Source organism: Rattus norvegicus, chromosome 18 (genome assembly GCF_036323735.1).
Source record: "Rattus norvegicus strain BN/NHsdMcwi chromosome 18, GRCr8, whole genome shotgun sequence".
Lineage (NCBI taxonomy): Eukaryota > Metazoa > Chordata > Mammalia > Rodentia > Muridae > Rattus > Rattus norvegicus.
Genome location: NC_086036.1, coordinates 77,210,332 through 77,282,420, shown reverse-complemented (window position 1 = coordinate 77,282,420; position 72,089 = coordinate 77,210,332). Strand labels below are relative to the sequence as shown.

General features: G+C 44.8%; 2 long non-coding RNA genes across 3 annotated transcripts; both read right to left on the bottom strand.

The window, feature by feature from the left end:
• Window positions 1-13,750: 13,750 nt before the first annotated feature.
• On the bottom strand, window positions 13,751-16,208 carry LOC108348828 (uncharacterized). 2 transcript variants are annotated; one of them, XR_001842163.3, is made up of 3 exons: window positions 15,354-16,208; window positions 14,157-14,513; window positions 13,751-13,898 (listed from the first exon to the last, which is right to left on the bottom strand). It is a non-coding gene; the product is annotated as an uncharacterized LOC108348828 (long non-coding RNA). The 2 variants fall into 2 exon arrangements; XR_005496159.2 differs by having other exon boundaries at window positions 14,157-16,208.
• Window positions 16,209-21,749: 5,541 nt separating this feature from the next.
• LOC120098146 (uncharacterized) lies at window positions 21,750-53,604 on the bottom strand. The gene is made up of 4 exons (XR_005496158.2): window positions 53,381-53,604; window positions 51,789-51,933; window positions 22,804-22,916; window positions 21,750-22,067 (listed from the first exon to the last, which is right to left on the bottom strand). It is a non-coding gene; the product is annotated as an uncharacterized LOC120098146 (long non-coding RNA).
• Window positions 53,605-72,089: the final 18,485 nt, after the last annotated feature.

The window sequence follows — 72,089 nt, the reverse complement described above, 5'->3', positions numbered from 1 at the left end:
ATTGAAATACTCAAGTGTTAAAAGTTTGATTGTATTTTTAGATTCAAACTTCCTCTACGATATTTTAAGAGAACCTCAAAAATCTTTTGTCCAAATAGTGAGGGGAAAGTAACTCGCAGATGGGTTATGAACTAAGAAAAGGAGAAATGTTGGGGCACCTAGTGATGCTCTAGGCTCTGGCAATTTAAATTAAGAAACTCACACGGAGATTACAAACTCTGGGACGATGTTTTGACTACTTTTAAATAAATAAGGATTGACGAATTGCATTACAACATAGCATGCATGTGAGAAAGGAGAGAAAGAGATTACAGAAAGGTAACAGTGTGCTGTCCTCCTCAACACCTTAGGAACTCATACAGAAACTCTCCTTCCTTTAAAATTTAATTTTAAATTGTCACGCTGCTGTAACATTGAACTGCAACACAGGGCCTGCTCATGACACAGTTGCAGAGGACAGGAGTGCAAGGGCAGGGTGTGAGAAGGGTGGCCCCTGCTCTGAGGACACCGGCAAGGTCTTCCACATCGTGCCCCATCTCTGGACCTGCCTGCTATGTATGAATCCATTGCTTGTGGACAATTCACTGCAGCCTCTGCCCCCAGCATCACAGGTCGTCTTCTTCTGGCTGGTCTGTATCTGGAACCAAACTTCCCCCTTGTGACAAGTACACGGGTCATGACCTTGAGGTCTATCCCGACTCACTATGGCCTCTTCTTCATCTCAGAGAGAAGAGCACATTCTCTTTCTGAGTAAGATAATCTATAGATTCTAGGGGAATCCATCACAATACACAGAGGCATATTTGAAGGGATACAGGCCAATCCACACCCACGATGCTAAGATATTTTACTCCTATGCTTATAAAGAGTAGACTTCTACACCTCTGGCTCATTGCATGGAATAACATCATCTTAGTTCCTTCTCTTATGCACATAGATGAATGTCAGGTTTGGGGTTTCGTTGTGTGTGTGTGTGTGTGTGTGTGTGTGTGTGTGTGTGTGTGCATGTGTGTGTTTTTGTGTGTGTTCGTGTATGTGTGTATGTGCATGTGTGTGTTTTTGTGTGTGTTCGTGTATGTGTGTATGTGCATGTGTGTGTGTGTGTGTGTGTTTGCACACATTATAGTGTACACATGGAGTTTAGAGGACAACCAGAAGAGGTTGGTTCTGTCTTCCCACCCTCTGGTTCTCTGGACTCTAACTCAGCTGTCACGCTAGGTATCAAGTGTCTTTAGCCACTGATCCATCTCCAGGGCTCACTTCATCAGTGTGTTTTAAGGATCATAGCAACCTCTAGAGAGATGCTGTCTTTTGGAAGAAATTTTGACAGAATCCTTTGTCAAAGTCTTAAGAGCAACCATCTTAATGCCTCTTAGTATCTCCCGTAGCAGTGCTCATCCACTAGGAACTAAAATGTCACTTCTGCTACTCCCCCACTTCCAGAGGAAGGCAAGGCCCCCAGGTGGGGGATGGGGCCACCCATTTTTAATCCAGAATTGCTCCTGTCTAAAGAAAATACAGGACAAAGCATGTAGCAGAGACTAAAGAAAAGGTTATCCAGAGACTGCCCCACCTGGGGATTCAGCCTATATGCTGCTACCAAACCCAGTCACTATCCCTGATGCCAAGAAGTGCATGCTAACAGGAACTTGATATAGTTGTCTCCTGAGAGGCTCTGCCAGAGCCTGACAAATACAGAGGTGGATGCTCACAGCCAACCATTGGACTGAGCATAGGAACCCCAATGGAGGAGTTAGGGGAAGGACTGAAGGAGCTGAAAGGGTTTGCAATCCCATGGGAAGAACAACAATATCAACCAACCACAGCTCCCATGGACTAAACAAACAACCAAAGAGTACACATGGATGGACCCATCGCTCCAGCTGCATATGTAGCAGAGGATGGCCTTGTCCGGCATCAATGGGAAGAGAGACCTTTAGTCCTGTGAAGGCTCAATACCCCAGTGTAGGGGAATGCCAAGATGGTGAAATAAGAGTGGGTGGGTCAGTGGGGGAACACCCTCATAGAAGCAGGGGGAGGGAAGATGGGATGGGGGGTTTGCATAGTGGCAACTGGGAAAGGGGATAACATTTGAAATGTAAATAAATGAAATATCCAACATATATCTTATCTAGGTGGGCAATTATATCTTATCAATTGGATCAGAGGTTATTGTGTTGTATGTTCTTTCATGTGTCGATTTAATTGAGTTCAAGAAAGTGTATGATGACTGAACACGCTGGGCTGCCACAGAATTGGGATATGTATGTCTGGCATGGTGGCAACCTGCCTTGGGAGCTAGATGGGTAAAGAGACGGATGCCGGACTCAGAGAGTAGCCATTGACAGTGTGAGATGGGATGGAGCCTAGTGGGTGAGACGCTTTGTTGACTGAGATGAAAATATCCCACAGATGCCATGCGGCCCTACGGTGCTGGCACTAGTGTGGGATAAAAGAAAGCTGTTTTAATTTTACCACAACGACCTTTCTCCAGGACCTCGGCCTGTTCCCTTCTTTCTCTGAGGCCTTCACATATTCTTATTTCCCTCTCCAACCTGCAGGATGCTTGACTTGACTCTAAGTCTATCCTGTGAGCACCTACTCAGTCCAGGCTGGAACACATGTGTCCTAGAAAAATCTCTTTGCTGCAGCTGACCATGGAAAGTCTGGGCATGCAGCTTTTGTCTGTCTGAATGCATCATCCGTGGCCAGCTGTTCTCCTTGTTGCTGTCCAGTGTGGCCTGCAAATCTTGCCTCCTAAGTGATGGCTGAGGATCCTGTGATTAACACCCTTTAAAGCAATGTGACATCTCTTGATTTAAGCTGATTTTCTTCTGAAGGGCTCTCCTGGCTCTTTAATATGCTAATAGGTATTGTGAAACAGGCTGCAGTGTGTGACCACGGCTCTCTGTTTTGCTACTGAACATCTATCAACAGTCCGTGGTCATCCGTGTTTGCAATGTTGTTTGAATGTACTGACAGCCCTTGATGAGAGTCTTGACATCATAAGGACTACTAACTCTGCCTTGCTCAGGACTCATGGAGATGCCGGCATATTGGGTATAAATATTCAATTAGCTGTGTTTCATAATGACAATATGATCATCAGATGTTGGTGATTTGTGAATATATTGCCCCAATCGATTGCTGAGATACGTGTGTCGATTTGTAAATGAGAGAAATATGCTTAATAGCACAGGTGAAAATTAAGTCTGCAAAATGTACCCAGGATGAAGGAATGTTGCCTGCAGAGACACTTGAGACTTGTAGATGAGCGTCAGGAGCAGTTTTGATGAAACAGCCTAAACCTGACAGTAACACACACACACACACACACACACACACATACATACATGCACACACAAAACTTGAGAGCATTTCCTGTGTCACAAAAATTAAGAGTCCAAAATATATTCATGCCATACATGAAAGTTATGCATGTGGGACATATGAATGTGTGTGTGTGTGTGTGTGTGTGTGTGTGTGCATGTACGATATGTGTGTGGTGTATGTGGGAGGGGCATGTGTGTGTATGATCTGTGTATTTTATGTGTTATTTTGTGTATGTGTGTATGGTATATATGTGTGTGTATACATATACATATATATATATATATATAGTGTGTGTGTGTGTGTGTGTGTGTGTTTGCATACAGTTTGGGAAAGGAATACTGGCTTATCACTTCCCATTCCCCTTCAACTTTCTGAGACAGGATTTTGCTCTGTAGTTCAGGCTAGCTCAAATCTATAATGTAGCTCTAACTGAACTTGATTCATGGCAATCCTCCTGCCTCAGTCTGTTGAGAGTGAGTTTATAAACAGGAGCCACTGTGCTTTGTTTACTACTGTATTGAAAGAGATCTTAAAACACCAGTGTCTCATTTAAAGATATGGACCTTGACAAAATATGCCATTCCTTGGGCGTCCCAGACAAGCCAATGAATATCCAGGAGGAAAGAGAAGTGTGGTCTACCAACCACCTCATCTGGCCTCTCACCTCAGTTGTGGCTTGAGGTGAGGGGGTATCCCTATGAACATCCAATGTGTCCATTACATCCTGTAAAGACTTAAACAAAGATATGATATTTCATCATGGACATGTCCATCACCCTGATGTGTGTACCCTCCCCGACTAAGTGTTCACTCTAAAATTAATGTGTAAGAAAGAGACACAAAGAATTGCATAGTTGGGGATTTAGCTCAGTGTTGGGGATTTAGCTCAGTGTTGGGGATTTAGCTCAGTGGTAGAGCGCTTGCCTAGGAAGCGCAAGGCCCTGGGTTCGGTCCCCAGCTCCGGAAAAAAAAAAAAAAAGAACCAAAAAAAAAAAAAAAAAGAATTGCATGGATTTCACTGACTGGAATGCCTTACAAGTGTGAGGAACAGAGTTGAGATCTCAAGAGCATATCTAAATGCCAGCGGACACAGAGGCCTTCCGGTGACACTCAATCTCAAGAGACAAAGAAGGGAATCACTGGGAGCTGAGTGGCTACCCTAGCCTTCCTGGCCAGGGTAGCTCACCTGTCAAAAGTGTGCTGCAATGAATATAAGGTGGAGAGAAATGTTAGGACGGCCTTGCTGTTAGCCTGGGCCTCCATACAGAGCCCTGCACACATGTGAGACCACACAAGTAAATTCATACAAGGCACACACTCACACACACACTCTCTCTCACACACACACACTCACACACAAACACACTCACACACACTCACACACACACATGCATGCATGCAAAAAATTACATTTAAAGAAAAAACTTAAGCTTGAAAAAAGCTTGGCTAATTCATTTTCTTCTGTCATCATTGTTTTGAACAGCCATGCAAACAAAAATGAGCCGAAATTTGAATGAAAGATAATTTGGAAAGAAGTCAAACGTTACAATAAATAAGAAACATACAAAAAAGAAGATTTTTTTTTCAGAAAGCACAGGCCAGGTGGCATTTACACATTTTTTTTAAATGTCTTAATACCTCGGTTTGTGTATCTGACTCTGCACCAGTATCTCATTCTTTGCGAATGATTGATATAGAGTAATTTTTTGGGTAAATGAAGCAAGAGTTTCATAAACATCTCCTCCTTTCTTTGCTGCGCCCTCCCTCATGAGTTGCACAGTACATCTGGTTCTCTTCTCTTTCTACCATGAAGTTATTCATAATGATAACACAGAGGATGCATAACAAACCCCACATCCTCCAGCTTACCAGGCTGGGGGCAGGTGGGGCACAGGCATCCTTCCTGCAGGCTCCTGAAGGCTAGCACGCCAAAGTGCAGACCCATTTGTGCTCGCTCTGTGCCCTGCGTGGCGTTTTCCCCGGAGGCAGATTTGCTTGGCCCTACTGCCTTCTGTCAGATACTAGAAATTGATTTCCCTACTGCAGGGCAGTATGTGTGTGTGTCCTGACCCAGCCAAATACGTGATTACCCTATAAGTGCCCCATTCTTCCCCAGTTGCCACACAGATGATCACATGAATCATAAAAGCCACTGACGTCAGATCTGTTATCTTAAGCCAAAATAATCACCACATTACATATATGGCCCGGAATCTACAATCGTCATCTAAAGTTTGCTGTGTGGTCCAGGTACTCAGAGCAGACCAGTAGGATCCCCCAACAGGAAGAGCCCGGAATCAACCCATGTGGAGTCACTGAATGTCTTAGGAACATCTGAACCAAAACTCACATAAGCTCTGTCTTAGTTAGGGTGAACAGACACCATGACCAATATAAGTTTTTTGAAGGACAACATTTAATTGGGGCTGGCTTACAGGTTCAGAGGTTCAGTCCATTATCATCAAGGCGAGAACATGACAGCATCGCAGCATCCAGGCAGGCGTGGTGCAGGAGGAGCTGAGTTCTACCTCTTCACCTGAAGGAAGCCAGGAACAGACAGAGCATTCCCAGGCAGCCAGGAGGAGGGTCTCCAAGCCCACCCCCACAGTGACACACTTCCTCCAACAAGGCCACACCTAATTGTGCCACTCCCTGGGCCAAGCATATTCAAACCATCACAAGCTCTTATGATAATGTCATTTTTAAATGTGGGGACTCTGTGTGTGAACATAGGCCTTATGCATGGCATCTGTGCATGGTCCTGTCCCAGCTTGTCTCCATGGAAACAGCTATTGCTGGCCTCCTCTTCCTAAACTACCATCTTGAACCCCAAAGGCACTCTCTTGGACCTCTTTGTGACAGGAAGAGTTTTAGGTCTGTGGAGGGCCTCCCTGTCTAGACTATGTGTGTTAATTCATAGAGAAGCATCAAGTCTGGGTGACCAAAGACCACACCTTGCCCCAGAGATATCTTCCTGTGTTTTCTCACTAAACTCTCACTGCTAAGACCCCACCACACACACACACACACACACACACACACACACACACACACACACACACACACACACACCAGGCTCTGCCACAGGGAGGAAAGGGAATGTGGCCCACAGGGCTCAGTGGCTAACACTAGAGGTAAGTTGCTTCGTTTTCGATTCTCTCTGTAAAGCTATTTCAGTGTCCAAGTCTGCTGTGTATTTTCTAATCCCTTTGTCATGTCAGAAAGGAGGTGACAGTCTCCTTCCTCCCTTCCATCCATCTCTTTTCCAAAATTACCCAGGCCGACAGAACTCTAAGCAAAGGACAGGAGCTGGAAGAGTCAGTTAATTGTCTTTAAAAACCATCATTTATTCATTCTGAAAAAAGAAGGGTTCTGACACAGATTGCAAGAGGCTGGACCAGGAGGACCACATAGTTCTTGTGATGAATCAGTCATTAAGACATGAAGTGCTCTAAGGCGTGCCTAGAGGGGCCAGGCCCATAGGCAGTAATTAAAAATGGCAGTTGACAGGGAACAAATGGAGAGTTTGGTCTGGGGGGGTGGGGGGGGAATGGCTTACTTTGTGAGCACACAGACCTGAGTTTGAATCCCAGAGCCCAAGTAAAAGAAAAATAATAATCCAAGCATAGTGACTCATACTTCTAATTGCACTGCTGGGGAAAAGTGATGGGCAGATCTCTGGTAGTAGCTGACTGTTTAATGAGCTGCAGATGTGAGAGACTATGTCTCAAAGCAGATGGGTTGAATTCCTGAGGATGGAATCTAAATTTGTCCTCTGATCTCTAGATGCATGCACAGGTACACTCATATGCACATGAAGACTTACATATGTATGTGTGTGGACAGAGAGAGAGAGAGAGAGAGAGAGAGAGAGAGAGAGAGAGACAGAGACAGAGAGAGAGAGGGAGAGAGAGAGAGACAGAGAGAGACAGAGAGAGACAGAGAGAGAGAGAGGGAGAGAGGGAGAGAGAGAGACAGAGACAGAGACAGAGAGAGAGAGAGACAGAGAGAGAGAGAGAGAGAGAGGGAGAGAGAGAGGGGGGGAGAGAGACAGAGACAGAGAGAGAGAGACAGAGAGAGACAGAGAGACAGAGAGAGACAGAGAGACAGAGAGAGACAGAGAGAGAGAGAGACAGAGACAGAGAGAGACAGAGAGAGACAGAGAGAGACAGAGAGAGACAGAGAGAGACAGAGAGAGACAGAGAGAGAGAGAAGGGAATGGGGACTTAAGGAAACTTAAACCACAGTGTTGAAAACTGATCCCACACAGGCATAAACCTATTTCTGATAAGCCAGGAACATAATAGGTCAAGGAGCTGGTTTAGTTGGTTGGATGGAGACTGAAGTTGGCCTGTTTCCATGCCAGACTTCATTCAGAATGATCCACTCTCCGTGTCACACATTATTCAGTTGCTAAGCAAACAGCACAGATTCTAAAACTCTGTTGTGATGGACAGATGTCTCAAGCATTCAATTATGCTGTAGAAGTGTCGTCTTACTGTGAGCCAATTGAAACGCCAGGCTCCAGGGCTGGAGAGATGGCTCAGTGGTTAAGAGCACCCGACTGCTCTTCCAGAGGTCATGAGTTCAATTCCCAGCAACCACATTGTGGCTCACAACCATCTGTAAAGAGATCTGATGCCCTCTTCTGGTGTATCTGAAGACAGCTACAGTGTACTTATATATAATAAATGAGTAAATAAAAAATTAAAAAAAAAAAAAAAAAAAGAAAAGAAACGCCAGGCTCCAGAGCCACTGAGTTCATGGGTCATGACCTCCAGGATAGGGAGTGTATGCAGGATATGGTGAGTCCCTTGGATAGATGTGTTGCTTTAAAAATATAAAAAATAAAAAAGTATAGTTGTCTTTTACCCCACTAGGTCCGCACTGTGGTGCCCCAAGATATTTTGGCGGAATCACATCCCAAATCCGCGGCGGCCCATTGTCTCTTGCCGCTGCACACTTTCCTACACTCAAACCGTCACATAAAAGAACACACAACACAATAATCTTTGACCCAATTGATAAGATATAATTGCCCATTTAAACATACAAAGCCCAGTACCAACCATCCCTTAGGAACATTAATAACAACCTGTAAATACACAGAGCAGAATCTTTATGTCAGCCTCCGTCGTCCTGCCATGGCTTCTCTCTCTCCCTCTCTCCTGTCTCTACCTCTCTGTCCTAGTCTCCTCCTCTTCCTTCAAACTTCTCTCCCGCCCATCCTTCCTTCTCATCCAATGACAGACCTCCTTCTATCTTGTGCCTGCCTCACCTGTGACATCATCCTATATAGATGTCACCTGCTTTCTATTGTATTTCAGGAAATGACCATGGAGTTAGGCTGTGTATCTGGACACTCGTTCTGTTATGTCAAGACCCCTGTTTTCCGGGCTGAATTTCACCCGCTCCCCCACCCCCTTTCCCAGAGCCCTCTGCCTAAAGGAGAACTTGAGCTGTTTGTATTCAAGAAAACTTGGGTGAGGACCAGCCCAGCTTGGGTCATGATAAACTCTGGGATCCTCCAACTCAGGACAGTAAACTGGAATGTAAATAAAGAGGGAGATGCACAACCAAGACCAGGGCTCTCATCACGTTCTTTGGTTTTGAATTGCTTTTGGGGACATAGAAAAGACCCCAAGTTAGGACCTATAAACTTCTCAGCGACTCCTCACAGAGGTCCTTCTTGGAGATGAAATGGTGAAGAAGCATGGTCTCTCAAGCTTCCCAAGACTTGCTTATAGAAGATATCCTGAAAAGGAAGCTGGTTGGAGCTTCTGAAACAGTGACCGCCAAGTTTTAAGCTTTTACCATTTTTAGATATAGGCCTTATTATTGAAAGTCAAATACCCCTCCCGTGTGTGTGTGTGTGTGTGTGTGTGTGTATCTGTGCACATGTGGTTTCTCGAGTGTAACTAATTCCATGAGAAATGAGTTAGGACATCGACATATTCCCCGCTTCCAAGAGAAGGAGGAGCAGCACCCTTTGTTCTTTGGGCTGCCCCTCCCTGGAAGAGGTTAGCTCCTGATCCCAACGCTTTCTCCAGATGAGGAAAAACTGTGATGAAAGTAGGAGTTGGATATGAACGCAGAGGCCACTGGCAAGCATCCGTCTTTGTTGTGTAAATAAACAACCTCCTCCATTTGGACTGTTTGCTATTAAAAGGGAGGTCCTTAATTTGAAACCAGTCTTTCTTTCCTTTTTAGATCCCAGACTCTTGTTTTCTGTGTTTGTATCCGAATCTCTTTACTACATTTTTCAGCACCAAGTGCTAAGTCAAAGAAATTAAAACACAGTGTAAACACCGATAAATGTTTAAAGATTTAGACAAGGATACAAACACAGTGCTCCTCTCATCTCCGTCAGGACCCTTGTCTTCCATGGTGGTGTCGGCTAGAGACACATGTGTATCAAGGAGTGAATGGTGAAGTGAGTTCACATTACACCACAGTTATGTAGCTGCACCGATCCGACCCAGCTGTGGAGCAAGGTGGTCATGTTCGAGCTGCCCACAGTAACCGAACCCTTTGAAGTCATTAGAAACAGATCTTCCACCAGTGAGCAACCGACTATCAGGCTCCTGACCCATTGTGCGGCAACCTCTGAGGTAGGCCTGCTGCAGCTGGGAAACCTAAGGCAGCTTAGAATCAAAGATGTGTCTTTCCGACGACTGCAGATTGGAAACAGCCTTCCATCTGTTTCCAGAGTGTTCCCTGGCTTGGTCTTCTACTGAGATCTATTCACCGCCTTGTAGCCATGGTAACCATAAGGAGGAAGACCTGACTGGTGAAGACCTGCCATGAGTTCTTCCCACAGTAGGAGCCGGAGGGCTGGTGGAGTGTTTTTTCTCTGCTCCATTCCACTTATTTGATTGAGATGGTGACAGTCTGATTGACATCTGATTGAGATGGTGACAGATAGGGAAAGAGTGATGTCCAGAGGGGATGGAGCCTCTGTCATCTTCCTTGGAGAGGTGCTGTGAATCCTCACAGGGTGGTACCAAGTAGACAACATATGTGCCATTCAGGATGAACCACCAACCATCGGGGTACTAAAAACCATCAGCCTTGGTTTGACCCTCAAGTGAGTGTACGTCAGTAGAGGAAGGTACCAGACAAGTGTGAGAACTTGACAGAGAGGACAGCCCTTCTGGGATGGGAATGGCATGCCTCTGTGGTCGGGGAGCTGAATGGAGGAAGAGGAAAGCACAGGAGTCCTGAAGATGCCTGCTTACTTCAGAATTCTCAGGTGAAGTGCAGTGATGTCAGACAGAGTGGACACTGTCCAGCTCTGGGCTTAATGACTGGGGATCCATGAAAGTGCAGGTGTCCGTGAACAACTCTGAGGGGAACAGAGTCCAGAGAACCCTGTAAACCCCAGGCTCTCCTTCTCATCCTCTTCATTCCTCTGATTCTTATTAGAGAATCATTTAACTGCCAATCATTAATTTGTAGGATAGACTAAATAAAATATTTAAGTATGATGGAAATACATCAAATACTTCCCACAGTATCCTAACTCTAACTTGACTGAGATGATAAATGAAATTGCTCATGTTGAATTTCTGTTAAGACTTTGAGATTTTTCTAAAAGTCCCGCATCACTATATATTTTGTAGCATGAAAAGATATGACCCTCAGGATCAATGGTAATTTGCAGTAAAACAGGGCTCCTGTGATAGAATGTCTCACCTCCTCTTTTCTTTAGCTTTGTTCAAATGGTGGTTTTGTTCTGAAGGTTGTCCATGGAGTGTGAAGTTCATAGTCATTTCTGGGCTCCAAAAACTACCCATAGGTCTCTTGGCCAAGGCTTCCTAGCAGCCCCACCACCCCAGGCCTCAAGGGTCAAGATTACTCTAAGTTCCCAAGTTTGGAAGGAACATAGTTTGACCTTCTAGGACCCATCTGGTGAAAGATAGAGCCAACCACCTATTATGGTTGGTTTTAATGTCAAGCTGACACTTGTCACAAATTAGAATCACCTAGCTGAATCTCATGTGAAGAACTGTCATGATTGCTTTGATCTGTATGGGGAGACCCACCCAAGTTGTAGGTGGCACCTTCTGGTAGCATCCCAGGTAAGAAGCTATGTCAGAAGAAATATCAGCGGACCTTTTGCTCCTTGGCCTTCACTCTAGCTATCCCACTGTGGTTCATTTCTTCCCTGAGATCAGAACCAGTGCTTCTAGGTAATCATCATGGACTAGCAACCAGTGGTTCTTCAAGAAGTGTTTAGGCTTCCAACTCTGGGTGGGATGGCTGAAGTATCCAGCCTTGTGGATTGAATAACTACCAGTTGCCACACACCCCACCTGCCATGACAGATGGCCAGTGTGGAACGACTCTGACTACTGAGGCATCTGGCCTCAAACGCTGAGTAATTCAGGTTCTCAGCTCAGTGTGAATCTAATATTGTTACCATTTGAAAGCTGACACACACATAAACCTATACACATACACACACACACATATATACACATACTTGAACACATGTGGGAGAGCATGTATGCACACACACATACACATATACACACACACACACATATATATGCACATACTTGCACACATGTGGGATAGCATGTATGCGCACACACACACAGACATACACACACACACACACACACACACATATGGTATTGGTTCTGTTTCTCTAGAGACTCCAGTGTCTGAAATTCCTGGATGTAACACAATGATGCAGCCATACAAAAGCAGAGCCCTTCTAAGGAAGACGAGGGATGCTGAGGTTTAAATGGAAGAAGTCCCTCATAGGCTCATGTGTTCACACACTTAGACTTCAACTGGGGCACCATTTTGGTTGTTCGACCTTTAGGCAATGGATTCTTGCTGTAGGAAGTCAGGTTTTATAGCCTGTTGACTTCCTGTTCAAGCTCTGCTTCCTGACTCCCAACAGGGTGTGACTAACTGCTTCCCACTCCTGTCGCCATGATTGACCAGACCAGATCTTTTCTTAAACCTTAAGCCAAAGCAAGCCCTTCCTCATTTAAGTTGCATCTTGTGGGGGCATTTGCTCACTATGACCAGGAAAGCAACAAGTACAGGAACAACAGGTTTGACTAGACAAATACCAGCATGTGTTAGCATTACTTTTTCTGCATAAAGATGAGACTCAAGACAAGTACTCAGGTGCCTGTCAAAGACTCTGGGTCATCTGGGGTCATCTATCCTGTCCCAAGTACAAAAGCAAATGGTAACTCTTTCCCACTACCCTCTGGAGAGAAGAGAGCAAAGCTACGGGCTGGAAGGCGGTGGTTATCAACCCAGCGGCAGCTGGCCCGGGCTTCCATTCAGGCTTTCCGGCACAAGTTTTGAAGGAGCTGACACACATCACCCTGTGCTACAGAGGAGAAGTGGGAAGTCCAGTGAGGTTCGTTCCTCTACCAAAAGATCGTGCACTCTGTAAGAGTGAAAAGAAAGCCCAACTCAGCGACCCCACGTGGTCTGATGAACTCGGGTGGTATGGGAAGGAGGCACAGCTGAGAGCTCCCAGGCAAAGCTCCTGGAACCAACGCTCTACAGTGCTCTGTAGTTCAGCTCAAGAAAGGGTGTGCAGGAAAGGAAGTGTGTGCGCTGTATACAGCCTGGAACTCCTTTCCCTTCCCTTCTAGAAATCATTCCCTCTTTGCTTGTTTGGGGGAATATGGTTTGTTTGGTTTGTTATTTTCTTCCTTCCTTCCTTCCTTCCTCCCCTCCCTCCCTCTCTCCTTTCTTTTTTTCTTCCTTCCTTCCTCCCCTCCCTTCCTCCCTCCCTCTATTCCTCCTTCCCTCTCTCCTTCCTTCCTTCTTTCCTTCCTTCTTTCTTTTTTCTTTCTTCCTTCCTTCCTTCCTTCCTTCCTTCCTTTCTACCTGTGATTTGATGTTTACATTCAGACAACAGGCAATCAGGACACCCTGTCCCCTCTTAGACAAATAAGCAACACGTGAACAACTGTGGGTTGTCAACCACTGGGATCTGTAGTCATACCGATGGGAATAGGACAGCAGTTAGGCCAAACTCCGTGCTCGTCTGGAGACCCCATAAGTATCTTCTGTCATTATCTGGAAGTGCGTAAAGGCAGATGTACCCGCTCCATGTGGAGGGTACCTAGCAGGGGCCTGGAGCAGGTAGGGTCACAGAGAAGAGGGAAGAAAGAGGCAGAGAGAAGGAGTGAAGGAGGACAAGCAAACAAACGGAGAACCAGCACCCCGGGGGGCAGCAGCCATGCCCACACTGCCTTCCCCGCTTTTGCTGAAGATGCTGTCTGCTCCATCCTGCCTCTGGGATGAGCACGGAAGTGTCTCTTCTATCTCTTGCTAGCCCAAGAATCATCTAAACTCTAGGTTCGAGCGAAACTAAAATTGAAAAGATGTCGGCGCCCGCACCAACACAGCTCTGACCAAAAGAAAACCCATAGAACATAGTTATAAACATCTTGATAAACCGCAGATATAAAAATATTAATATGAGTGAGGCAGCAGGGTTGTGGAACGCATTCGCAAGTGGAGCCACTTGCTTGAGCTTGCTTCTCTGGAGGTCCCCAGGTTGGAGAGAGCAACGGCTGCACCTGTAGAGATAAATTAGGGTAGAGGATCGCCGGCAGGGCAAACACAGGGCCTTCGTAGAACTCCGTCTGACCCTTCATGAAGTCTTTAACACCCCCACCCCCATGACTTGACTGGAACAGTCTATGTAATAAGCTTTGGTGAGGGGAAGGGCACTTCAGAAGCGCCAAGGATGGAGAGTCTTGAAAGTCTATCCTCACCAATCGTGTGAACATTCCCAGCAGGAAATACCCTTCCCATCGGTGGGCGAGGAGACTTACCGCAAGTCACAGAGTAGCTACATCCCAGTACTACTTCCCATAACCATCCCCTAACAGTAGAGCGGCTGCTACTCCATGTGGTTCAGGACGAGTTCTGAGGGCTCCGTGACCACAGAGGCCTCTGGATAGACGTCCACCCATCCAGGGCCTTTGGTCTTTGCAGCCACAAGCACATGTAACAGGGTGGGTCCCCGGGGGTTCTGAGGATCACGCAGCCATCTGCCCAGCACATGTCTTCTCCCCGGAGTTGGCAGAGACCGTGAACCCTTTGCTGGGCTTTTATGTTGAGGAAGGGAGAGAAAGAAGTGAAACTCTGTACACGTTTGATGTTATTGGGCTTGTCATCCGCATGGGTTCCTTAAAAGCATAGAACAGGATAACTGAGTAAATACCAGTATGCTGAAAGCTAAACTAATAACCGAACATATCCGCTAATTTTTTTTAAGGTATTTGCAGTGAAAACATAATTGTAATTGAAAACACCCCCGATGAAGAGGGAAAAATGATTTTATGCCCCAAGCCAAACACACACACACACACACACAGAAATAATCAGCTCAACGTTTCCTTGTCTCTGAACATCTGGCTTATAGCACACAAGAAAGCGAATTTGGATTAACCTAAAAATTAAGTGTGTGTCATATACAAACCATTGATTAAACTGTATTAAAACCTGTAGACCTTGCGGAAAATTTTAATATTCTCCATCGTGCCCAGGTCTTATTAGACTATAAGGAGTGTGAGCGGCCGTTTATCTGAATCCCATATCAAGAAATCGAAGCAAGTCTGCGATTTGCATCTTACCGCTTGCTTGCTCCATCCACCTTGTAAGGAGGGCAAGCCGTGGATGTTTGAGGTGGGAGAGGGCCTCAGATCCTCATGCTTGAAGAGAATCACTACCTAGATTTACACTCTAACTTTTTCTTTTCCTTTAGAGAGGATCCACTCTGGAAATACTCTGCGATATTATCAAAACCCTGAAAACAAGGCTCAACCACAAGCACAGGAGAGAATCAATTCCAGGTTTCAATGCTCCACCTCCTGCCCAGAGTCTCCCTGCACTCAGGACCACAGCCAGCCCCAAATTCCCGAAACCCAGGACCATAGCCAGCCTAGAGTCTCCCTGGTCTACAGCCAACAGCAATCCGAAAGCCGGCAGCTCCTCACTTTCCCAGAGCCCATGGGAGGAGTGCACACCTGACTTGCCCACGCACGCAGGCTCTCACATCACTCTGAAGGGACTTAGAGCACAGAATAAGGGCAGGGATGCTCAGGAGAGGCCGTCAAGGTGACTAGAAGATGGTGGAGCTCCATTCTGGAAAGTGAACTGTAGAGTTTAGGAAACAAGGTGCATTCTGGGAAACAGGGTGCATTCTGGGAAACAGAGTGCATTCTGGCAAAGCTGAGGGAGAGGCCATTCAAATTCAGATTCTATCCCAGCCACAGAGAACTTGGCCTCACCCTTCCCACCAAGAATAAGAGTGTGACATCTTCCATGTTATTCCCCCCTGATCCGATATGAGGTTAGTTTACGACTTTGAGGAGTGTATTTTGTCCGTGTTTTGGTGTTTTGAGTCAGTTGGTTGTTTTCTTCTCTGCCAAGGTGGGGCGGAGTGGACCGACAAAGGGCTTTCTTGACAGTTCTAGTGCTGGACTACATACTCTGTCCTTCACTGTGCAGTCCAGGCTGGCTTTGAACTTGTCACCCTCTTACCTCGTAGTGCTGGGATAAAAGCATGTCAGGTCATTCCAACCATTACTTATAATAGTCACGGCTCTCAGAATTACAAAGAATAAAAAGTCGGCATAAGCCATCGATCTTCTATTAACTACGCACTCCTGGGAACCGTGCGCTAAGGTCCATCTACCTGGGCCTGAGGATAGAATGAGCTTCAGTCCAGACAGAACACTTTGGTTGTTTTGTGGCAGAAGCTCCACCCTTATCGTGTTGTTCTCTGACAAGGTCAGAGGGATGAAAACAGAAGACATTTAATTTTTTTTTAATTCCAGAAAATTTGCCAGATGTACATAAATAATCAATCGGAGATCACTTTAGCGAAAGACAAGTGTTCAAATGATGGAGAGAAGCATTCACCTAGACTTGTCTGCAGTCTTTAAATCATTCTCCCCGCCATCCCTCTTGCTGACATGCAGAGATGATTTTAATTAAGGGCCCTTGACAAGGCACCATAGTCATTTAAAATTACTAGCTCAGGAAAATCTTTATAAAGATGGTTTTAAAGAGTTCAGAAGTCCCCCTAGTTCCCTGTATCAAGAGGGTGCACTATAAAATTGTAAATGAGCGCTCGCAGCCGTGCGGTGATAAAGTGCTGTTGTTTTTCTGGTTTGACGTTTCATGGATTCCAAGTGGGCCTCGCTCACTGGCATAACATAAATCACGGGGCAGACCTGGACATTGTAAAACTCAAATACAGGCACATTTTTTTGAGGCTGTGAAGTTAACAGTCACCAGTAAGTATTCTAATGGTATGAGTTATTGCAAACATCATAATTAGGGTTCAAAATAGTAATGTTTACAGTAGAGGAGTACCAAAATCTAATTGCCAGCCTCATTATAATAGCTATGAATTAATAGATCAACGGGGATCTCGATGACTATTTTAATGGGGAAACAAAGCATCTTTTGTGCTCAAACAATGGGTCTGAAAGCACAATCAGTGCTCTTTCATCAGAGAAATTCTTTTTGTTGTGAGCTGATGAGAGCACTCCCAGCTTAACACTACCAATCCAGTCTCCCCACAGAGCCTTCAGTACCCCACAGCCTTAACCATGTCTGTCTGTCTGTCCCACCTTCTTCCCAAGAGAAGTAAGCACCCTGAAGGCAGGAACTTTTAGGAAGAGTTAAAGTCCAAGTTTTCTCAAATGTACCAGTATCAGCAAGCACATTGGTTTCACTGGTTGAAGGGAAGGATTTGAACTAGAGTACAGGGCTGGGGGTGTGGCTCAGTGGGTAGACTGTTCTATACAGCCTGGGTGGGGGTGTGCCCCATAATCTTAGCACTCCGGAGGGAGAAGCGAGAGAGGTAGAAGTTCAAGGTTATCCTCAGTATAACCTTGTGTGTTCGAGGCCAGCCTGGGGTACTTGAGATGCTATCTCAGAGACCACAGACAAGGATAGTGATGCAGTGAGAAGAGGCACCACAGGACCAGTTCCCAGATGGAGCTTGCACAAAGCAAATCCACAGAGAGGACAAACTGGTCTATGGGTTGGAAGTGCACGTGCTGCTACCTGATTAATGGATCATGGCTGGAGCTCCTTAGGAAAAATTTTTTTCTCCCTTTTTTTAAATTTTATTTTTTCTTTTATTGTTTATCTTTTAATTTACATTTTAAATGTTATCCCCTTTCCTGGTTTCCCCTCCTGAAACCTGTTATCCCATCCCCCTACCCCCTGCTTCTATGAGGGTGTTCTTCCACCCACCCACTCCTGCCTCCCATGTCCCCGCCCTGGCATTTCCCTACACTGGGGCATTGAGCCTTCACAGGACCAAGGGCCTCTCCTTCCATTGATTCGGCTGGAGCCATGGGTCCCTCCATGTGTACTCATTGTTTGGTGGTTTAGTTCCTGGGAGCTCTGGAGGATCTGTTCTGTTGATATTGTTGTTCTTCCTATGGGGTTGCAAACCCCTTCAGCTCCTTCAGTCCTTTCTCTAACTCCTCCATTGGGAACTTCATGCTCAGTTCAGTGGTTGGCTGCAAGCATCTCCCTCTGTATTTGTCAGGCTCTGGCAGATATATTGAAATCACATTTATAAGATAACACGGATTTGAACACCATCGAATCGTCTGATTCGAATGCAGAATTTTCTGTAAGAGAGTGAGTGGCCCTTCCCAGACTACGCATGGGCCTTCTTTATCAATAAGCCATTTAAAGTGCTGGGAACATCACAAACAAACAAACAAACAAACAAACAAGAAACTTCTAAAAAACACAGCTCATCTTCACTCTTTCAGATGAACCAAGGGACCATAACCTTTTGTTGTATTTAATGTCACGTGGATTGTTTAAAACTTTGCTAACTTTCTTCCACTGGAGGTCAGATGAGGTCTCATTCTGCTACCCAAGCTGAATTTAAACTTACATGAATCTTCCTGCCTCCTAGTGCTGGGATTACGGACATGAGTCATCACAACAAGTTTAATTTACTATTTCTTAGGAAAAACATTTAAGTGGTTGTTAAATCAATCATAAAACCTGAAAATTCTCTTTGTGGGGAAAGAAAAAAAGGAAACCATGTGAATTTTTATGTAAGTGACCTTTTGGAGAGGCCTGGAGAGGAGTTGGTGAGGATTTCTGCAGCCTGGGTCCTCTGACTCAGCAAAACACCAGGGAGAGAGCAGAGCAGATCTGGAGGTCACTGTGCATGGAGGGAGGAGCCTTCCCTTCAAGGATTAGCTGGCTGCCTGGGGAGCCTGCTCAGTAGCTGAGTGCTTGCCTAACAGGTCTGGCAACCTAAAATGGATGCTCAGAACTGACATAAAACAAAGCAGGAGTGGCAACCTGAGCTGGAGACATTAGCACAGAGACATAGAAAAACACCTGGAGGCTTACTGACCAGCCAACCTACCTTACTTGGCTTGCTCCTGGTCAGTGATAGACCCTGCCTCAAAATACACGGTGAACTGTACCTGGATTGTCCTCGAAGATTGTCCTCTGACCTCCACAGCGTATGAACACACGTGACCATGCATGAGTACACCAACACACATACATGCAGACGGGTGCATGAACACGTATATAAAAGATACAAATGGGGAAAGCCCATACTCAAGGGGTTCAAGAGAACCAGGGAGACCGCAGCAGGGTTCTGTCCTCAGCTCCAACCACACATCATGTGCAGAGCCCCTGCTAGGCTGCACGTGGTTGTTACTTAAACAATTAGGTCATAGCGAAGACCAGCCTCGCCAAGTTCCCCCTTCAAATCAAAGCTGTTTATACCACAAAAAGCATAAACAAGCAGAAGGCCAAGAGCCCATCTAATGTGGTGAACGCCCCGCCCCCTTCATTCTCACTGGTACTTTTAAGGAGTCTACTCAGAAACTCAGCCTGAGAACGAAGCACCCGATAAACCAGCATGGTTAATATGGAGAGGAATTAAAAAAGCAAGATGTGTTGTGCAGCCTCTTGACCTCTTTGTGGCGGCTACCCCACAGGACTTTTGTTGTTTTCTGTAAGCAGACTTGCCTGCAGATTCTTCGGGCTTTTTCACGGGTGTTCCGCCATTAGGCTCTTTGCAAGTGCCCATGTTCTCTTTCTTGCTTAGCGTCCCTGTCTCTTCTCTTCACAATACTCAGATTTCATGGATGCATTCTTAAGAGCATGAACTGCGCTGCCTACTTTATTTCAGAGCTTGCGGCCCCTACTCTGCCTTTCTGTGCCATTTCCAGTCCCCTTTATTGCTCAGAGAATCATAAAGTTTGAGAGCTCACGGGAAACCTGTGATATTGCATCCAGTTCCTCATTTCACAGATACCTCTCAAGCCCTCACCTGCCCACAGTCCCATGGCGCCATAGCTGCTGAGGGGCAGTGGGGGACCTGAGTTAGGACACTCTCCTCCATCCACTTCAGCCCTGAAGAGTGGGCAGACTGTCTCAGAGCATCCCCTTAGTACCCAGGCACAGCTCAGCACTAGCCACTGTGTGAGTACACGTGAGCTATCTTTTCCTTCTCCCTATTAAAAGGTAGGAGGAAATAAAAGGTCTCCAGGACTCAGAAGTGCCATTAATGACACCAATAGAAGCAAACGCAAAGCTATTTGATGCCTACTGGAGGCTGCGCGGCTCTGATGTGATTCCTCTGCTTGCCTTTGGGCAAACACACTGCTAATGTCCTCCTAATTCTGGCAGGCATTCTGCATAGTCCTATGGGGAGCAATATGCTGAATTTTAGCTTTGCAGTGAATTCCTCCAAATATGGTTTAGTGGCAAAGGAAATTCTTACTGTTTTGAAAATGAGAGAGAAGTATATTGGAAAAAAAAAAAAAAAGCTCGGAAACAAAAGATTCTCTCCTTGTGGTCCTGTGTTTGTCTGTAGGGTGGAGTCTTTTTTTACATTGTTCTTTTATTAGTGTTTAACTAATTTCAATAAATAAGAAGGGTGATATAGGACATATCTAGGGACAAAGATTGACCAGTGTCTCTGTGATCCAAGGGACAATGGACCATACTCACACCTTATATCTCTTTGTTCATGGCATATGACAGCCATCTAAGTGACAGCTACCTCAGAACCTTTCAGAGTTACCAGAGGTCACCCACGCATACAAGTGTCAATATGTCTTAGTGGGTCCATTGACTGTATTTCCTCCATGGTTTGGTGTGCTATTATTTGGGTGGCTAGACCTTTAGTCTACAGTCTACTCAACACAAAAGTGCCGGTGATAAACTTACACAACACAGAGCAAGGGCAGCCTTCACTCCAAGGGATAGCTGTGAGGTTTGGAAAGTGAAGGTGTGAGCATATACTCAAACTTCAGACTCTGTTACTTTCAAGGTTGTTAACTTTGAACATAAAATACCAACAGAATATTCCCACCTGCTCCCAGAAAGCTGGATCTGTACACAAATATGTAGTATCATCAATGATGGGAACCCAAATAATAATTCATACAACATAATAAAGATCTCTACTCCCTTACTGAGAATGACCCACATAGCCGAGTGTGGTAGGATTCCCCTTTAATTCTAGCCCTTGGGAGACAGAGGTAGGCAGATGTCTGTGAGTTTAAGACCATCCTGGTCTACATAGTGAGTTCCAGGGCAGCCAGGACTAACTACATAAAGAGAATCTGTCTCAAAAACCAACCAAACCAAAAAAAAAAAAAAAAAAAAAAAAAAGAAAAAAACTAAATCAAGACAAAACAGCATGACCAATAGCTACTATTTGAAAGAACAATAGCATTTGTCTGGGGTACTATTGGAAACTGGAGAGAGCACGCTTCATGACAACTTCTAAAGGCTAGATGAGGTTGCCAGATGACCGGAGACCAGGGTTCAGGAGATGGACTTGGCTTCTCTAATGAATCTCTGGGCATAAGCTTAAAGTCCTGCTCTTTTGCCTGAGCGGGCCATGTCAGGCCCCGATCATCTGCCTCGTGTCCTGGTTGGAATAAGAGTTGGTTTGCTCTTGGCACCTGTGCGGTAAAGCACTTCAGATCTGGCTTCACGTTCATGGGAACCTTGTCCCTGTCCTCAGGCAAACCTCACCCCACTCCATGGAGAGGGAGAGAGGGAGAGGGAGGGAGGGAGAGAGAGAGGAGGGGAGGGAGGGAGAGAGAGAGAGAGAAAGAGAGAGAGAGGGAGAGAGGGAGAGGGGAGGAGAGAGAGGGAGAGAGAGAGGGGGAGGGAGGGAGGGAGGGAGGGAGAGAGAGAGAGAGAGAGAGAGAGAGAGAGAGAGAGAACACGGCTACCACAAGGTCCTTCGCATCACTAGAGGAAGGATGCCAAAAGCAAGACAAGACAGGGTCTGAGTGCTTAGCGCCAAAGTCGTAAGTGTCAAAGGTCAAGTATATCCAGGAGACAGAGGTTTGTTGTGAACCCCACCAGCTGCCCTGATAACAGAGTGAGGGAAAGGAAATTTGCCTCCCAGTGGCGTTTTTAGTGTGTGCTGTTAAACAGGACGGGATGATGGAGTGAAGATTTGAAAACTGTGACCCGTACCCCAGAGCCTTCTGGACGTCATCCCGGACTTGACCTCATCTATCAGACGGTCCTGCCGTTATCAGCCAGATGTGCCAGGTGCTGCTGATACCATCATGACCCCACCTCTTCCAGGTGTTCAGGCCCGCTTCTCGGCACCATTTGCTGGGCGCCTGGCTGATGTGTCTCCTCCATGCTGTGATGATTTTCTACTACCCTGGGATGTTTATGGGCTCCATAAAGGGCAGGTTCTAAAAAAGATTATAGGCACTGAAAAAAGGAAATACAACCTTCTCTTCCGGAGAATGGAGCCAAACAAACTAAACATTTTTGGAATTTCTTGCCTGCCACGAGAAGGTGATGGCCCCCCCATTGCCATCTTGGTTGTTTTATGTCCTCAACAAAAGTCTTCAAGGGGTGGAATAAAAATCCCAGATATGAGACGAATGATCTGGTTCTGTCTCCAGGGACGGATGTGTCTCATCAGGGAAGCCCCATGAGGAAGCTGCTTGTTCCCAGAAGCACAGTTTGGGTTCACACATTCTGGTATCCCAGAATATCATTCTCTGAAAAACACCACTGTCCTTTTTTTTCTTTAATCTAAGATTCTGAAAACTTTTAGAGGTTCAGATAAAAGGCTTTTATACATTTTAGTGTGTCTGGAATATTCATATTGAAGAGTTGCAAAGATTCGAGGGTGTCTGACACAGGCCCCCCCATGTCAGACCAAGAATGGCTCTCTAGGGACTTGAAAGTATCCCCATGCAGTCACCCCTGCCCAGCAGGTTGGAGCAGGGATAACCCCCTTTGAAAATGGCTTGGGATCCACCCTTGGAGGACCTCACTAGAAAAAAAGATGGGGACTTAATAAAAAGGTCTTATACTTGGTTTAGAAACATTTAGTAGTTCAGCTTTGTCCCAGTCTCCTGAGTGACACCATCACCTAAGGTGGGGTAGATGATCACAAGAGACACATTTTCATCTTACCTGGCTAGCGAGATCTCCCAAACTTCCAGCAGGAAGGTGTCCATGCCCTGGTCTTCGATAGTGGCTTCCCCTCTGTCTCAAGCCAGTGGATGGAGAAGTGAGCCCCAGGAGGCCTGGGAGGCAGAAAAGATCCTTCATTATTTCCTTCCCACAGGACTCCTTCTCTTCCTGCATCCTGGGAATGATGAAATGTATTAGGATGACAAAACCCTGTGCTTTCTGTTCTGGACAAGTCCGAAATCAGCTTGCAGAAAACCACAGGGCCCATAGGCTGAATCCTCAAGATAGTCCTTGAGGTCCTCCCTCTAGAAAAGGTTAAGAATTCTTGGCATAGTCTGGTGTCATGTGACTATGTCATTCCCAGCTCTACTTCAGCCCTCTCTGGTGCATCCCACAGCTCCCCTGCTCTCCTCACAAGAACACCGTCAAGTATTAGGGCTTACCCTCCTCAAAAATAACATATGTATTGCATCTAAACATGGCCCTATTTTTATACAAGGTGCATTCTCTGTCACCAGGTAGACATACACTTGTGTATGTTGTTTAGCTCATGACTTTGAGCCAATGTAACTCACCAAGGATTATGCCTCTTATTCTGAGCTGGTAAGAGCCGGCTTGGGATCCAAGTCCTCTGTGATGAGTCTCAGGGGCTAGGTCTATGCGGGGATGGCCGGATATGGGCATCCACTTTGTTCTAGATGATACCACCCTTTATCAAAAGTGTTTGAACGCCTTCGAGGGTGAGATGCTGCAGTCAGGTCAGTGCCCAAGACCTGGCTTCCCCCTCCTTACCTGGCCCCTCACATAGAGCCCTTGTGTTGCCTTTAGACTCTAATTTGCTCCACACCTCTCCTTCTGTGTGTTCTCCTTTCCCCTTGGAGATCCCTTCGTTGTTTTGGACCCTTCCCTCCCCCCTCCTCATTGCTGGTGCTGAATACTGGGGATAGAGGCTATTCTGAGCATACCAAGATTCCCCCATGCCAGTCTGATACACAAGATGTCACCCTGGGGCTAGGGAATCCCAAGTCAGTTCAGTTCTCATGGGTATTGCCTTGCATGTAGCAATATTTCCCAACCCTAGGATACTAGTAACTAAGAAACTCTGCCATGAGAACACTCTCTGTCATTAACTATTCCACAGTCACCTGGGTAAAGTTGTCCTTGTCCATCACTCAACGCTAAAAGTCCCACTTGACAGCCATGATGTCAGATGACAACTTGACAAGAAGCCATAGCAGAAAGACTAACTTGAGAGAACACTAGCAACTAGAGGTCTCAGAATTACTCTATTGATCAGATGATGTCTGTCTAGAAGATTCCCTGTGAGGAAGGAACAGGGTAGGCTCCACAGGTTCTCCTACCACAGGCAACCCATGGAAAGCAGGAAATACTATTCAACCCCCAGCTGTGGCACCCATGAGTCTCACTGACCCCAGGAAGTGTGATGTCAGCTACAGAGTTGGCACTTCCTGTGTTGCATCAGCTCTCTCCACGGAACCCAAATACAGGTATCACCAGTGCCTCAGGGGTGCAGGTAGCATGTGCGTGTCAACATAATGTGGAAGAGGCCCTCAAGTTGGCAGCCATCTTGTTTATAGTACAAGGGAAGGCCACACTTTAATACATATATACTGAAAGTCAATAATAACTGAAATGTTTCTACATTTTCCATGTGTCTGAAAAAGGCCACAGCACGGGCAAGTGTGCACTCTCACACGGTTGTGCAATTACTTAGTCATGTGGTCACATGGGAGTGTGCTCATCTGGGACCTCCTCTCCTGTACCCCTCACCCATTGTAAACGACCATGTTCTTTTAGCCTCTTTCCTCAGTCTTGTGAGGACTGCCTGAGGGATCTCACCTGCATTCGCACACACTCAGAAAGTAGGTACGTAGTAAAAAGAGTCCCTAAGGAAGTTGGCTTCATTGTGCAGGTGAGTTCCTTCCCTGGAATGAGCTGAGGCGAGCGCTCACCCTCACCTTACCCAGATCCAGCCAGTACCTGCAGCTCCCTCTCCTGGGAAGGGCTGCTGTGTACCTGTCCTGTAAACACAGTCCCCAAGTCCCAGGAACCACCTGTGGACGGTCCCTGCCAGCCAAATCTGCCTTCACGGAGCATAATCTCTGAGAATGCCCTAATTTCTCTCATTCCCTAAGCCTGTCATAAGGGCTGAGACGGGCTTATCCCTCTGAACAGATGAGATTAGTCGATCATGTCAGAGTCAAGAGGGGGATTATGATGCTTGTAATACACTGAGTCAAATTAAATGCTTTTGTTTGTACATCAGAAGATCCCGAGGCTGAGCTCCTCTGTCTTCCGCCGGGTGTAATAAATTGCCAATAAAACACAAGAGTGCAGAGGAAAACCCTCCAGCAGAGAGCAAGAACAAAGTCAGGACGGCTTCATCTTTTCCCTTCCGTTCAACCAGTGAGTCAGATTCTTCCTTCCACTGGGGTCTTGCAGTTTTTTTACTCTCAAGCGGGGACCAAACACCGGGGAGAGCTCTGTTCTAAATGGTTGGCCCTGGCTTCTGTCTAGTGGGATGCTGGACTCGGCATCCATCCGCTCTCATAGCATGAACAGTGTTTGGGGGAGTCGCACACCTCCACAGTGTTGCATGCATGGTTGCGTATGTGCACATGCGTGCGCACACACTTACCGACAGAGGTGGGGGAAGACAATGTTGTAGTTTCCTCCTCTGCTCTCAGTTGCCCATCCCCCCACTCCCACTCCCTGCTTCCCTTAGGGCTCCTCCTGAGCCATTTGGGTTAGAGAACATAACCCTTTTTTTTTTTTCAAATTTCATTAAGAATTAACCCAGGAAATAGTAAAGCCAAGGGAAACACTGCAAACTCTTGACTGTTGTCATTCTAGACTCCTGTTGGTGTCAGTAAGGATAAAGCCTCTCCTAGAGGATTTTTATAGCAAATTCTATACCCGTGACCCTTCCCAGGCCATAGATGGGCTTCTATACAGACATGGGGGCTCTGCTCTGGTGCCTCTTGGGCTCCATGTATTTCCCTGTAACCTCTGAGGCCTACTACCCCTGTTCTGCCTCTGACCAGGGCTGAGCAAGCCTTAGTATCAGAGAACTCATGTGTCTTTCCCTCCCAGAGGTGAAATCATGTGCTGTCCCCCGAGGTGGTGCACTAATGTGCAAACTCCAGACTCCAAGTCCCCTGCTCCAGTGAAGGTGGCTGCTCCTGAGAAAGATGAGCTTGTACAAATGGTGGCTCTTGAGTTTTCTTTCGAAAGCAGAGGTGATGGTTGGGACTCTCTGCTTCTAGATGCAATGTGGGCATCAGGAAGACCGTCACTCCTAGCCCAGCAGAAACACAAGTGGGGTGGGTGAGCATTTGAAGCTTTGTCTGAGGCAGTGAAAGGACAAAGGCTGAGACATAATAAACACCTTTCGGAGAGAGAGAGAGGGAGAAGGATGTGTAAGCACCTGGCACTGAGTGGCATATTGATTCAACTCAGTCTTTTACAAGGTAACAGAGAGCCGTGGGGAGCTGTGAGAGGCACCGGGGCCAGAGCACTGTCCCACGGAATATCGGTACCTGTGCACACACTCCTCTCTGCATCTCTCCAGCTCTCACCAGAAAGACTGGGGGATAAAAAGTCTCTCAAATTGCAGGTCTGGCGTAGGAACCAGGATATACACAAGGAAAGTTTTAATCAGCCTAAGGGAAAGCCTCGGAGGCCTGGAGAAGGGGCAGCCAATGGCATTATCTCTTGGAACTGTCAGAAGCCTTAAGGATATCTGTCTACAGCTGTGCTACAAAGAGAGAAGCAATGGAAACTGCTCTGGTGCTTTGACACTATTGTGACGAAATACACCACAAAGGACACTGAAGGAAAGGAGCATTTGTTTTGGCTCCCAGAACAAGGGTACAGTTGATCATGGCCAGGAAACAGTGGCAGCAAGAACAAGAAGCAGCTGGTGCAGTTACCAAGTCGAGAGGTAAATGCTGGCACTCTACCTGGTTTCAGCTTTTTATTCAATCCAGGATGTTGTCCTTGTCCAGGGGACGTGACCAGTCATAGTCAGGGTGGGTCTTCTATACTCAGTACATTTCTGAACACACACACACACACACACACACACACACACACACACACACACACACAGAGTCACACACTCACACATGCACACGCAAGCACACACGCACATACAAACACAGACACAGACAGACACACACACATACACACACTCGCATGCACATGCACACACACACATACACACACACACACACACACACACACACACAATTCCACGGTAATTCTAAATTCAGTCACGCCAACTGTGAAGATTAACCAGTACAAGTATGCCCTTGGAGTAAGTATAAAGATAACATATGAGAAGGAACGGCGGTGGGAGGGAACAAGAGTGTAGGTGGGAAAGACTGTATCCCACCTGTGATGGAGCAATATCCTGATTAAACACAAGTCTTAATAGTGGAGAAGATGAAAAATGTCACAAAACAACAAGCTAGCAGAATGACAGATTTAGCCAACCACATGGATAATTAAATGAATGCACTCTATGATTATTAGACAGAGCTTATCATACAGGATTAAAAGCAAGAGCCAAATCTAAGTCACTTTAAATAAAAGACAGGACCTCACGGTGGCCAGGCTTCTGACCATTGGATGTATTCTGTATGTTTATAGCCTGATGCACACTGTATGTATATAGCCTGATTCATATTGTATATATATATAACCTGATTCATATTGTATGTATATACCCTGATGTATACTGTGTGTATATAGCCTGATGCACACTGTATGTATATAGCCTGATATATGTTATATTGTTTTGTATATATATATGTATATATATATATAAAACCTAATGTATGCTGTATGTTTATAGCCTGATGTATATTGTGTGTATATAGCCTGATGCATGCTATATGTACATAGCCTGATGTATACTGTGTGTATATAGCATGATGCATACTGTATGTATATAGCCTGATGTATGTTGTATGTATATAGTCTGATATATAATGTATGTATATAGCCTGATGCATGCTGTATGTATATAGCCTGATGTATATTGTGTATATATAGTCTGATGCACACTGTATGTATATAACCTGATTCATACCATATGTATATAGTTTGATACACACTGTATGTACATAGCCTGATGCACACTGTATGTATATATAGCCTGATGCACACTGTATGTACATAGCCTTATGCACACTGTATGTATATAGCCTTTTCTGACCTTCTCCCTTTGTCCTTTTATTTCATCCAGGACCTTGTTCTGTGGACTGGTGCTACCCACATATAGGGAGAATCTACTCATATACATGGAGAGTCTCAGCCTCTTAGCCAAACCTATCTGGAAATAGCCTCACAGACACACCCACAGGGTATTTCCTTAATGTTCTTCCTGTTTGTTAATCCAATTACATTTCCAGTCAAAATTAGCCATCACAGCAAGACATAGTAACCCACCAGTTTTGTTGATAATTAATTACCACATCGGTACACTACACCCAGGACACCAGGTCTTAGGAGTTTTGGTTTTTTCCACTGTATCTATTACGATTATCTGTATACCAAAACTATGCTTTAAAAAAAAATCTGTCTTCAGAGTAGCAGGGTATACGTGAGTGTTATAGATCACTGCCACATCGGATAAACATGATCTCGATGTGCTAAGGGTTCATAATGAGCAGAGAGGCCATTGCCTAAGCAGAGAGGCCATTGCCTAAACAGAGAGACCATTGCCTAAGCAGAGAGACCATTGTCTAAGGAGAAAGACGATTGCCTAAGCAGAGAGTCCATTGCCTAAGCAGAGAGCCCATTGCCTAAGCAGAGAGCCCATTGCCTAAGCAGAGAGCCCATTGCCTAAGCAGAAACTGTAAGACATCTTGAAGTCACAGGAAGAGGAAGGTGTTATGTGAGACCAACCATGGCAGTCATGTTTCTCATTCTTACATAAAATCCAAAGGTACCTAATAGGGTTCATGGGGTCAACGGTAGAATTCCCAGCAAGTGAGACTAACCTCTACTCTTGAAATCATATAGTATTACAGGCACACACTCGACTATGTCATACACAAATCTCTTTAGGAAAAAAAAATCAAATCCATAAGTCTTAATAGTAAGGGTAAATAAATTAGAAATAATCATTAACTCACTCTTTGGTTCTGACATGGAAACAATCCCATAAATGGGTGGCCAACACTAAGGGGCTTCATTCGCCCATGGGCTTTCACACCAGCTCAGTCATTGGCAATCTCCCTTACTGGCAAACTCAATAGAAAGTGGTTAAGGGAAGGCTGTTCTCAGCACAAATCAACCAGAAGCTTATAGATCACTCAACCCTCAGGAGCTGCTAAGTGTTGTGGGTGTCAGTAGGTGACATGTAGAGTAGACCCAATTGCTCTATCTCCTGGGAAATGGTAATCATTTTTGACAATGTTTGACGGAGTGTTAGATGACAAACTTTTCAATTCAGGTCATACTGATCCATTTAGATGATGGGGGGAAGCAGAATGGTCTTCAGTGAGGATGAACAATTTGAGGTACACAGCTTCCTAAACTGTGGGCCACTTAATGTGAGGCTCAGGGAAAAGAGGCACCAGTAAAAGGTTTCTGACCAGGAGGAGGTCAAAATTCATCTAAAATCGAATACCTAAGGGATCCAAACCTCTTTGTGGGTGGGTGCCTTGTGTTTCTTTCATTGCAGAACTTTATCGAAGCCTTGGAGCTGAATTCCAAGCATACACGCTGCACTGTATCACACCGGGCAACACCAACAAACACTGTGGGAAACACCCTGGCTCGCATGTTCTGAACCACAGTGTTTTGACTCCCCATGCATGACTTTTCTGCTCTTACAAAAACATGATGCTTTGATTATAGAAATTTAATATTTCATACTTGAGGTTGGCTCTAACTATCAACCTGACATAATGTGGTGTTGTTTGGGAAGGGTATATCAAAGAGGCATTCTCTAGATTAGGTTGGTCCACGGGCATTACTGTGAGGGATATTTTTCTTAATTAGCCCATGAATGGTCTACTCCCCTCAATGAACCAATTCATGGTCTGGGTCCTGGATGGAAGGAAAAGGGGAGAGGGAGCCGAGTACCAGCATGCATGCAGCAATTCGCCACAGCCAGCTCTTGACTGTGGATGTGATGTGCCAGCTGCTTCAAGTCCCTACCACCTTGAGCTCCCGCTGGTGACAACCTGTAACCTGAAACTCTGAGTTTAAAGAAACTTCTTCTCCCTAAGTTGTCTCTGTCATGGTGTTTGATCACAGAAAGGAGAAATGAAACTGGCATATCTGCCATGGTCCTTCTTGAGAAAACAAGCTATTATATCTCTGATTACACTATTAGAATATCTGATTTTTTAAAAAATTGATATCCGGGTTACTGACTCAAACTTCACCTTTAAAAATGTTAAATCTATCTTACCTTGGGACTTAGGCAGAATTTTTAGGGGTTTCTGAAATGGCCCTAAACATACCCCAGCTATTTTGTGCAGGTACTTTTCACAAGGTAGCACTCTCAGTGAATACGTGTGGTTGTTTTATGTCCCTGTGTACTGTAGGTTTCAAAAAAAGACTTTGGGGGGCAACATGGGGATGTGAGCAGAAGGTTAAGAAACCCTATTCCAGGAAATACTGGTTCTGGGACATGGCAAGAGTCCATTTGCAGTGTAATGGGTTTGTTAATTTGTATCGTGGGCCTACTAAAAATCATAGTTCCATTTCACCTTCCACAACCTCCCATCAGACGCTTCAGACTGAAGTTACTCCAGGTACGGTCCTTCCTACACATTCTCTTTCTTATACTTCCTGGAGGGGAAGAACCGCATTGTCACCACAATGGTCTTACAGGGAGACAACAATGGAGAAACATTGTAGAAAGTAAATCCCTGCTAGGTGATTTGGGTTCAGGTTTGGGTCAGATCGCTCTGGGCCTTGAGAGCGAACCCATCAACCACTTTCTCACTCTGCACTGCAGGCTTGAAACGGGGGTAGGGGCTCAAGACTCGTTCTTGCAGTGGGAATCTTTCCTAAGAACCCACGACTCATTTAAAGAGGTGTCACTAGAGACCATGAGAGACAAGCAACCCGTCCCTGGCCAATGTGTAACAATCTGAGGCATGTGACTGCTGGAACTGAGGCTGGCGTCCTGTCTTATGTCTCTGGTTGTCAATTCACTGGCTCTCCAACTGCAGACTTAAGTTACGATCGATGGGTCGTGTAGCTCATGATGGTTCTGAAGAGGAGACCCTGGACCAGGACTGTCCACTCTCCCTGGATTTCAGATTTCTGGCTGACTTTACATAAAGCAAGGAAGTTAAATTTTTTTTTAAATAAAAGCATTCAAAAGCCTTGCATTTTTGTAACAGAAAAAATTAAGATAACGGAAGAGAAGATTCTCTGACAGAATTCAAGGGTTTACACATCCAGACTAATGAACTAATATGTTAAAAATTCTCTCAGAAATGATGTATGTGTTGGTTCAGATTATTGTAATTTCCAAGATCCTTGGAGTACAGGTGACCCCTCTCTACAGTGCGTATGGTGTGACTCTGACTAACACCTCCCCTTACAGTGTAATTATCCAGATGGGTTAGGTGGCACTACCTGCATCAACTGACCACTGTGTGGGATGCCCCAACCGGTTCCCTCTGGTTGAAAAACACTATCTCAGAGACATAAAATCCTTCAAGAAGTTCAAAGATCTGCTGGCGTAGCACATGCCGGACACTGATGCCTACTCTTGATCTATGTCAGTATCAACCATGAGAGAGCACTCAACAAGTTCTGCTTGGGAAGGATGTGCTACTGAGGAACTCCAGCCAGATGCCAGGGTCTTACCGTCACATCCTAGCTCACTTCGGAAAGCGTCTCACTTCCAGAAAACATCTGGTAGACAAAAGCAGTCACCCAGTAAGCCACCCTTGCTACACACAATGTCCCTTTTCCTTGGAGAACTGCATGGAAACGCTCTTGGGGGACGCTTGGTGTGAGGCTGAGCTACACACACACACACAGAGGCTCACATGCCAGCAACCATCAGGAGATCATGGAGGCTGATGACAACGCTCCTCCCTGGGGCCGTCTTCTGAAGCTTAGGGTACGGAGCCAGAGCACGCCCACATCAGCTGCTGGATTAAGAACTGAGGGTGGGTGAAGGAGTCAGAAATAATACAAATCTGGAATACAAAAGGTTTCTCTAAGCTTCAAAAGCAACCCAGCAATAGAAGGCAGGCTCTGTGCGTGTGTGTGTGTGTGTGTGTGTGTGTGCGTGCATGCGCTTCTGAAATAAAATCTAATTATTTAGTTGCATACTAGAAATCTTAAAAATGCATTAAAATAGTATATGTTATATTATATATTTATATTAATACATATCAATTGATATATTAATTAATAACATCAATTAGCATATTATATAATTTTAATATATCAATTTTATAATTGATAATATATTAGTATCTATTCTAATGTGCCACTAAATAATTAGATATGTAGATGAAATATATTTTTAAAAATATTTCACGTTTAATATATAAAATTAAAAATTGTATTTTAAAATATGCATATTTTAAAATTAGATATATAGTTAAATATATTTTTAAATATATATAATTTAACCAGGTCTCAGTGTCCAGCAGTCAGCGGAAGTCTAAGAGGCAGATATCTGGAGCTATGATCTGGCTGAGTGTGTCTGGAACATGATGGTTCTACTGGCCTCCAGGGGACTGAGACCTGGCAGGAGACGGGGACTGGGGGTTGTTCTTTCCTGCCTCTCTTGGCTCCTTGGTGCAGCGTATCTTGTTCTGAACCAGCACTGGAGTGGACACTGTACACAGAGGTTTGCGCAAGAACATGGCCGCCAACCTCGCCAACAATTCTCTGCTCCATACCCAGACCCAAACAACAAGCTCGTGGCTGACTCACAAGGTGACAATCAGCTAGAGCATCAGGACATGAAAGCCCGGGAGTTCCTGGTGATGGCCTTGGAACAGGAAGCCTCCTCCATTTCCTAACTCCAACTGAGTCCTGTGTGTGATTTTGAGAAGCACCTTTCTCTTCCGGTTCTGCCCCTAACCTCAGGTGAGCACTGGGGAGGCTTAGATGCTCTCCTTGAGAAACAGTGTGCAAACAGGAACGATAGAGGTGTTCGTTTATTTTTCCTTCAGTGGCCATGTGAATAAACATCGCTTCAACCCTACGCCACTAATTGAAAGTTGGAAATTACCCATGACTTCTGTACAGTTCTGTTCTGACATATCTCCTGCACACAGCACAGAGGGGACACCCTGCGACACGTTCTGTGTCTCGAGATGGGAAGTGCATTTTGTTGCGAGTCAAAGGCGGGCAGGTCAGACCAATTTGACTTTCTGTGTCAGTGTCTCGGGGTCTCTAGCATGGGGCGTGGCTCTGCAGCTTGATGGTCATATGAGAGGGACACTGTGTGGCCCTACAGAATGGATGGTCCCTCCTTAGTATTTCTTTTTCCTTTTGCAGACCTGGAGACCTATAATAAGAGCATGGAAGTCAAAGGTGCCTTTGTCTTTTGTTTAATGAAATGTCACAGGGTAAACAAAGCCATCCACGACTTGGTCCTTCCCAATATATGAAGAGAGTGGGCAGGAACCTGACACTGTCACTGTTGGCGTCACGACTCCTCTGGGGTCAGCCCGCCTTCAAAGCTCTACCTTACAGAAGGCATCCTCTTGTGCCTCTGTTTCTGCACAGTGGATCTTTTGAATACGTATAGAGAGCCACTAGGATTCTATGTTGACCACACAGGGTTTGTCTGAGGGCTATGCAGAGAGTGATGAAGGGAGGCACTGTCTCCCCCACCTCCCCCGACCCCATCCTCTTCCTGCTCCTTTATTCGTGCTTCATTAAGAATTATGCCATTAATAAAAGATCCTAAGTTTCGCTTTTTTAAGTGGCCAAAAATGTGTGTGTGTGAAACCTCCCTGTTTTGTGCATTCCTGGCTACCATTTGTGCCGGGATACAACGGTATGATTACCGGCTGTTGCCCGACAAGCAGCTCTCTCTCAGTCGGAAGAACAGACTTCCAAGGACTTGTGAGAGGAAACCCTGAAGAGCTGCAGCCACAGTGTTGCCACCCTCACCTTGTTGAGGGAATCCTGTGAGCCTGCAGCCGCCTGCCTTGAACTGCTGTGCCACGGAAGGAACTCAGTCAGGATTCATTTCAATTCAAATCTTCAAAATTTGTAATGCATTCTCTCTATCCTCCTTGCAAAAGCTACCTAAATAAAGTTTATGTGTGAAAGGAAGACAGTACCAAAATCTGTTAATATTAGAATAATTTGATTGTGGAGAATTACAGGATTGTCTTCTGTTTAGGTTTTCGTTTTTGTTTGTCTGTTTCATATTTGACTGTGTGTGTGTGTGTGTGTGTGTATGTGTGTGTGTGTGTTAAGTTAAGTTTCTTAATGTTTAATTAGACTTGATCTGATTTTTTATATTTCCACCCCTTTTCTAAGCAACCCTCTGCACTTCTAACCTGAGACAGAAAGGCAGAGGATCCTGATTCTGTTCAGTGACTGAAATCAGGACTTGCTCTTTGGTTTCCAGTTTGAGCCGGCCCCACTCCATTTGCCTGCCCCCCCCCCCCACATGTGTAGCGATTAACTTGGAATCCCTGCTGCTCAGAGTCATGGAAATGGTGAGGAGAGGGTGGACCATTTTGAGATAGAAATGTTGGGAAGTGCTCGCCCGAATGAGCCAAGGCCGAAGAAGTCCTGGGCAGAAGAGCAGGAGAGGCTGCATAGACAGGTGATTCACAGGAAGCTGCATGTGTAGACGCAGCTGGCATTTAAAAACATGACACTATTTCCATTTTAAATGGATTTTGGAAGGCCAAAGAATATGTTCTTTTCCTCTCTCATGCCAAGAACTAGGTCAGCCCTAAAAAAAAAAAAAAAAAAAAATGAAGGCAGGCAGCAGGCAGAAGGGTGTAAGTTGCCTTTGTAAAGGGGAAGAAAGTTACCTCGTGTTCCCAGAGGAAACAGGGGTGATTGTTCAAGAGAACAGCCAAGAGGAGCGCAGAGCTGCCTGGAGTACACACGTTCCAGCCTGCTGGGGTCTGCTCCAGAGCCTGGTGCCCACCTGTACCAGTGCCCGACAGACGGGCAGGGCCTTGCTCTCTCCATGGCTACAAAACCACCTTAGATCGCCATGCCACACTGTATGTAAACTGAGGTGCGTTCTCCCCGCTTGTCAAAACTATCCTGAAATCCCATTTTCCTTTAATAAAGTATAGTTTTGTCCTCCAGATGTATGCTTGAATAAGATGTCATATTCTGTTTTTGTTCCCCATTGCACCCTGCTGATGTTCTTAGGCAGCGAGAAAATTACCTTATTGAAACATATTGCCGGTAGTCACTACTGTGCCAAATTTTGCATCAGCATTACACACATGACATATCCAGAGACCTTTGAGTAAGACTATGAATATCAAGTGATTGAAAAGATTATACGGGCTCAGGTCTCTTTCTTGGGGTATAAAAGGTTGTGGTTCTGGATGAATGTCTTTCAGATCAATATAATTATGTCATAAAAACATGTCACAAAATAGTTTACTCGGAGCCCGTACTCTCACCCACCTCTGCCTTGCTCAGCCTTCTGTGTGGAATTGCTCCTAGTGGCTTCGACGGTCCTGTGGGCTCGTAGGTTTGTATTTTCTGATTTCCCATCACGCAGCGGGGCACGCTCCATGCCGTCTGTGTACATCCAGGAGTGTGCAAAATGCACAGATGGCCCGTGGGAACTAGGGAGCTGTGATTTCTAGGGCCTGATGCCTGTGAAACCTGTCACCCCACTTCTAAGGTGAAACCTGTCACCCCCCTTCAGCCCATAGACACACAGAACATATGTCCACGTGTGTTTGGCTTATCTGGGTGAGGAAAATTCTAGAGCGGAGGGCAGTGGGGCAATTGAGGGGCTGGCGTATGACCTAGAATCACTGCCCTGTATTAAGTGAAGCAAGGAGGGGGTCTAGATACCATGAGGCCCCTCCTCTTGCCCTCCTCAGTGGCAGTGTGGGCACAATGGATTCCAGATAGAGCAAAGCCAAGCTCAGGGGACGTGTGGAAACAGAAGAGTAGAGGATCCACACTGGTTTTTGGATGGTCACTGGCTGAAATACTTTTTTCACACGGTCCATATCGGACTACAGCTGTTGGTATCTTGTGACACCCAATCCAGCAGGACAGTTCTTCATAGAAAAAAGCACCTCAGTTAAAAACTCTGTCTCTGGGTAAATATCTATATAGTTCCTAGGGAAATCGGAGAAGTATATTTTAACTTTGAGAAAAATGAACTCAAGTTCTTCAACTATTGCCCAGTTCTTTTTCCGCGGTTCTCTAGTGGTCCGCCCTTGCAGTATTCATTCTGCTAACTGTTTAGATGAAGAGAATGAAAACATTCAGAACACGCACTTGTCTGTGCCTAGCTCTTGCTGCGACCGACCCTCAGCTGAGACTCTCCTTGCTGGCAACTCTCACACCACGGTTTTCTAACTCCCCATTCTCTGAAAGCAGAAAGAGGGGGGACTTTCTGGAACTGGAGGCCTCCTCCCATTGCTCCTCCTTAAAGGAGTCTATGGCTACCAGCTCTTTCCTGGGCCTCTGTCTTCCCTACTCAACTTAGACTTACTCCATTCTTGTCAGTTTGTAGTCACAGAAGCCCGTGTCTCTACAGCTCTCCCAGAACCCCTTGTGGAGAGCAGAAGGAGGAGCCTGGTTCTCAAGACTGGAAACAGATGACAGGACCCTGAGCCCAGCATCACAGAGTACCTCACACATGGATGGTGTCGGGGAAGGCAGAGCAAGCAGTGAGTGTTGCCTGGAAAAATCAGAAAACAGGTTGCATTTTGAGGCACTTCGGACCACACAGAGGTGTCTTAAGAATGCTGGGTAACCGCACGCACCCTTCAGATTCTCTGGAAGTTGCTCCTGTTGGCTTTACCGCCTCTTCAGTTACTGAGCCCCCCTGTACAGGGCCGAGTGAACTGAAGCAATCTTGAGCACCAGCTAGTTTTGTTCTTCCTCCAGCTGTGCACACACCTTGAGAGAGGCCTCACCCAAGGGGTCCCCCGTGTGCAGCAAGTTGCGACCTCAGACTGATCTTAGAAACGTCCCCTTTGTCAATATGAAGTTTGGTGTGTTGTGCGGGAAACTACACAGGGGAACCGCAGAGCACCAAGGCACAGCTCACCAATGGAGGGGTTCATACCTCCTAGTGTAGAAAGCCATCCCTCGAAAACAAGGTCTTCTTAGTGTTTGCTCTACAGGACCAGGGGCTATCTCCCGCCTACGTATTTGCTATTTCACTACATTCAATTTATGGGAGGGGAAATCCTCTCTTTTGCTCCCTCTGCTCATGAGAAATGAAAGCATTAGATGGAGATTTTATGACATTAACGTCTGCAAACATAAATCATCCTAGAGTGGCCCCCGTCTGCCACAGGATGTGTCTAGCAACCTCATACTATATGAGGCCCAGCCAGTGATGGTATCTTATTGCCAACTTCCTCTTCAGAGGGTTGGAGAGGGTCCAGTCCCTGTACACAGGGTGATAGTGCCTGTTCCCAATGGACACGGAGTTGGCCCAGGATGCAGCGTCTCCCGTGACTTTCTAGGCACTCAGTGTTCTTGTCTTCTTTACTTTCCCCGCCCTGGTTTTAACCCAAATCCTGTGTTTATCACCCTGTCATTAAACATGCCAGCGCGGTGTTTATCCAGCCATCTTCAATATCTGATTCACGGTCGTTCCTCCCAGGGCTCAGCCGTCTCACATGCCCACCTGTGCCTCTGCTTTTAAGTGGAGCCCACATTCATCTGGCCTCTGTACCTCATGACAAGATCATAAATTACAGCTCTCAATGAGCCCCTCCCCTTGACCCCTAACTCATCTCGTGATGTGATTATGAAGACCTCCCCCACCCCCAGGCAGGCACCGCCCCAACCCGAACACCATCTCCAGCTTCACAGTGTGAGAAACTCAACACAGCACGCAGCGGGCTCCTGAGCTCTCTTCCTGAACTGTACTCAGCCCTGCGCGACATAAGAGGTTCAGGTGCTCAGAAGGCAGGGGAGCTGAGACCTGGGTGCCATCCTAGGGCACTGGGGGTCAGCCTCGCTGGGTTGGGACGCCTTTCTCATCAGAACTGCTGGGAAGGAAGGAACGGGAGGCTAGGAACCCAGGAGGGTGAGGATAGAAAGCTCCCTAGAGAACAACTCTGCTAGCATTCGAGGTTGCCGACACAGAAATCCAGCCACCTTCGGGGGTAAATGCAATGTAGAGACGAGGAAGAAGCAGGCACAGTGCACCAAAGGGTGCAGCAATTCTCTCTGTGAAAACAGTCCCAGGAAGCCAGCAGTAGTCCTCCTGTGCAGGCAGCTCTCTCCCAGAAAGAGAATGGCAAGTTCAAGCGTGAGGGCCCGCACAGTGGGAGCCCGTCACATGGGCGCATCATGAAATTTTACTGCAAAATATCCTTTTTTTTCTTATTTGAAAAGACAAATTATTAGCATTTTTAAACAATTTCAATATGTTTAATGGCTGAAAGTTAAGCTCAAAGTGTTCCGCTCACTGAGTAAAGTACCAGGTCTGTAAACAGGAATCTTAAGTTACCCCAAGAGTACACTCATTTTAAATTTTACTTGAAAGCGGGATGTACGTTTATTACAATTTCAAACAAAATGCTAATGCCATTAAACAAATGAGGTTTAGGCAAATTAACTGCATTTTAATATTCTGAAAGCCTATGATATAGGACATTGTGTTACGAAACATTGGCTAGAAGCATCGGCTGCAAGTGGGATTTTCATTGCACTGAATCTCAGGAGAATATTTGTAATTAGTATCATTTGCCTAATACTTCAGGTTAATTAGAATATTTAATTGAATAGCTGTAATCTTCAGAGATGACTATATTATGATCAAATTAGCGCCATCCCGACACAGCCTGATCGCAGGGCGGCAGCCTGCCTTGCTTCTGTTAGCTATTCAGCCCTCTGGAGCGTTCAGCAACATAAGAAAAAATCTGTTTCTTACACTTTTGAATTTTAATGATCCATTTGAACTCTGCCATCAACATTTAATTATTCTAGGAAGAAAAAAAGTCCCAGCCATGACTCCCATATGGCACGTTGGCAAATGTGCTTGCCCACGGTGGCGCCTGCACCTCCCCAGTAGCTCAGAGGGAGATTTAGCGCAGCCCTGCCTCTGAATGCAAGGCCTATCCCTCACAGTGTTTGCAAATACGGACCAGACGAAAGCTTCGGAGCTCCGTAGAAGGGGTTACTAGGATACTATTGTAGCCCCATTAGGAACAGATGAATTGAGTTTCAGAATGCTACAATGCGCTTAATCCTGTAATGTCGACACTGGCCACTGTATTGTGTTCGCAGGCTCTGTGGAATCAGGTGGCCATGTGGTTAAGCCTCATAAGATAGGAACACATTTTTTTAGGACACAGGGGGCAGGGGTGAGGGCAGCGTCTATACAAAAATCATCCTGGAAGCGAGGGGGCAGTGGGGAGGGGGGCTGACACTTAAGAAGTGGGATTCAGTGTGCAGACACCAGTAAAGGAATGTAAAAGGAGCTTACCCATGGATCCTGGTCCCAAAATTATGAGAGTTAAATGCTCCTTACAGAATAACCCAGGGCTGTGGAAAGACATTTAAGTACAGCATGTCTCTAGAGCAAAAGGTCCCTTCCTAGTGTGGGAATGTCCTGGTGTTCATGTTGGAAGCATAGGCAGAAGCCGCTGTGCTAACCCAGGCAGCTTTTCCCCAAGGCCGGAGCACCATTCCATGCAGAGAGAGAAACAGGTTCAGAAGGAAAAGTGCCTCCTGTGTTGCCAAGGCTCCAGACATCAATCGCCCTCAGATTCCTTGCCTTGCTTATAGCATAAGCACTAGCTCTATTTACTCAGGGAGGTCTGGGAGAGTATTGTGGGCGGAAATAGGTTAAAGAAGAAGGGATAGAATAAATTGCCATTTAACAAAGAGATTATTTTTTCCCCAGACAATCGTTTTCGTCTTCGAAAACAATAAAGGAATGGGCATCTACACGTGTACACACCTAGAATGTGTTCAAGTAAGTTTTTAAATACGGAAACTATGTTTGGCTTTGAAGTTCACTGACGAACCCAAATAGATGACTGTCGTTAGCTGTGGTGGTAAATATGGGAGGCGAGCTCACCATGGGCAAATGCCACTCCGAGACTTGTGTTTTGACTTTCTCACAAGAGTTGAAACGGCACGCCGATAATTCGGACCACTGGCAAAACCAAGCGGGGCTGGCACACGAGGGGCTGGCACACGAGGGGCTAGCACCAGGCTGGAGCCGAGCAGCCTTGTTCACAAACACTGAATGACGTGTTTAGCCAAGTCATTCAGGATGTATTTCATGGATAATTGATATTATGAAAAGCGGTAACGGTTGTAAAACCTGGAATGTCTTCAACCAAACAGGAAGAAGAGAGGGCATATGGCGGTGGAAATCACCCCAGAATTAAATACTCTCAGTCTGCACTAAGGTGACTCGCCCCCTCAAGTGAGATGGGAGAGAAAGCACCGCCTGGGAAGCAGACCTGGTTCTGGGGTCACGGGTTGCGTGGGCGCCTGCTGATACAGCCTGCTCACAGTGCAGAATTAAAGCGGAGCACTTCACCCACTACGTTCTGTGATCGCCAATTTTATTTTCAAAGCTCTTCCAAATAATGATTTAAAATCCACTCTCCGGCAGCAGTTAAAAAGCACCTTGAGAATTCATTTTACTGGGGAGCACGCTGCATAATTGAAGCTTTCTCCCACGAAATCTTGAAAAAATTGCTGAGCACGGAAACCGTCTCTGTCGTGAGCTGGAATCTTGCCTTATCTATAAATCTGAGCCTAAAATTGTTTTGTGCAAAATCAGTTGTGCTTTCCGGGAGCTTAGCGTTCTATCTGCAGCGATATATCAACTATCCAAAGGTAGCTCTTTGCGGAAACATGCCTCCGCTCCCGGATCCACGAGCATCTGCCGGCAAGCATTACGGGCCCCGCTCCTCCCGGGTAGCCGGGCGATGATGTACGGTCTTCTCCGTGGAGGTGCTCCCCACACATGAAAACCCATCCAGAATTAAAAATCTGCTCCACTAATTGTGGAACAAATTTTCAGCAGCCCTCTTTGAGAATCCAGCCCTAAGTATTCTCCCATCTATTAAACAGATGGCAGATAAGATTGTAAACATATTTGCTTCATATTGAATAGATAGTTTCTGGCATAATACTAATTAACAAATTAAATGACTGACTTTCTGCATCACATTAGAGTTAAAACCACTTTGTAAGTTTGTCTTGGGTAGTTATTTACTTTGACAATAGCACGCAGTGAAAAACTGTTAAATGTTTCCCCAGCAACATTATGCGTGGAATAGTTTTCTTTTTTAAAACTCCATATTTTATTATAATTCATTTGGCTTTCATTACAGTCACTCATTACAAAATGTATGTGCATTTAATCCGTTTCCAAAGGCTGCGCTTTCCCACAGCCCCATTCCCCATCGTTGTGTCTGCTCTGAGAGAGTGTGCATGGAGCTAAATGTGTCTCTTCTCCTCTGCGTCCCAATACTTCAGGTGGGATCATTTGGGAAAGAAGAGTTGTGATGAACTGTGTGACTGCCGGGCTGTGAAGAACATTTCTGCCGAGATCATTTAACGGAGAGGGTGCTACTCGATGCCTCTCCCTGGGTCCTGGCAAGGGCACTCAACACCCTCAGCTGTGGAGTCCTGTGTTAGCCGTTTAGAGCCTGGAGGGCTTCGTTCGTTAGCCACTATTCATCCTGGGCTCCCTGAGTTTACCTATGAAATGGGAGCAAAACTCTCCCACCTTTTCCTGGGATGCATCTTGACTGTCCTACATGAAACATGTGGGCGGGAGCCCTGAGGAGTTCTCCTAAGGGGACAGCAACTTTCTATTTCAGCGTCTCCAAGCCCCGGTTTTCCACACAAAGGAACATTTGTTTAAGTGAAGACATCACAAATCTGCATATCCGCACACAGAGTGTTCTGTGTTATTTCTATAGCAATGTACTTTGCGGGAAATGAATTTAGCCTGAATTTCACAAGCCTCCAGCCTCTCCTCTGAAAATATAGACTCCTTGTCTTTTCTCACTCGCTCTCCTTCCCCCTCCCCTTCATACAGTCCTTTGTAGAAAATGACTCGACTGACAGATGCTACAACACTAGCCAAACAGAGGGGCAATATGGGCCGGCGATATTGAGATAGGATTTATGTGAGTTGGTCACACTTTTGCCAGAGTCTCGTCATTTCTGTAGGGCTTAGTAAAGGAAATGCTGAGTCAGTTCCATATCTGTGTGGGTGCGTGGTGGTGAACTCTCTCCAGCAATGGAGAACCCGTGTCACCGATCAAAACTAATTCCTCCCGTGATGAAAACGAGTGTTCTCAGGGTGCCTTCAGAAGCAGAGTACAGATGCCTTTTCAAGGTCAGTAGCACTGTGGCAACAAATGCCAGCAGAGTAACTACATGGAAAGAGATTCTGAAGGGTTAAATGGCTGAAGTGGAAAGGGCAAGCTCCAGATTAACTCAGGGCCCGAATGTGCTCATGTCCCTCAGTATCTACGTGAGGCACTTGGGACTGCCTCGTTCATAAACATGTTATATGTGTGTGTGTGTGTGTGTGTGTGTGTGTGTGTGTGTGTGTGTGTTCATGTCCCTCAGTATCTACGTGAGGCACTTAGGACTGCCTCGTTCATAAACATGTTATATGTGTGTGTGTGTGTGTGTGTGTGTGTTCATGTCCCTCAGTATCTATGTGAGGCACTTAGGACTGCCTCGTTCATAAACATGTTATGTGTGTGTGTGTGTGTGTGTGTGTGTGTGTGTGTGTGTGTGCGTTCATGTCCCTCAGTATCTATGTGAGGCACTTAGGACTGCCTCGTTCATAAACATGTTATATGTGTGTGTGTGTGTGTGTGTGTGTGTGTGTGTGTGTGTTCATGTCCCTCAGTATCTATGTGAGGCACTTAGGACTGCCTCGTTCATAAACATGTTATATGTGTGTGTGTGTGTGTGTGTGTGTGTGTGTGTGTGTGTGCGTTCATGTCCCTCAGTATCTATGTGAGGCACTTAGGACTGCCTCGTTCATAAACATGTTATATGTGTGTGTGTGTGTGTGTGTGTGTGTGTGTGTGTGAGTTCATGTCCCTCAGTATCTATGTGAGGCACTTAGGACTGCCTCGTTCATAAACATGTTATATATGTGTGTGTGTGTGTGTGTGTGTGAGTTCATGTCCCTCAGTATCTATGTGAGGCACTTAGGACTGCCTCGTTCATAAACATGTTATATATGTGTGTGTGTGTGTGTGTGTGTGTGTGTGTGTGTGTGTTCATGTCCCTCAGTATCTATGTGAGGCACTTAGGACTGCCTCGTTCATAAACATGTTATATGTGTGTGTGTGTGTGTGTGTGTGTGTGTGTGTGTGTGAGTTCATGTCCCTCAGTATCTATGTGAGGCACTTAGGACTGCCTCGTTCATAAACATGTTATATATGTGTGTGTGTGTGTGTGTGTGTGAGTTCATGTCCCTCAGTATCTATGTGAGGCACTTAGGACTGCCTCGTTCATAAACATGTTATATATGTGTGTGTGTGTGTGTGTGTGTGTGTGTGTGTGTGTGTTCATGTCCCTCAGTATCTACGTGAGGCACTTAGGACTGCCTCGTTCATAAACATGTTATATGTGTGTGTGTGTGTGTGTTTGTGTGTTCATGTCCCTCAGTATCTATGTGAGGCACTTAGGACTGCCTCGTTCATAAACATGTTTTATATATATATATATATATATATATATATATATATATGTGTGTGTGTGTGTGTGTGTGTGTGTTATGTGTGTATGCATGTTATTTGTATGTTTCTGACAGTTCATATTTATAGACATTTGGTGCACTTAAAAGTAATCTTTGTAACTTTTCAGATTTTATTTATTTATTTTTTTATTTATTTTTGGTTCTTTTTTTCGGAGCTGGGGACCGAACCCAGGGCCTTGCGCTTCCTAGGTAAGCGCTCTACCACTGAGCTAAATCCCCAGCCCTATTTATTTTATTATTAGTTTTTTTTTTCATTTTCCAGTTATGCTTAAAGCTGAAGTGGTTATTCAAAACACTGTATATTCATACATTATGGCCACTTGAAATCTGAACGGTGGCAAAAGCGTGATGGACAGAAAAAGAGACCACTCCCATTCCTTATAACTCTCTTTGAGGCGGGACATGCTCCGTCGATCAGACAGTGAAGGAAAGAAGGGTCAAGTGAAGAAAGCTGGGGCAGTATACACAGTGAGAATGGTCTCTGAATGCAGGCTGTGGTGTTCTGAAAGTCAGTCTGTGGCCTCGGAAGTCTCTGCTTCTCCTCAGCACCACTAAAGCTCTTGCGGTTGTAGTACTTACTGTACGGTGGGAAAGAGGTTCGCTCTGGGACCCCTGATTTGCTCAGCCAAGCAGGTTTTTCCAGGTTTTTAGGATCTCAAACATGTTAGGGAAGAGATGAGCTACCCTGTGCCGTCAGCTAAAGTCTTGAACGAGGTAATGCATTTGAAAGTTACCAGGGTCTGTCTGTGTATGTCAATTCACAGAGGTTTGCTAGTAAGATGTGGACAGAATGTTGCATTTCAAAGGTTCTGCCTGATACAGAAATACTGCCAGTTGAAGTCGTACCAGAGGCGCCCAAGGACTTTTGCCATCCCATGTTGCTGATTAGAGTAACTCTGTATTCTAGCCCCTGCTACCTATGTACGTAACAGAATTTTATGTTGAGGGGTGTGCTTAGAGGACTAAATAAATTCATGGTTAAATCTGGATTTTAATAAACAGTGACCAAGTGATCTGTGAAGAGCTGTTATTTTTCCCCCAGAGGCTGAAGAGTGAGGACAGATAGGCACTCCCAAAATGTTCTCCAGGCTGGGCTTTGCCCCTGGGGCAGAAGGATCTCCAGGGTCTTGGGTTTTCTTATCAGATCCACTTAATCTATTAATGCAGGGCCCAGTCACAGGGTTTCTGAGGCCCATTGCAAAGGTGCCTTCTTTATTTACGAAACTGGAAAAAAAGCAGTTTCCACACAGAGGGAATAAAAGACAGAAGGAATAAAAGACAGACACCACTGCTGGCTGACATTGTGGACTTCTTAGACTTCTCCTGAGCATGACAGGAACAATTGTTGTAGGAAGCATTTAACTGCCTTAGGGCGAGAATCCACTTTCCATTTGTGTATAATACAGGAGAAAAGACAGTTTCCATCATTGGGCAGAGTCACTCTATGTTTATCTGTCACCGCTGCCTTGAAAAAAATCTGCTGGGGAGACCTCCAATCCCCCTTTAATACAATCAGGTAAAAATGACACAATGTTACAGAGTCAGAGCCAAGAGCAAATGCACACCAAAAAAATCGTTCTCATAAACAAGGAATTCTTGACATATAAACCATTCTGGATTAAGTAAATAAATCATATGTGTGTGTGTGTGTGTGTGTGTGTGTGTGTGTATGTGTATCATACACATACACATATATACATACATAACCTATTTATTTATTATCTATGTATCTATCAATATCTACCTATATATCATATATCTATATCATTGTCTATCTATCGATCTATCTATCTATCATCTATCATCTATCAATCAATCAATCATCTATCTACCTGTACTGGTTAGCTTTTTGTCAACTTGACACAAACCAGGATTACCTGGGAGAAGAGAACTGAGGTGAGAAAACGCCTGTATCATATTGTCCAGAAGGCAAGTCTATGGTAACACTGTCTTGACTCATGTTCAGTGTGAGTGGGCCCAGCCCTCTAGGCAGGTAGTCGTGTGTTGTATAAAAAATCAGGCTGAGCAAGCCATGAGGATTAAACCAGTAAGTAGCATTCCTTTGTGACCAGCTCTTGCCTCAGCTTTCTTGCCCTGAGCTCCTGTCCTGACTCCCCTTAAGATAAACTACAATTATATGACAAACTACAGTGTAAGTGGAAATAAATCCTTTTTCCTCCACAATTAGCTTTATGCCACGTTGCTTTGTCACAGCAACAGAAGCCAAACTAAGGCACTATTTTCCATCCTCTGCCCCTTTAACCGGAAATCCATCGTCGGTATATCATCTATCTATTCTTCCACCCGTCCTACCTAGCTTGTAGTTGATATTACCATATAATGATATGATATATCATGTAATAAATGACATATTATATGATGTGCGAATTTGTATTATTTCAAATAGCTGCTTCAGCTTCGAGGTCCGTGTGAAACAGTGGGGAGGGTTGTACACCTTGAAACATAAAAATACTTCGAACTAAAAAAAAAAAAATAGTTTTGTATCCACCAAAATGTCCCTAACTTTGGACTGTCAAAAAATATAAAAATATATCTATGTATAGGTGTGCATAGCAGTAGATACATGAGTCCATTTAGCTTTATGAAAAAACAATCCTAGACTCGACACGGATCTTAAGAGCAGGCAACCTGGCACGTGTGGTATTTTCAGATGATTCTGTGATGATCTGCGGAGAAAGCCACAAGAGCAAGGGCGTGAGATGAAATGAAAATTCCAGCCCATCCTTAAGCAAGGCCCCGCTTTTATGAATGTGGACTCCGCTTCCTCTGCTCTTCCCAGGGTATGGCAGGTGTGTGTAAGCTTTACTAGATTTTCAAAAACTGATAACGAGGCAGACGACATACTACCTTTGGGGAAATAATTGACAGGTAATCAAAACTCCAAGGGAAAAAGCCAAGTAGGAAGCGCCTGTCAAGTTAATAAGTTGCTGTCTATTCTGAACACATCGCGCTTCCTCCTTCCTGGTGTCAGGACGAGAGCACCCGCATCCGGGTTGAGAAGACAATTGAAGGTGACACCCGGGGTTCGACGCACAGGCACATGGGTCCCCATGCTCTGGGACATGTGATTTCTCTCCACAGTCAGATGGCAAACCCACATCAAAGAAAAGCGAGGATGAATATTTATAGGAAAGCGTGGAAATTCATGGTAGTTTCCCAACATTCCCCATTTTACAGGAAATGACTGATTCTTATGGAAGCCAGCCAAAACCAAATCAAGTATTGTATTCAATACACCGGAAACCTTAAGTAAGTTAAATACAAGTAAATTAAAAACTAAAAACATAATTTGGTGAAAGTTTGACAATATGGCTATCTATAGAAAGGAGATGTTTGCCTGTTTGGTGGGCTGTTATTAGCTTAAAATACTGTTTTTCTGAGTAGATTTATCCAGTGAACTAGATTCATTTTGCTTCACTCCAAAACCGGCTTTTAGGCTCAAGTGTAGACTCAGTACGCTTCATCCTTTATTGTCTCCCCCCCCCCCCCCGAAACGTACTGAGTTCGTAACATTTGCACTTTGAAACAAAATGCGTGAGACTTAGAGTGGAAATGGGACTGTGTTGCAGTCAGCCTTAGATGAGTGATAGAGGTGCTACTCCTGCAAGAGCCCGGCTGGGGCCAAGATTCCGAGGCAACCCTGGTGCTGCTGGGACACAGTCTGTAACTCAGAACAGTTTGAAGGGTGTCATTAAACATGATGGCCCAGAAGTGTGGGCACATAACTGAGTGTCTGTGACTACAGGCTACTGGGAGCAACCCTCTAAGTCCCGTGACACCCATGGTCTCTTTGTTCTCTCGCTCTTAGCCTTCCCTTGGAGAGTGGCTGTCTATCCTAAACAAGTTTTTCTGTCCCATCCCATTGTGGTTTCCAAATACCTCACATCTATCCTTTTCCTAACCTGTCAGCTCCAGGTGATTGTCTCCATTGCCAGCCAGTTTCCAGAGAAAGCTCTGAACTTGAAACTGAGGGAGTTCAGGGCCACACTCAGGCCGTCTCTGGCCTTTCCCTTCTTTATGTGCCACATGGGGCAGACCCAGGTGACTTCCTAGGTTCCTTTCCAGGCAGAAGTGCCGGTGTATTTTCTTTACATCTTCTACCTCAACATCCCATGTGCAAATTAGATGACTGTAACGACGGCAACCTGCCCACCACCATCCATTTTCTTGAACTTAGATTATCTGAAGGAATTTGGGATCGTTTTCAAAGTATGGGGGCATGCAAGGCAGTTGGAATACAAACCCAGACCAGCCCAGCATCATGATGGCTGCCACCACGATTCACACACTGCCCTTGTGAGAGTATTTCAGTGTGCGAGTGAAGGTGGTTTGAAGTCCAGGGAGGGGTTAAAGGCACCACTTTTATTTTGGGATGGCCACAAGTCATATGCTATTTGTCCGTTAGCAATTCAGTAAGGTAACCAATGACCATCCAAGCAAGGCAGGGGAGCAGACCAGAACAGTAGGTGGGGGACAAGGTAGAAGCAGATCCTGAAAATATTCTCAGGACACAGGTCTGGAATTTTCCTTCCCTTCATGAACCCTTTCAGCTAAGAAATAGCTTCAGGTTCCAATTCTCTTTATAATGTACCCTAGAGTGAAATCCTGACCGAAGGAGACATATACTTCTCTACCCTAAAATCTGACCACATCTTCATGGAGAGCTAACTGTTGTTCCCTTCCCAGCTGAGGATGTCAAAGAAAGAAAAAAATAATAATTTGTTTCAAATGATCCAAAATTATCTCCTGAGCACTAGTGGACACTGGACACATTGAAAGTTTGAAGGGGAAATGCCCAAATGCCACAACAAAATGATCGAAGACACCAGTGGAAGCAACATCTCCTTGTGTGGGCTTGGGCTCTTCTGTGTACAGGATAATGAAAGGCATCTTGCAGGGTGGAGGTGAAAAATTGGATCTGAAACTTCTGACTATGTGTGACTAGAAGTTTTTATGCTGACGACATCATGTCACTCTGCTGGATTGATCTTGATCTAAACCAGCTGTAGCAATTCATCATCACATTGAACGCTAAGGAGCGATGAGTCCATTTCTCAACCAGGTATGTGTCATGTCAACGCTGAGGCAAGGGGGCTGCATCTCGTATAGACACTTAGTTTGTAAAGCTTTGAAGAATAGATTTTTCACTAAGTAAAAGTAAGCCCCAAGGAAGTTGTTTCTTTAATGACTGTATACATGTCTCAGTCTGTTGCTGTGTCTTTTGATTATTTCAAATGTATTGAATCAGACCCGATCATGTGATTATCTGCTGTTCGATCTATGGATTCTTGATTGATCTTTCTACCATCTCATCTAGCTGGGTAGATTTAAATTCACCTTTAGTTCCAAGGCTGTGTGTTGCAGCATCTCTTTAAACTAGGTTACTGATGCTGAAATTAATATGGGTGTGTATCAATGCTGTCACGTGGTGAGTTTGGTTCATAGCCTCTAGTTTCTGCTAAATTTTGCCTTTGCTCTTTTTATTTCAAGGTTTATCTTACTTTTACTTATGGGTGTGTGCATATGTGGGGATCACATCATGCACATATGTGTTGGTATTCAAGAAGTCCAAGAGGGGCATCAGATTTCTCTGGCGCTTGAGTTACAGGTGGTTATGAGATACCCAGTGTGGGTTCTGGGAACTGAACTCTGGTTCCCTGCAAGAGCAGCAAGTGCTATCTGCTGAGCCATCCAGACCCTGCCTACCTATGTATTCTGTAGTATTCCATAAGCATTAGTAAGCAGAATTCCTTCTCCAACAAAAAGATCATTCTGAAAGGGAAAGTTATTTGATTAAAAAGGCAAGTCTTTCCCCCTAAGTCTTTCCTTAGAAGAAAATCATGAATTTTATAATAATAAATTAAATGTGAACATTGGTTACAAAGTTATTTGCTTGATGTTGACAATGAAAATAAAAATCTCGTGATAAAGATGATAACATCTCTAAGTTATGAAGGTTCCCAGCAATGGCATGCCCAAGACAGGTTGCAGCCATGGAACCCTTGCCTGACTCTAGGAAAGCTATTGGCACTCAGTGGGAAGAATTAGAAACACAGAAGAGCGACAGTTTATTTTGTGGGGAGAATAGGACTGGATTTGGCTGTCCAAAAGCTTTTCAGTGTAAGGGTTGAACTTCCTGTTATGGTGACTTACTGTCAGTCAGTCATACAGAATCATTTGATCATTTGTTAGCACGTCAACTGAAGTGTTCACTGGAAACTATCTAACATTTTATAAACAACTATTCTCAACTTGTATTATATTCCATCCAGAATTGTTTAGAAATATTGATGTTATGTATTTAATTAACTCTTTGCTTTAAAAGCTCATCTCCTGAAGCTTTGGCAAATGGTATTGCTACTCAGAGCCTACTGGCAAAGAACTCAGAAGGATACCCCTATGAAGCGAGACAAAACCCAGTTTTAATATGCACATTTTAGTTCTAAAATTAAATAATTGCCTTTGGAATATCTTGATTTACAAATTCACTTTATAAGCCTTTTACTGCAATGATTTTTATAGTCCATATTCTGAATGTTTTTTCTTTTAGCACTGAGGATCAAACCCAGGTCTTGTGCATACAACACAAGTCCCCTGTCACTGAGCTATGTCCTTGATTCCAAATTTGTTTCATTTTGAATGGATAGAACGTATGAACTTGATAAAAGATGGTTCCATATCATCTAAATTTGGCAAATTTGCAAGGAAATCAACCATAGATAAATTTAATTTCAGAGCTTATTTTCTTATTCTCTTATGTTTTTATTTCATCCTTGAAATGAAAGAAACACATAGAATTGAGACAAGGCAAAGGTTCAGATAAATGTACCCTTAAGCATAAAATAGACTCTAGGATGTTTACTATACAGAAGATTTTCTGAATCCAATTCTAGTGCTACAGATAATAGATGCCCTTTACTTACATGAGGAACACACAGTTGTAGAAAGAACTAGTTCAATTGGCCAATCATGTCCAGTCTGGTGTTCTATGTTCAAATAATAAAAAGCGTTACACACATCTCCAAAATCAGATGAGGGGATGGGTAGACAGACAGGTTCTTACTACAAACTCACTGTGTTCTAGGATCATATCACCATGGTGCTCACAAATAGTTAATGCACAAAAAATTTATAAGGAGAATTGTAAGCTTTACTGTAAGAATTGCAATATATGTGTGTGTGTGTATGTGTGTGTGTATATATATGTGTGTGTATGTGTGTGTGTATATATATGTGTGTATATACATGTGTGTATATATGTGTGTATATATATGTTTGTGTGTATGTATATATATATGTGAGTATATATATGTGTGTGTATATATGTATGTGTGTATATATGTGTATATATACATATATATGAACTGAAACATTTTGAATTATCGTCTATATCCTTCAAAATGTTTCAGTTCTAAAGTAGCTTTTGAATACAGCTACATCATAGGTTATCACAGCTATTTCTATGAAATTAAGCCCAAATAAATTCCATAATTAGTTCTGTAATTGCTGTCATCATTTCATTTGACTCTGTTCATAGTGATGTCGCAGAGCTCAAATCCTCCACTGAGGTCTTCACAGTGTGAGTACTTCACAGAGAGAACCAATACTCATGTCTTTATGGTTGCTGCCTCTAGAGGCTAAAGCCCATCAGAACTCTTTAGATGGAGAGACCAGATAACACGAGTAGAGGTAGGAATGTATTCTTTCTAAGACAACCGTGGATTTCAGCTTATTTCTTTTGTGGCAATAGGTAAACACACATACATGCAATATCACACACACACACACACACACACACACACACACACACACACGCACACTTTAGCAGAACACTCTCTCTCCTGTGTCCGCTTCAGTGAAACGTTTCTTCATGTGTTTGCCCCAACAAAACACCATCCGACTAGCTTTTCCAATGAACCCTTAAGTTTCTACTTCACATGTGACCAATAAAGTCCTTTAAAACTGTACTAATCCCTCCACAGCTCTATAAGCAAACCAAGCTCAGCCATTGTCCTATTTATACCCCAAACATCACGTGTCTTACCTCAGCTCCTGCGTCTCTCTCAGCTGACATCACTCTGCCATTCAGCCAGAGTCCAAGGAAGAGGCAACAAACTGCAGTACACCACCAGAAGTTTTTTGGTTCATTTCTCTCTATGGAGCCCTGACCAAGGCAGCTCAACTATGCACTGTAAGGCAGACCAATACATGAGCATCATTAGTAAAAAAAAAAATCCATTAATAAGGTTTAAAAAATTAAAGTTACTCACATGCAAGTTAAAGGAAAAGTTAAAAATCCTAAGTAATCCCAATCACCCATTGTTATGGCTAATATATTTTTTAATAGTTTAGATTTACTTTTGTGAATGTTATGCTTGTATAAAATGTGTTTTGATTGTATCTACTCCCTACTCAGCCCCCAACTCCTTCCAGCCTCCCAACCACGTGTTTCCTGCTATTTCATGCTCTCTTTCTCCCTTTCCCCAAACCACCTCTCCATTTCACTATGTCCTCTGACTATGAACTAGCTAGGTGGATCAGATTCTCTTGTAGCTCAGAAAGATCCACCTTCCTCTGCCTCTGGAATACTGGGGTTTTAGGCATGTGCCTGCATGTCCAGAATCCCTATCCAGAGTCTGTATACACATGGGTGGGTATAGGACCATCCACTGGAGCATGGGCAACCTTCTAGGGGCCACTTTCCTGAAGAAAGCCACCTCTAGCTCTTCTAGCAGCTACTGACTGCTGGGTAGCTCCTCAGATGGAGATGATTAATCTTAACTGCCAACTTTACTGAACTTGGAACCTTCTTCTGTGTAAGGTATGTATGTGGACCCACATGCCTGCACGTGTGTAAAGCTGTTTCCAAGGAGGTATAACAGGAAGGAATGCCCACCCTGTGCATGAGTGGTACCATCATTTTTTGGTTCCTAACTAAAGAAAAAAGAGAAAAGGAGAAGCCAGAAAAGGAGCCCTCTCTGTCCGGATCTTCCCAGATATGAGCGAGCAGCCTCTCCAGCGTCGGCATCCAAGAGCTGCTTCAGATATAACACCTTTCCCAGCATAAGGCATTCCAACCACAAGCCGAACTCCCTTCTTCCCTTAATTTGTTTTTCTCTTAATTTGGCAATGAGAAAAGTAACTAATGTTTCTCTTTTTAAAATCCAGGAGTAACAACTTCAAGTGAGAACACGCGGAGCTGGTGGGAGAGGCGGAGTCAGATCCTGGGGACTGGGCACTCAGCTGTGTAGCCAGATAGCGTGCACCTGAGCCGCAGAGAGCAACACTGCCTTCAACTCTGCAGCGCTCAGGTTAGGACCAAGAGAAACCAACCCCTGAGTCTTCCCCTGAAATTTCTGAATCTAGCATTGACCCAAATCCAGCCAAAGTAGCAAGGAAGGCAAGATCTCTGTCCAATGGAAGACAGAGCACTGTCATCACCAGCCACCCACGGTCTGAGTAAGTGCTGTCTCTTAGCTTCTGCAAACTGAGAACATGATAAGAAGTGAAAAGACACACGCAATGGTAAGGAAACAGCATGCGGAGAAACAGAAATTACTAAAGGGAGGCCTGCAATACTCAGAGTCAGCTCTGGACGCCCGAGAATTTACACAGTGGGAAAGTCGATGAACATACCTGGAAGATAGGAAAATGCAAAGTCCTTAATGGTCTCACAGCCAACTTTAAAAAGAACGTGTGTGTGTGAGAGAGAGTTAGCTTGAAGAAAGGGCAACACCCACTGACCAGATGGATGCGTAGAGAAGAATGGGCGTGACTGAAAGCATGGTGAAGATTGACAGCTGGAGGTCAGATGATGTCACCCTAGGAGGAGGAAGTGAGGACGTCCGAAGAGGCATTAGAAACTGTTTTGCTTGGTGATTTTTGTACACTATCAGCTACTGATTTAGACAGCCCGTGAAACACAGCCAGCAAACATTAAAGTTAGAGGAGCAACCTACATCTGGGCAGCTCATATTGAAACCGCTAACAAGGAGAAATAATTCATATAACTTTAAGAACATATTTTAGCCGCTTCTTGGACTTTTGGCTAAGATAAGCAAAGGCACACCATTGTGCTTTATTTATTTAATTAGTGTACGGCTGGATGAGCGTGTGCATCAGCAAGACGGTGAGCCTGTGGAGGTCAAACGATAACTCGTGGGAGTCAGTTCTCTCCTTCCAGCAAACGGCTTCCAGAGATGGTACTCAGGTTATCAGGCTTGAGGGAAAGTACATCTATCTACCCACCCACCGGGCCCCTAAATTTAAACTCTAGAAAGCAAACTACACAAGCACACAAAAGGAAACTGTTTCATTCCGAGAAAAATAACATAGGAAAGAGGTCTTAGCTAGATTGAGGAATGACCAGAAGCAAATAGAAACTCTCAAAACACAGGAAAATACACTCACTTCAAGTATTTGCTTTCTCCGGTAAGAAAATGAAGGGGGGGGGGGGGCATGGCCCGCAGGCCTGTGTTAGGCAAATTAGTAACACTAAGCCTGAGACCATAGGGGAATTTACAGGATCTGCAGGAGGCCCCGAGGAGAACTGCCAGCAAGTGAGCCTTCCCGTTAGTTTCTTATCTTCTTTAAAGTCATGTCACAAATTTACAATTCTATATTATGATGGAGGGATGTGTCAGTCTGAGGGTCAAGGGCACTGTGAAGTTTTATGAATCACAGATCAATATCAAGTCTCTCGGGCAGCCAGAAATAAAACATGTGCCTCACAATGACCAGAAAAAGACAAAAATGACACAAAGACATTCACCTAAAAATTCAGGGTAAGATCTATGGAAACAGGAACCACAAGACAGAGATAGATGGCATTGGGGGATTGCCTAGTGGGTAGCACATTTCCTTATCTTGGCACTCTGGAGGCAGAGACAGGATCATGGGCCCAAGTAAACCAGCCTGAATCTACAGGCTCTTGATTCAGGTGAACCTTGAATCTGAGGTGAAAATCAATTAAAGAAGACACCTGGTATCAACTGTGTGCTGGCCAGTTTTAAGCCATCATGACATAAGCTAACATCATTGGAGACGGCAGAACCTCAACCAAGAAAATGCTCCCATGGCATCAGGCTGTCGACAAACTTGCAGGCATTTTCTTAATTAGCGATTGATGGGGAAGAGCCGGGTCCACTGTGGGTGGTGCCATTCCCTAGGCTTGTGTCCTGAGTTCTATAAGAACTGAGCAGGCTGAGGAAGCCATGATGAGCAAGTCAGTAAGCAGCGCCCTCTATGGCCTCTGCATCAGGCTCCTGCCCTGTGTGAGTTCCCCTCCTGACTGCCTTTGATAATGAAGTGTGATTTGGAAGGGTAAGCCAGATGCACCCTTTCCTTCCCTACTTGCTTGGCCCTGGTGTTTCATAGCAGCAACACTAACTCTAGCACAGACAACCCCTGTCCCACACACACATGTGTGACCACATTCACACACACGTGTGCCAATACTTATACACACAAATATACATTTATATCACATGGAAATGTGCATTCACGCCACACACCTACGCACATGCCAAAATGCTTTTGTTTTTGATCTTAGAAAACAGGTAACACTCATCAGAAACAAGTATTAGCATGACAAACCTTATCCAAGCTGTAATACACTAAATGGACAAAAGTGAATCAATCAAATGAATAAACAAAAAAAAAAAACCCATAAATTAAAAGACAGAGAGCCACAGTACTCTTCGCTGATTGTGAGTCTACCCTGAATAGAGAAAGGAGTTTGATTCTGGGAATCACAGAAGATGCTGGCCCACCTGGCAGCCTTCCTGACTGACTCCTGTATTGACAGCGGTGATACTGAAGTTAGGAATGGTGTTGTGATCATTCAGTGACTCCGACATAAGCTATTGAGTCTCCATGGCTAGCTCCAAGGGTTGTTTAGAATTTGGAACTCTGCATTCATTTTCCTAGGAGGAGCTCACGTAAGCCTACAGGGTTGTAGTGATGGCATAAGGTAAGTGCACTGTAAAACACTGGTTTGATTGGTTCCAGACTCTCTGTCCTTCAGGCGCCATGAAGTCCTTTTAGCCTGCAGCTACATGGATGGCGGGCCTTGCCTATGTGACCAGGTTCCCTTCCTAGTTAGAACACAGCTGTGTGGCTGTCATAGCGGTGAGCTGTATTCATGAAGACCTGTCGGCTGTCATTTTGATATGTAGGAAGGGGTTTTCTTAATCCCGAGGCACGAAGGGTGCCATTTCTCAAGCCAGTCACAGCCCCTGTCAGTCACGGCTCACAAATCCCTGTCAGCCATTGCTCCTCACACACAGGCCGGCCATTGGTTCTGTGTGTGTGACACGATGAATGCTGGCACTTATTTAATTTCCTACTGTTGCCGGGTTCCAACAGAATTCACTGGAATGGACACCTACCAAGGTGAGAGCTCCGTACACTTTCTTTCCCCTCTTCTCTATCCCCTCCCACGACTTCATACCCCAGCCCCTTCACATTTAGTTCAAAAGCCTCTCTCCAGTGACTGCACTTCCAACAGCAGATCTGGGCATGGCGCGGAGAGGCAGGGGTGTGCCCTTCCACTCCCACTTTCCGAAAGCTTATCGTGAACAGCCGGTTGAGTTTTATCAACTGAGCATCTATTGGGGCTGCCATATCATTCTCTTCTTCCCTTTCCAGATGTAATGACTTACATGGCATGGACTCATTTGGAAGGTCAGTGAAGGTTAGAGACAGGGAGAAGGCTTACTTCCACGGTGTTTTAATAGAAGCTATGCTAATCAACGTGGTCTGCCTTCTGGTAAGACCATAGGTTGGAGATGGCAGAATGAGGCAGGTAGGTAGGTACCTAAGGAGCAGGACCAGGCAGGTGCAGGCAGGTGCTGCTCCCTCCTGAGCTGATGCCCATGTTGACTGTCCTAGAGCCGGTCACATGCCAGAGAACCACCACATCATTTCACTCACAAACTCTGACTTGTGCTTATCCCAAACACAAAGCCGGCCAACACGGGTCTCCTTAAACATCTCATAAGGGCGAGCACAAGCAACAGTTTACCAGCAAAGGTCGGCTTAGTGGAAACACGCCTTTAAAGGAAATGGGAAACCATTGAAGATTGGGGGAAAAATTCCCAGAACAAGGATTTTTTTTCATTGTATTTTATTAAGATCCTACAAAAACTCTTAATATATACTTTTTTAAATGTTACAAGAAGGTGCGTGCATAGAAGGCTGCCATCTGAGCTTTGGGACAGAAGGAGGTGGGGAGCTGGGCCCAGCATCATCAGCCATGGTGAACGAGATTCCCATGTCCCACTCAGCAAATAACACTCAAACAAAGGGCACTTCAGCTGGAGGTGAGGTGCTTGCTGTGGGCAGGACTGTGTCCCAACAGAATCACACTGAGGCTTTAGTTCCCAACATCCAAGAATACGGCCACATCTGGAGTCTTTTAGACAATGGGTAAGGCTAATGTAGGCCATAAAGTTGGGCCCAAACCAATGTGACCAGTGTCTTTACAGTAAGAGAGAGAGGACCTAGGGAGGTCGCTCACTCAGTGAAATGCTTACCTTGAAAGGGTGATAAGGCTCTGGTCCCTAGAGCTCACATTTCTCAAAGCCTTGAATAGTGGTGCAAGCTGCTGTGGAGGCAGAACCTGCAGGGTTCATTCACCAGACAGCCCTGCCTACTTGACAGGACTGGGCCAGTGAGACCCTGTCCAAAAAGAGGCAGACAGTGCCTCTAGCTTCCACATGCATGTGCATAATATGCATATTTCCATCTACACACATCATTCTCTCTCTCTCACACACATATGCACACACACTCACACACATATACTTAGTCACACACATGTACACACATACACATGCACGCTCACACACACATCTCATATACACACATGCGCATATACATGCTCTCACACACATACATACTCACATACACATACACCCATATATACACATACATACATACATATGCACACACACCAACTCATACACACTCACACACAGACTCACAAAGAGACTCATACACACACACAGACACATAGACACACACAGACACACAGAAACACACAGACATACATACAAAAACACACATACACACACACACACACTCACACACACACACGAGGGAAAGAGAAAGAGACAGATACCAGAGAAGCATGGGTGAGAGGGAAGGTGGTGTGGGATCCTTGGGGAGAGTATACTCCAGAGGACAGACTTCCAGTGCATGGGACCCTGCAGGCCCTTCAGCCTGTCTCTGCATTCAAGGATACTTTTCTATGTGCTTTGTTCAGACAGATACAATGGGGGGCAACTGGAACTGCTGGAGGGAAAGTCAGTGACAGGGCACGGAGAGCTAGCTTTAATGACCAGCATCCAGCCGGTGCCAGCCATTGTGCCCCACAGAAAAACACCTATCCAAGAGAAGGCCACGCACATGCTCAGATGCTGACACACAAACAGTGCTGCACACAGGTTGTTGGTCCATGGAACAATGCAGGAAAGGGGTGGGTTAATTTCACAGACTGGGGGAAAGATCAACAGCGAATGTGGAAGAAGGAAGAACTAGGAGTCTCACACTGGTTGAAATGACCAATACAGTGTTCAGAAATAAACCCCTCTGTCATTACCTTCATATTTATCAGTAATGCAAACACGGCTGGAAATACCTGGGCCTGGAAAGTGGTTGTGGTCAGTAGACGTGTGGGAGTGGGTGTGAAGTCAGCCTTGCTTCTTGTTGAATCCAAGTAACCTGAGCATAGGACTCTCAGCAAATCTGCCTCAGGCCTGTGAAATCTGGCTTTCTTATTGGTGATGAGAGAGTGGATGAGAGAAAACGCAGGAACAAGAACAGTCTCTTAGCAGCAAACCAAGGAAGTAGTCGCACTCTTAACCCCTGAAGGCAAACACTGCAGCTATAGTCACCACTGGAGGACAATCAGTCTCTCCGATCATACCTCAGACTCTGGGCGAAAACCTGCTTTTTGATATCACTGAGACCATTTGACCAAGGGGAGTGTGCCCCTGGGGACAGACAGGATCTCTAGTCCCCTAGATCTTCCTGAGACGGATGGGAAATGCACTTCAGATTTGCTGGATCACCCAAGGCCTTGCAGAGACCTACTGGGTTTTCAGATAACACATGACAGAGGCAAGGGATTCAGAGGTCACGCTATCCTCACTAAGGTTTCAAAGTCGAATGTTTTTGGTCTTCAAAGGCAAAATGGCAATGGTGACAGATGCCACCAGGAGCCTCTTGTCCTGCCTCAGAGCAGCTGGCTGCTTACACAGCACTCAAGTAAGGTCCCAAGACCTCCAAGGACCCATCTTACACAGGTCTCTCTCTGCAGCTGTATTGTTCTCTCTTGGATTAAGAGGAAGAGCCCCTCCCCCAAGACTCTGGTGCCATATTGATTCTCTTTCTGTTTCCCTGGACACCAGGTGGCCCTGGCTATTCCCTGGGAAGGGACAGCGGAGCAGCAGGGGCCCAGCTGCCTCAGTGAGAGCGTGTGCAGTCTGGGTCTCTCTGGCCCCAGACAGCGCAAGGATCAATGCAGCAGCAGGACTCTGTGCTGCTCCTGAGCGTTATTAACAGTGGGGAGGGAGAAAAGTAAATGCTTGGATGCACAGGGGAGAAACTGGGCCTGCACCATGGCTGCTGGCTCCAAACTGCAGTTCAGTTCCCGTGTGTGTGTGTGTGTGTGTGTGTGTGTGTGTGTGTGTGTGTGTGTACATATTCAGGTGTGCAGGTACACACATGTGTATCTCTGTGTGTGCACGCACAAGTGTGTGTATGCATGTGTGCATGTAATTATGTATGTACACACTCAGATGTGCAAGTGCACTTTGTGTGTGTGTGTGTGTGGTGTGTGTGTGGTATACACCCATGCACATGTGTCACAGGATAACCTTCCTGTTGTTCAGACACTAGCTACTTTGTGGCTATATTTATTTGTTCATTTATTTCTTTTGGGTTTGGTTTGAGATACTGTCTCTCACCAGCCTGGAATTTGCTGAGCTAGCTGTTTGGCTGGCCAACAAGTCCCAGAGATACCTGTCTCTGCCTCCCCAGTGCTGGGATTATATATCCATATCACTACACCCAGGGTTTTTCATTTCTATGCGTTCTGCAGTGTCGACTCTGATTCCCACACTGGCAAGGCACTTATTGACTGAGGCATCTCCCTAGCCCCCCCTGGCTTCCTTCACCCTGGTCCTCCTGGCACCAAGCGACACAGGGCGAAAGCCAGGACATGGGTTTTTATATCAGAAGTGTAGCCAGCAAGTGGGGGACTGTTTGTGGCGCCCTCGGTGAATCATCTGCAGTCGGCGTGTTAGTGTTCTTCCGGATGCTCCAGTTCGAGCAGCACAGTGTGATCTGAACTCAGCCTGGCGCCTCAGTGTAGACAGCGGGCTGCAAGCGGAGGGTGTGTGTGCCGTTTAATCAGCTCCGGCACATCTGTCTTCACACAGTTGGACTCCTTCACGAGTCACCCTAACTACCTTAACATATGTAGAGCCAAATTAAAATTACTTTATCAATCCTGCATTTTCAGCGTCCCCATCTTTGGGTTATTTCCTACCCATGTGTTCATGATTTCAGCAAAGTCGTCTCAGCCAAGAGATGCTCCTCACAGGGAGGGGTGGCAGGGCAGAGCAAAGGAAAGGGGATGTGTGATTTAGCGGGGTTCCAGCTATCTGTACTCCCGACCCGATGCTTTACGATATTGAAATACTCAACCATTTTTTTTTTCCTCTCCATCTATGGAACAACACGTCTCTACCTGGATTATTTTAAAGTAAGTTACCTTTTGAGCTGAAGTGGGATTAGGGGATATAGGAAAAAGAATAATCTTTGGAACATCACCTTTGGAAGGCAGCAATATTCCCCCACCCCCAAATATTCTTTTAGCAATTATGGAATTGCTTCTCATTATCTCCTTGAAATCGTCAAGTGGAGCTGAGTTCTACTCTTGAGCACCCACGGGTAATGGAAATGAGGGAAGAAGCCTGCATGTTGAGTCCTAAAAATTGTCTACAGACATGACAGAGCCCAGAAGACACACACACACACACACACACACACACACACACACTCTCTCTCTCTCTCTCTCTCTCACACACACACTCACACACACTCAGACACACACTCACTCACACACACTCACACACACACTCACACACACTCACACACACTCACTCACACACACTCTCACACACACTCACACACACACTCACACACACACACACACACACACACACACACACCAGGTATAACTTGTCTCCTGGTCTCCATTACTCACTTAAGCATGAATCTCAGGCAGGCCATCCTCAGGGAAACAGAAGTCCGCCATTATCCTTGTTTCAAATTTGCCATGCAAACCCAAGGTGCCTCTTATGCCCCTGCCCCCTCATTGTTCAAGACACTTCTTAGATGACAACGAAAGCATAAATAAGTCAGATACAAAGGCCATCAATATATTGACATGTTCAGCCCTGACACCCAGAACACACGGATTTGATTCCTTTGACATTGGAGTGTTGCGACCTCGAGTAGCATCTGTTAAGATACTTGGAGGATGTGCTAGCTGGTTGGGAAGCATTAACCCTTCCAGGGACAAAGAGTTAGTTTCAAATTCTCCAGTTTAAAACAGTCAAGATAAGACAGAAAGGAAGTTGAAATATTTCTTACTGAAATGTATTTTAATTTGCCTTAAGTGGCTATCAAATATATTTTGCACGGTGGCCTCATTTCAATTCTGCTTCAAAGGTCCAGTCCTGGGTCCAAGCAGCTGTTCATGGCCTCCTCTGCCTGTTTTTAACCATGGCATTGTGCTCCGTATATGAAAACCTCCTGGTTCATCGGGTCTCCCCTGTGAGAACGACTCAATGCCTTCATTCTGTTGCTACATTACCTCCCCAGAGAGACTTCTAGTGAGCCTGCGTAAGAGAAATCCAGAATGTGTGGCCACAGCAAGTGTCCCCAAGGCCATGAGGCAAAAGAGGTTTCCAAAGTCATGGCAGTGCCACCTTCTGCAGCCAAAGCCGGGGTCTTCCCAGGGATATGTCCTCACCAACAAGTAGGATCATCAGACTTGGGAACTTTTGCCAGTCTGTTGGGTGCAAATGGCATCTCATTATTGTTTTAATTTGCATTTCTCAGATTACTAATGAGAGGGAGCAGCTGCTCCTGAGTTTCCTTGCCATATTTCCCCTCCGCAGTGAACCTATTAGGTTGCTCGCCTTTTTATGACTGATTTGAGAAGTTTTTCTCCTGAAATATATATTTCCGACTAATCCTTTGTTAGATAAATGTATTGTAAATCTGAGCCCCTGACGCTGGTCTGTCTCTTTTGTTTTCTTGGCGTGTTTTGGGACAGGGAAGCTCTTTATTTAATATCGTAAGAGGTCCTCGGCCATGTCCTGTTCGTTTTCCTCAAGGCTTCTACATCCGGCGCCACTTTAGCAAAAACGTCCCCGAGCTTAAGATTTCGAAGTTGTTAGGCTGAATTTTGTGGCCATCATTTCTAATTTTCTGGTACTATTTTAATGTTCTCAGCACAAGTGAGTGCACTGAGGTATGTGGAGAGTGGAAACCGGGTGGAGTTTTACCCCAGACTTAACAGAGTCTCCATCACCCTTTCTTAAAGATCTATTCGCCTCATCTCCCTTCCATTCAACAAGAAAACAAACAAGAGGCAAAGGTACTCGTAATACAGTTAGTTCTATAGTCCACACTTGTCAAAGACGCATCCTTAACCAAAGAACCTTCAGAGACTCAGAGGCCAGGCTATGTTTGAGGGAGCATAGGAGAACAGACTTAGAGCCTGTGTAAGATCTACAGGGCTGGCTGACATCTTACAGAGCTGTTTTCTTTCACATGAGTAAAATTTCAGGATCCAGGACATATACTCATATTAAACCATTATTCAAATTAAACAACTACCGAAAACAAATTACAACGAAATTTGTTTTAAAGCAGTTTCTCCTTATACATATAATTTTACTATTTGCTTCATAAAGGGCGAATTTGCACACTGAGATGAATGTACTTGTTTTGCATGAAGAATGAAACCATGGCTGAGTATTCCACACTGCAGAACACATCTCATCTTCAACATTGTTTACGATTGACTGACGTTTCGATGACTACACCATCCACGCTGAGGAAACCATTTCGTGTAGTACACAATCTCACAATGCAAAGTGGTAAAGTGTTTAGGGCTCTTTCAGAAGTCTCTAGAAATTCTCTCCTAACCCCAAACCAAAGTTTAATTAATAATTTTTAAATAAAAAAGACGTTTACATCGTCAACTCAATAGCGATTTATAAAACCGAACATTTCAACAGGATTTTATATTTGCTGAGGAATGGCAGTGTAGGAATATTAGAGATCTTGGTTTTCCGTAATTAAAGAATCATACTTCTATGGGAACAGAACATCTTATCTATCTAGTAAAAACTCTGCAATTCATACTATAGAGTCACCTGGACGCTGTATAAGATGGCGTTAATTGGCACTGCATTGTTCGACACAGTGCTCACACATTTTATCTTCATAGCCAAGGGAATGTTTCAGATTCATGACGCATTTGATTTTGAATTGGGTTTGATTGCCGTATACTCAGAGACCTTTGACTGTTGCCAGGTATTTTACTACGCCTACAGCCAATCACGGAGCTCCACAGGCAATCCGCAATTTAAGGAGCTACCTAACACACAGCCAGGAGATGTGAGACCTCATGTGGTCTTCCCCGTCTGACATAGGTTGTTTCCATTTTTGACATTCAGAATCATGTGTGCTTTCAACACCCATTTGGAAGAGTTGAACCTTATGAAGAGACGTTAAGTGAAAAGGGCTTCTTAAAAGCCTTCAAGGGTGATCCTGTTCAAATGTTTTCTGAACCAAAAGTTCTTAAAGCAGGCACAGAATCGCTCAGTAGGAGACTGGAAGTTCTTTTTTTTTTTATTTTTTTTTTATTTATTTTTTTTTTCAGAGCTGGGGACCGAACCCAGGGCCTTGTGCTTGCTAGGCAAGCGCTCTACCACTGAGCTAAATCCCCAACCACGAGACTGGAAGTTCTTAAAGGAGCAGGCACCAGAATTGCTCAATGGGATGCTAAACACAGGTGTGAACCTTATCTTACTTACTCAGGTTTCAGCCTGAGACTCCAAAGTGAGTCTCCAGGTGCTGCTGTCCTGAGGTTCAACTTGATATTACTAGACCAGGTGATGGTTAATTATTTGTTTTTATCTGGCCTTGAGCCAGTCTTCCTAAGAATCATAGCATGGTCCCAAACACTTGTAAAGTCTGCCTTCCAGCCCCTTAACCCATCTCTGCAAGGTATCTTGAAGCCTTGAATCAATTATGTGATATCCTTTAAGGTCATTGTCTCTTTGTGGTGAGACTGGCTTAATTGTCCTGAGACTTTTATTACAGATTGATGCGATGTGTTACAGATTGATTTGAGATTGCATTGTAAAAGGATTCCACCAAAAATATAAACAAATCTGGAATGAATTAATGCCTATTTTTCTTATGAATACCCCCGAAGGATGCTGTTCATTCATTCAGCTCCTGGTTAATATTTTTCAGTAAAATTCTTTTCTACATGTGTTTTGGGCTTCACTAGATTCACTTCTGGGCATTTTTTAGGGTTATTTTAAGAATATCTTTCCTGTTAAAAGATCCATTTCCTGGGAATGTTTCTTCCATTCCTTGAGTAAGAGAACTAGGGTGCTTTCATTATGTTTAACACTTGACTTTGTTTCCAGACAGGGTTTTTCTGTATAACAGAGCCCTGGCTTTCCTGGAACTCACTTTGTAGACCAGCTGACCTCAAAGATCTGCCTGCCTCTGCCTCTGCCTCTCGAATGCCAGGACTAAGGCAGTGCACCGCTACATTCTGCCTAATGTTTTTAAAAAACCTTCTTACCTTTTAGTTACTTTTTATATAATTTTCAATGGCTTGGGTTTTTTTTGGCATGATTACTTTTAGCAATTTGGAAGTTACATTAGTTCTAAATAATTGCCATGAATATTCCGTGTTACCACGCCTGTGAGTACTCTACACTATGATGCTTTCAAATATACAGGAATCTGAGAATGTGTTTGTTACTATTTGAGACTTTGTTTCTGTCAGTTTTGAAACCCAGTAAGATTACCATTCTGCATTAACAACATACGCTAACCTGTTGATCGGATCACATCTTGGCATCTTGTTTATGACTCTTGTTTCTAATATGATTTTTTTATAAATATGTTCTCTAGAAGCTTCCTTTGTGACCTTTACCCGGTAGTGAACTCTTAGGTTTGCATTTGGTTGGAGATTCTTATAAAATATCATTTTTACTGGTTATAAAGTTCTGGGTTGCTCTTTGTTTTCCTCCTTAGCTCTTTAAAGGCTACAAACTCTTTTCTGCCTTCCAAACAGTGTTCCTCCAACGATGCCATGTCTGCCGTGGGTGTTTCTCTTATCCTTCTGGAGGTGTGTTAAGCCTGCCGGAACTGAAGGTTTTGGATATTTGTCAGTTCCAAATAACTCCTAGATATGACCACTTCATGGAGTGCTTCCACCCCTAGAAGAGCACCGATTTGACATGACCGACTTTGTCCTAAGCACCACATCTTACCATTTTGTGTTTTGCTGCCGACAGAGTGATTTCTCCAACTCTGCCAGTTGAGTCTCTTTCCGGTTGAGTCTAATGTACCATGTAAGCCATTAACCAAGTTTCTAATCTCAAGTGCTATCGGTAAATTATTTTTCTAGTTTGTCCAGAATATTATTTTAGCATCTTGATTTTCCCAACCTATGCTTTGACTATGCCTTCATCACTTTCATTCAAGAGACTTACCTGTAGAGCATTTTTAAGTCTGTAGAGACAATAACCAGGAAATCCACAGGCTCCCTGTGCTTGCTTCCCCTACTTGTGCCTCTGGAATCAGCACCTCCTGATGGCACAAGAAGTATGTGCAGTTGTTGAGCCAATGTTGTCACACCACCTCATCAATAGATTTGCTTAAGGTTCTGTATGTGTGGTATTCAGTCTTTGGGCTTTGGTAGATGGTTAATGGCATCAATATCAGACAAAATGGCTCCAACCTCCCAGAAGTTCTCTGAGCCACTCTATCTCCCCATCCCTTGGCAATAATTAATCTCACTGTCTTCAGTGTTGCTGTTTCCCATAATGTCACAGTCAGAAGCACACAACCTTTAATCTTTTCTCAATGGCTTCTCCATGTCAGAATGGTTTCTCTTTCATAAAAACATGCATTTCCATCTTCCATTTGTGTTTGCGACTCAGTGTCTCATTCTTATCCTTGTAAATAATTCCTCTGTGGTCTGAATGAACCACAATTTATCTCCCAGCCACTGACAGAAGCATGAGTTTCCTGCTCACAAGTTGCTCAACAATACTGTTATCCAAGCAGGTATGGTGTAGACCCAATTTTTCAAGTTGGAAGGGAAATGACGAGAAGAATGGTTATGGGACTATATGACGAGGATGGCTTTGGTTTTATAAGAACCTGCAAAACCCTCTTTCATGTTAGCTGTACAATTTGCAAACAATGAGTTTCTGTTGATCCACATCTTTGTCAACACTTGTTATTGGTAGTAAGATTTTAGCCGTTTCCATGGGTACACTGTGGTGTCTAATTTGCATTTATGAGTTATGGGAACTGATTTATCTCTTGTACATCCTCTTGGTGAGGCAATGTCTCAGATCTATACATGGTCTTGTAATCAAGTTGTTTGTTTTGTGAAGGATGACTTTTAAGTGTTCTTTATTGGTTGTGACTTCTATTCTCTTTTGTGATATGTTTTACAAAGGTCCTGTAGGATGTGACTTATATTTTCCTTCTCAGTGAAGTCACACATTCATTGTCGATGAGCACAGCCTATGTGAATGCTTACTCATAAACCAAGCTCTTTATATTATATCTAAAACCTCATCAAACTTAAGGCTATCTAGGCTTTTACCTCTTACCTGGGTTTGTGTTTTTGAATTCTGTATTTAGATCAGCATCCCAACAGTTCATGATACACACACCCTTAAGACTGATTCTCGTGAAAGGTTTAAGATCTGTTTTTAGATTCTTTTATAATAATGATGTTGAATCCCCACATGTTGAGACGATGACCTTTGCCATACTCTGCAGCTTCTGCTTCTTAGTCAATGATCAATAGATTGTGTTTACCCAGGTCATTTCCAGGGGCTCTATTCTGTTCAGTTATTCCACTTGCTGTACTGCGATGTCGTGATTTCTACAGTTTATATTAATTGTTGAAGTCAGATAAAATCACTCCTCCAACTATTCTTTTCTATTAGTTCATAAAACTTAATACTTATAAACACATCTTGAAATATCACACATAAGAATTTACTAGTCTACAGGCATTATAGTCTGAGTCTAGGGTTGATGCTTTGTGTTTTCTCCCTCTCAACATTGAATTATTTACAATAGTGTGTTTGTGTTTCTGGGGTGGTTTGTGCATAAATTCTTCAAGGTTAGCATAAAGGTATTTTTCCTCATTAAAGACATGTGCTTGATTCTTCTCACACTGTCCCATACATGGGGGAAGTCTTAAGTTGCTAGGATCCCTACTCTCTGAAGGACAGCAAGTTGAGAGATGTAAAACTTCAGGAGATTTCTAGGCATGTTCTTTTCCCATAAAGTAAAGACATACACTTTATCACATTCTATGAGTTAGGAATGAATTGCTTAATAAAATCAAGATGTCTATTTATTTATTTTCTTATTTTATTCAGTTTCTGTTTGGAGATAGGGTCTTACATAGGCCCAGTTTCCCTCAACCTTCCTATGTCACGGAAGACAATCTCGGATTTCTGATTTTCCTGTCATTATTAGCCCTCAAGTGTTGGCATTATAGGTGTGCACCATCACACCCAGCCTTGGATGTCCATTTAAAAAATGAATTTTGAATAAGCAATAAATGAAATGTTAGTCTATGTATTTCTTATCCACATATTAAAGAGATAATTATTTGAAATTTGATCTTACCACTAACCCAGGAGCCCTAACTAAGGCACTTTTAAAAGCAATTCTTTCCCTCAAGATGAACTTGGAGTATTTCTGTTCCAAACTGCTGGTCTATGGAAATGGAACCTGTCTCATCAGAAAGACTCCAGCACTAGTGACAGCAGAAAGCAGCAGCCTCTGTGCTTCAAAGTCTACAAAGACACCCCCTAGTTCAGATTGTCACCAAGATTTTGAAAATCTTCTATCCAGCATACAGATGGATAGAAGTTGGTTTCCCCCAAAAGATTCTCCTGATATGTAAAGCAAAACACCAATTGGAGTGTGTATGTCTATGTGTGTGTGTGTATGTCTATATGTGTGTGTGTGTGTGTCTGTGTCTCTGTGTCTGTGTCTCTGTGTCTCTGTCTTTGTCTCTGTCTCTGTCTGTCTCTCTGTCTCTCTGTCTCTCTCTGTGTGTGTGTGTGTGTGTGTGTGTGTGTGTGTGTGTGTGTGTGCCTGCTTGAGCACATGTATGCACTGTCAGAGCATTGGAGACATAAAGCCCCACAGGATCCTTTGCATAAAGCCCATGCTGATGCTACCAGTGACTCTAGCAGTCACCTATGGCATCCTCAATTAGTGAGCATCCTCATGGTACCTCAATGCACATAGAGGCTCCTGGAGGAATACATGAAGGCCCCACTATCCAGCCTCCAAAGCAGCACAGTCAGAGTGGTTATCTGAAAATCCAGAGGGTGAGAAAGAGTATTCATATGCTGAGCTCTGTGTAGCTGCTCAGCTCTACTGCTGGAACCATGAGAGGACCAAGGCACACCCCGTGGCTTACTTCCTATCATTGCACTTTCTAATTCTAAAAGATACCTATGTAATCCTTTTCTCCCTCCTCCAACCCCAAATTCTTGCAGATCATTAATGTTTGACCAATGCTCCCCACCCCCCCCTGCCTCCACATGCCTTGACTCTCTGTGTATGCATTCTTTTCAGAACTGTGAAACAAACAAATCACTTGACGCCAGACACCAAACTAGAGGAATGACATATCCGCTTGGAGGATGCTACAAAAAAGAAATAGGAAACAATTACAAGATAAACTAAGAGATGGAGTTGATAAAGATGAAAACTGTCATCCGTCAAAATAAAAGACTGAGTTTTAAAATATACAGAAAACAGGTGTATTGGAACGAGGTTCCATATACCATGAGTACGGCCCCCGTAACAGCAGTGGTATACGATTAGAATGCACGTGAACCCGATTCCGGGAACAAAGCAACAATCCTCACAGAGAGGAGTCGCAGACAAACACTCAAAGGGGGTTAAGATAATTGGAACCAAATGGCAAGTGAACCCCTGGAGACATAACTGAAACAGGAGAGGTAAAACTCACAGTGGAAGAACGATCCCGGAAGACTTGAATTTTACCAACCACTGAAAATATTGAAGATTGTCACAGTCACACCTTTAACAGAAGACGCACATGCTCTATTTAAAAACCAGGCAGAGGGACAGCGAGCTACCACAGCAACTAAAAATGCTCGTCACCAGGCCTGTTGACCCAAGTTCAATTCCCAAGGAGGGAAAGGACGCAACAGCCTCCCACAAGCCATCCTCTAACACTCACATGCATGTCAAGACATGTGTGTGCGAATGCACACACGACACATAAGTAACTGTAAAAAATTAGAAATAAATGTCTACTGAAAATAACACCATTCATTTTTTTTAAACATTTTAAATAAGTATTGCTCAATTCAAATCTCGATTCTGGCTACAGATTCGGAACACTACTTGAAAGAACCTGGGAGAGTGTGAACGCTTTTCCTTGGAGAAAATGTTAAATAAACCTAGGCGAGCCATCCTATGGGATATTATGCAGATGTTGGGAAAGGCAATACTGAGCTCTACCAGCTGCCAGGAGAATAGTTCTACAGGTTAAAAACACGTAGCCATGCGCGGGTGTGTGTCTTAGCGTTTACGAAGGGAGCTATGTCCCTCTGTGTATTCTCCCTGAAACATGCAGGATACTAAGGCACAGTGGTTTGACCTGACATGTGGGAGGAGGATGGCAGGGAGCAAGGGAGAGAACAATTGGTAAAATGCAAACACGGACCGCAAAAGGCATCGCTAGTTACACAGGCTGGGTTTATTACAAGGACTGACAGGGGCGGTGGTGATTGCCGATTACAAAAGAACGGATCTGAAAAACTGTGCTTCTCCTTACAAAAGTTCCAGAGCTATGCCCAAAATATCCTGTGGATGAGCAATGAGCCCACACACAGCTTCCTCGGTGGCCAACAATATTACAGGGGCACGGTAAATCTGTCATTACTAATAAAGCACACCTGTGCATGGTCAGTAAGGACCTCTTTTTCAGATTTCCTGGGCAGTGCTTTTCTCCCCAGAGTCCTCTGCAGGGTCCTGTGGATATAGATGCCACCTCTCCAGAGTCCTCTGCAGTGTGAGGTGGATGTCACCTCTCCAGAGTCCTCTGCAGGGTGCAGTGGCTGCCACCTCTCCAGAGTCCTCTGCAGGGTGCAGTGGCTGCCACCTCTCCAGAGTCCTCTGCAGGGTGCAGTGGCTGCCACCTCTCCAGAGTCCTCTGCAGGGTGCAGTGGCTGCCACCTCTCCAGAGTCCTCTGCAGTGTGAGGTGGATGCCATCTCTCCAGAGTCCTCTGCAGTGTGAGGTGGATGCCATCTCTCCAGAGTCCTCTGCAGGGTGCAGTGGCTGCCACCTCTCCAGAGTCCTCTGCAGGGTGCAGTGGCTGCCACCTCTCCAGAGTCCTCTGCAGGGTGTGGTGGCTGCCACCTCTCCAGAGTCCTCTGCAGGGTGCGGTGGATGCCACCTCTCCAGAGTCCTCTGCAGGGTGCGGTGGCTGCCACCTCTCCAGAGTCCTCTGCAGGGTTCCATCCATGTCATCTTGTGATGCCTCTTTAGTGTCCCTTTGCTGTTGCACTGTTTTGGTAAAAGTAACACTTTCACTCCCCCCTCCCCAGTTGAAGGTTCTGTAATTGTTTTCCTCGGGAATAAACAGGGTTAAAGGCTTGGGATGGGAGACAGGAGATAAAGCCCCTCCCTTGCCTCAGCATTTCCAGGTCTAAATAACTCATGCTGACCTTGTTCACCGGACCTGAGGGCTTCTACCAGGTGCCTCCACTCCCAGGTGTCCTTGCTGTCTCTCTGCTTAACACTGCATTCTTAGGAATTTGCTGTTTACAGCTCAGTCAGAAAGAGAAGGGTTTATGCTTCTCTCTTTGAGGTTATCCTCAAATATGCCTACGTTTCTTCATCGTGGGAGTTTAGTCTTTCTGTATGAACTCACCTATCTGGGCCCAGATTGGGCACTGGGAGAATTTTCATTGGTGCCACAGGTCCAATGGCCAGAACTTCATGTTTGGTTTGGTTTGGTTTGTTCCTAAGTAGATACTTCTTCTGTGGTTCTGCAAGATACCCAGGCCTTATCCTCTGTACTTCCTGTCCTGCTCTTAAAGCAAAATTCATCCAAGGAGCCCCAACCCAGCTCTGCTTACTTGAGAATGGTGCTAGAGGCCAAGATCTGGACTCCAGGCTACTCAGGGGCTCTTTGAGTGGTGGGATAGCGAATCTCCGTTGTCAGATGGACAGAGCTAGAATTCCCTAGGAGGCAAACCACGGACATGCCAGCAAAGGAGTTCCCAAAGTGGGTTATATGGGTAAAATAAGGTAGAGGACCTATGCTCACAGTGTACAGCGGAGGCATTCCAGGAGCCAGGGACCTGGACTAAATAAAAAAGAAAGGCAGGGTGAGCACAGGGATTCACCAATCTCTGCTTCCTGACTGGGGATGCCATGTGGCCAGTTATCTCCACCTCCTGTTTCCACCACTTCCTGTCATGACGGAATGCCCCATCCCATCGTAGTGAGAGGCAAATCAAAGCAGCAATGAGAAACGTGACTAATACATTGAGCTGTTAATTCCAGGTCCTCTCAGCAACAACTCAATGCAAACAACAGGTGTGTGGTCACTGACGAGGTGACACATATCTGACGTTTATGTGTATCCATCAGTATACAAGTTCATCAGGCTTGGAGCTCATTCTGGCCCCTCCACCTTCAGACACAGGCCATCCGAGACATGACTATCTATAGCCTCTTACTCCGACAGTGAGATTCTGTCCTCTGCTTTTTGCTACTCATTACAGAATGGTTCATTCCAGGAGTACACATATCAGCGTCAGAATTATTGAAACACATTTCTGGGTTCGTCCACAAACACACTCAAGAGACCATCCTTCAGGCAAATCTCTTGTCTTGGGCTGAAGTCTTCTCTCAGCTCCAAGGTTATACAGGTCAGAACCTTTCCTTCGGCAGCTAAGTGTTTCCATACATCTGAA